This window comes from Protomyctophum parallelum, assembly GCF_964188405.1.
Source record: "Protomyctophum parallelum genome assembly, chromosome: 3".
In the NCBI taxonomy this organism is placed as follows: domain Eukaryota; kingdom Metazoa; phylum Chordata; class Actinopteri; order Myctophiformes; family Myctophidae; genus Protomyctophum; species Protomyctophum parallelum.
The window spans coordinates 57,388,103-57,459,572 of record NC_139698.1 but is presented as its reverse complement, the minus strand read 5'-3'; the positions used below and the strand labels follow the sequence as shown (position 1 = coordinate 57,459,572).

The 71,470-nt window shown below is 44.9% G+C and overlaps 10 protein-coding genes and 1 pseudogene across 11 annotated transcripts; 4 read left to right on the top strand and 7 right to left on the bottom strand.

Annotated features, from left to right (window-relative positions):
• Positions 1–129: 129 nt before the first annotated feature.
• On the bottom strand, positions 130–12,401 carry LOC310856035 (kelch-like protein 23; the record flags this gene model as incomplete). The annotated part of the gene is made up of 12 exons (XM_083761253.1): positions 130–325; positions 847–1,024; positions 2,939–3,073; positions 3,747–3,944; positions 4,423–4,548; positions 5,902–6,036; positions 8,492–8,654; positions 9,311–9,457; positions 10,672–10,863; positions 11,372–11,506; positions 11,866–12,234; positions 12,354–12,401. The coding sequence occupies 12 exons, from the start codon at positions 12,399–12,401 to the stop codon at positions 130–132; spliced, it is 2,022 nt and encodes a 673-aa protein (XP_083617379.1).
• Positions 12,402–36,961: 24,560 nt separating this feature from the next.
• On the top strand, positions 36,962–37,345 carry LOC310855837 (histone H2A-like; the record flags this gene model as incomplete). The annotated part of the gene is made up of 1 exon (XM_083760997.1): positions 36,962–37,345. The coding sequence occupies one exon, from the start codon at positions 36,962–36,964 to the stop codon at positions 37,343–37,345; it is 384 nt and encodes a 127-aa protein (XP_083617123.1).
• Positions 37,346–37,992: 647 nt separating this feature from the next.
• LOC310855487 (histone H2B 1/2-like) lies at positions 37,993–38,370 on the bottom strand (the record flags this gene model as incomplete). Its single annotated transcript, XM_083760508.1, has 1 exon — positions 37,993–38,370. One exon carries the CDS (start codon positions 38,368–38,370, stop codon positions 37,993–37,995), a length of 378 nt encoding a protein of 125 aa, XP_083616634.1.
• Positions 38,371–40,222: 1,852 nt separating this feature from the next.
• On the bottom strand, positions 40,223–40,534 carry LOC310855485 (histone H4; the record flags this gene model as incomplete). The annotated part of the gene is made up of 1 exon (XM_083760506.1): positions 40,223–40,534. The coding sequence occupies one exon, from the start codon at positions 40,532–40,534 to the stop codon at positions 40,223–40,225; it is 312 nt and encodes a 103-aa protein (XP_083616632.1).
• Positions 40,535–41,521: 987 nt separating this feature from the next.
• On the bottom strand, positions 41,522–42,112 carry LOC310855738 (histone H1-like; the record flags this gene model as incomplete). Its single annotated transcript, XM_083760861.1, has 1 exon — positions 41,522–42,112. The coding sequence occupies one exon, from the start codon at positions 42,110–42,112 to the stop codon at positions 41,522–41,524; it is 591 nt and encodes a 196-aa protein (XP_083616987.1).
• A 2,686-nt stretch (positions 42,113–44,798) lies between these two features.
• Positions 44,799–45,319, bottom strand: LOC310855740 (histone H3.2; the record flags this gene model as incomplete). The annotated part of the gene is made up of 1 exon (XM_083760863.1): positions 44,799–45,319. Exon 1 carries the CDS (start codon positions 45,207–45,209, stop codon positions 44,799–44,801), a length of 411 nt encoding a protein of 136 aa, XP_083616989.1. The 5' UTR covers positions 45,210–45,319.
• A 740-nt stretch (positions 45,320–46,059) lies between these two features.
• LOC310855734 (histone H1-like) lies at positions 46,060–46,772 on the bottom strand (the record flags this gene model as incomplete). Its single annotated transcript, XM_083760857.1, has 1 exon — positions 46,060–46,772. One exon carries the CDS (start codon positions 46,770–46,772, stop codon positions 46,140–46,142), a length of 633 nt encoding a protein of 210 aa, XP_083616983.1. The 3' UTR covers positions 46,060–46,139.
• Positions 46,773–53,973: 7,201 nt separating this feature from the next.
• Positions 53,974–54,351, top strand: LOC310855748 (histone H2B 1/2-like; the record flags this gene model as incomplete). Its single annotated transcript, XM_083760870.1, has 1 exon — positions 53,974–54,351. The coding sequence occupies one exon, from the start codon at positions 53,974–53,976 to the stop codon at positions 54,349–54,351; it is 378 nt and encodes a 125-aa protein (XP_083616996.1).
• A 732-nt stretch (positions 54,352–55,083) lies between these two features.
• Positions 55,084–55,467, bottom strand: LOC310855744 (histone H2A-like; the record flags this gene model as incomplete). Its single annotated transcript, XM_083760866.1, has 1 exon — positions 55,084–55,467. One exon carries the CDS (start codon positions 55,465–55,467, stop codon positions 55,084–55,086), a length of 384 nt encoding a protein of 127 aa, XP_083616992.1.
• Positions 55,468–56,368: 901 nt separating this feature from the next.
• LOC310855743 (histone H3.2-like) lies at positions 56,369–56,779 on the top strand (annotated as a pseudogene). Its single transcript has one exon. The product of its transcript is annotated as a histone H3.2-like (transcript).
• A 2,880-nt stretch (positions 56,780–59,659) lies between these two features.
• On the top strand, positions 59,660–60,285 carry LOC310855737 (histone H1-like; the record flags this gene model as incomplete). The annotated part of the gene is made up of 1 exon (XM_083760860.1): positions 59,660–60,285. The coding sequence occupies exon 1, from the start codon at positions 59,680–59,682 to the stop codon at positions 60,283–60,285; it is 606 nt and encodes a 201-aa protein (XP_083616986.1). The 5' UTR covers positions 59,660–59,679.
• Positions 60,286–71,470: the final 11,185 nt, after the last annotated feature.

The window sequence follows — 71,470 nt, the reverse complement described above, 5'->3', positions numbered from 1 at the left end:
GGCAAAGCTAAAACATGTTTTAGTCACAATCCCTTTAAGAGAAATCACGTTCAATATACTCCACCCCATTGCCTAAAAAAGTCCCGTTCGTTATCCTCGTCCTCCTCAGTATCCGGCTCATAATACTCATCAAATTAGAAAGTCAGAAAGATTTGAATCTTCATCATCAGAAGAATCATCAGAGCTTTCATCATCGTCATCAGCCACGGGTACGTGATCCTTCCTCAGCCTGAGAGTGACACAGTGGAATGCACCACCAGCACCAGACTCCATGCTCTCCCACCTGTCGGTCTCCTCACAGTAGCGCGCCATGCCCTTCACATTTCTGCATGAAAAGAGACACCAACATAGCCATAAGAGAAGGACCTGGTGTGGACAAGACGACACTTTCCCCCCAGGCAGGCATTGGTGGACTTTTGGAAGAAAATTAATAACAAAAATAGCAGATCTACAAGCTCACAACATGTCGTGCTGTGACACGTTGAGAGCTTGCAGGTCAGCTATTTTCGGGGCGCAACCCAGCACTCTTTATCTAGGCTAGTGGAGATGTGGTGTAACGACATGGATTTGAAACAAATTTGTTCCAACGCCAAAAATCCTGCGTTCCAACTTCAGGAGACTTCGGAAAAAAGCAATTCACCGACTGCTGCCTTCCCGGTATATGACATGGAAATGAGTGGCATTTGCATTACTTTCACCAGTAAGTAATTAGCATTGGTAAAATGCTGCATTCGTGGTCTGGAGAGGGCAGTTGTTTTACAGACGGGTAAAGTTAACGGGCAGGGGCTGAAGCCCCCTTTGATGTCTGTGTGTGCACGTTCCTGTTGGTGGTGAACAGTGTCTCACCTCTCTTTGTAATCCACGCCTCCTAGGATGTAGATCTGTCCGTCCACCACAGCCAGGCTATGCCGGTAGCTTAGCGGGGGACCTGTTAAGGCGTCACACGTGGTCCAACGGTTGGTCTCTGGGTTGAAGCACGCCATGGAGCAACCATGTAGAAACGGGTCAAATGTGGGAGACCAACCTGCAGTGAAGTTGAAGTGAGTCTATTACTTTACTTATGGCAGTGGTTCCCCAACTTGTTCATGTCAAGGACCCCTAAATCGACATTTATCAGCCCGTGGACCCCCGTTGGAAGAGATATGCCAGGGAGACCCCCATAAGAGAAGATTTGTCACGGCTCTAGCAGTGATTCTAAACCCGTTTAATTTCAAGCCCTCATTTAATGGCATTTCTATCAATTTATATTATAAAATCAATGTTAGACCCATAAGGGTCCATTTGGTTCCAAACTATCATTTAGCTGGGGACCCCCTGGAAATCCATCAAGGACCCCTAGAGGTCCCCGGACCCCACTTTGGGAACCACTGTATTATGGAACTAAGGTCTGTACTGTAAGCTCACTGTGCTTAATTTACTCAAGTAGCTTACTGTACGAAGGAGCCATTCTGACTGTGTCTTTAGCCAGTTCTGTGGGCGGGTTCACTGTGGTGGGTGGGTGTCATAGAGCAGAGGTTCGGTGGGCGGGTTCACTGTGGTGGGTGTCGTGTGTCATAGAGCAGAGGTTCACTGTGGTGGGTGTCGTGTGTCATAGAGCAGAGGTTCACTGTGGTGGGTGTCGTGTGTCATAGAGCAGAGGTTCACTGTGGTGGGTGTCGTGTGTCATAGAGCAGAGGTTGTTCTGTGGGCGGGTTCACTGTGGTGGGTGTCGTGTGTCATAGAGCAGAGGTTCACTGTGGTGGGTGTCGTGTGTCATAGAGCAGAGGTTCACTGTGGTGGGTGTCGTGTGTCATACAATTTACAATTTACAATTTAGGCATTTAGCAGACGCTCTTAATCCAGAGCGACTTACATTTAAGCAAGAACAAAAGCATGGGAATACATCACATAAAAGCATTTATCAATATCATGAAACATGCGTAAGCTAAGAAAGTAACAGTGGAATATCTATATAATGAAACTATACATACACTATACATATAAACTATACATATTTACTACTATGCTATACATATGTACTATGGCGTGCTATAACTATATACAATACAATTATAGTGCTGTCTACATAACATGCTATAAGTCTGTGTCAAATGCTATCTAAGCCAACAGAAATGCTATCTAAGGGGTTAGGGTAAGTGCTATGGGCCATGATGGAGTCTGAAAAGGTGGGTTTTCAGGCTACGGCGGAATAGAGCAGAGGTTCACTGTGGCGGGTGTCGTGTGTCATAGAGCAGAGGTTGTCAACTGATTGTGAACGAGGGACCACCACCCTGACTTAGAGTTAACCTTGGGACCACTGTTTGTGTTGGGTGGGGACCTGGGCTAAGATTAGTGCTTTTGTGTCAGTTGATATGCCTCCCATGTGTATACATTTGTCAACCACTGGTTCATGGACTACTCATTTCCTAATAATAATGACTCAACCAGACAATCCGGTGCACTTCCCCCTCTTGAGATTGTAACTCCCTCTTTCTGTTGAATTTCTTGACCTCCAACTTGTCAGTAAATTACTACGGCCATCATAGGTCACCAGGTCATTCAGTTCATGGTTTCTCAACTAGTGGAAAGATTCTACAAATCCTACATTACTAAATGCACGGTCAGGGACCACATGGAACACCTCCACAGACCACCAGTGGTCCACGGACCACCTATTGAAAACCCCTGTCATAGAGTAATACAAGGATAGAGACCGAACCCGAGTGTTACAACGATTACAACTAATTGGAGTTTTATTTGATGTTGCTTTGCTTTACTTAGATTTTAAGAACAGGTATGATACCTGTAACATAGATCTATAAGACCAGGTACAGTATGTTACCTGTAACATAGATCTATAAGACCAGGTACAGTATGTTACCTGTAACATAGATCTATAAGACCAGGTACAGTATGTTACCTGTAACATAGATCTATAAGACCAGCTACAGTATGTTACCTGTAACATAGATCTTTCCATTCAGAACACAAGCAGCTGACGGATCATTAAGCATTGGAAGGGACCCAAATGGAGTGACCTTTTTCCACACAGATCTTGCAGGGTGGTACTTGGAGACCTGGACTGGATCACGACCTAGGGTCCAGGAGAGAGAGAGAGCGCCACACACACACACACACACACACACACACACACACACACACACACACACACACACACACACACACACACACACACACACACACACACACACACACACACACTCCCTGATGACACACTGCAATGATTGCATGCATGCACGTTACCCTAATATTGCGTCATAAGTATTATTCGAAGTATAAGTTAAAAATCACACCCGTGTGAACTGAGTGGTGCAACTCCCCTCTCCCCCCACTCCTCTCTCTCTTTCTCTCTCTCTCTCATTAGCAGGCAACAGTGCAGCACTATCTCTCTCTCTGTTTCTGGCACAACAGCGCCCCTACTGGTACTAATAGTCATACTGGTACTCATAGGTGAACCAACACATAGGTGAACACGGATATTACTGTTCCTTGGAGTGGTTGCACCACTCAAAAACACTATAGATTTCACTGCGTAGTTTATGAATTGAACACATTGATAAAGTTCCCTGCTGCGTTGCAAATTGCTGCGGACTAAGGCAAACTAAGGCAGAAGGCAAATTTAATATGCAAGAATGATGCCCATTCGCATCGAGGCTACCGAAGTAAAGACGTGAACGGGACCTTAATTAACCCGTCCGTACCAGTACAATAGAGCCATCTTCATCATGAATAAACCTGTTCTATACCAATAAAATAGAGCCATCTTCCTTGTGCGACCACAAGCGGAGACAAGACGAGACCTTTGGCACGATAAGCCTCGGGCACGGCATCCTTCAGGAGCTTCCAGGTGTTGTTTTGGGGGTCGTAACGCTCTATGGAGGCTTTAATCTCCTCACTCCCAAAGCCCCCCACGGCAAACACACATCCATCCAGCTCCACCAGGCCTGGGTGGGGTTGGGCAGAGAGAAAAACAAACAAAAAAAGATCATTAGATCTAGGGATACACAGTACACACTCCCGATTTTTCCGATCCGATCGGATCCCGATGCCACAGTTTGTGTTGGCAGAGGGCATTTTTCATGGGAACCCACAACCCACTTAGCAGCACTGCTCATCCCACAAATGATGATTATTGTTTTTGCCTATGATATAACCAAAACAGGGACTCCAGGGATAACGTGGTTGAACTGAGTGACAGTCTTAGGGCCGATTCATACTCCTATTTTACCACTGTTTCGGCGCTGTAGTGCCGAAATGATTTTGGCTCGTCAGAAATTTTCAGTAGCACCGAAGAGCCGACTTTAGGACGGTACCCCCCCCCCCCCCCCCCCCCCGAACTTCAAATGACGTCAAATTGTCGGCTCTAGAGGGCCAAACCGACTTTTATTCGGCTCTAAAATAGGAGTATGAATCGGCCCTTACTGAAGCCATAGCGGGCCGTCTTCATGGGAGCTGTCTTCAGCCATGACTTATGGTGAACGTCATAGCGCCACACCTCCTTACTGGCCGAATGATCAAGATATCCTCCGGCCAAATACAGAGTGGAGCCTGGTGGGAGGAGAGCAGAATTAAAACCAGTTATTCCTCCATTGTTAAGAAATATATTACAAATAAAGATTGTAATATGCTTTAATACACAAGTTGAAATGTCTTCACGTATCTTCTATTTTCTCCATCTTCTATGTTATTGTGAGTATGCATTTTGCATCCCAAAACGCAGTTTATAGTTAAAGGACAACTTTAGTTTTTTTCAACCAAGGTTCATGTTTTAGGTTGTTATTAGAGAAACTAAAAGGTGAGTGTTAATTTTCTTTCATTTGCTGCTTTCTTTCGTTTTGGGGATTTTAGCAGTTTTTGACAGGGGGGCGGGGGCATTCGATCATGGGGCTAAATATGTATTTTTTTTACCAAATTTGATGGTGATTTATTTATTTATTATTTACTATAGTCCTAATAAACCCCAGGAAATTACATCTGGCCACAGAAGATCACATGATCTACTGAATGTGAAGGTAGCCTACTGGGGGAAGGCTTATACTGTGTGTATAGGCTCAATATGTCAGTTTGTCACATTCAATAGATCCTGTGATCTTTTGTGGCCAGATGTAATTTCTTGGGGTTTACTAGGACTATAGTAAATAATAAAATAATAAATCTCCATACTATTTTGTAAAACAATACATATTTATCCCCATGCTCGAATGCCCCCCCCCCCCCCCCCTGTCAAAAACTGCTAAAATCCCCAAAACGAAAGAAAGCAGCAAATGAAAGAAAATGAACACTCACCTTTTAGTTTCTCTATTAACAACCTAAAACATGAACCTTGTTTGAAAAAAACTAAAGTTGTCCTTTAAGGGACGCAATAAAACAACGACCTCTGCATCCACAGGATTGGATTTGTAAGTTGATTAGCGGTATACTGTGGTTACTTTGCGCCACTTTTGATGTGTATGCACGTCCCAGCATATGACGTCAGGGTATAACTGGTATAACTACCTCTCAATGAACTACGTCATTACGTCATTTGCTGGGACGGTGCATACTCATCGAATATCGTCCTGGGCGAAACTAGTACTTGCACGCTATGCTTGCGCAAGTAATAACCCCGTTCCCAGTATCCCTCAACAGGGATAGGTGTATGTTTCCCAGTTGTTGTGGTGTAAGGTGTCCTAGTTTCTTTTATATATTTCTTTCTTTTTTGCACTATTAAGTGACTATTTACACTGTTAGTTAGTTGACAAGGTTGCGTGACATTGTCAGATTTTGAACTCGTAATTACAGCTATCGATAAGAGAGTCTTCTAATATGAATGCTTAAATTGTACCCTTCAAGACATCATCCAAATGTAATTCTAGTGCAACAATTCAGAGTAGGATCCAGTCCTCTGATGGTAATCCTCACCTGACGCGACCACAGCATACTGACGTGCTTTAAAGGGCAGATATCCTAGAGTCTTCCTGTTGTTCTTCAGGGGATCCAGGCTCTCCACTTTGTGTAAACCACCTTTGTTACACTTTGCTCCCACCGTCACTATCACTGCAACCAGCAGGAGAGAAGGACAAGATGAGACACTGCAACAAGCAGGAGAGAAGGACAAGGTGAGACAGAGTAGATTGGTTTTAACATGCATGTGTTCAGCAGGGTATCTGTGGATACCTGTGGGTACCTGTGGGGGTGTGCTGTGTTACAGTAGGGTACCTGTGGGGGTGTGCTGTGTTACAGTAGGGTACCTGTGGGCCTGCGGGGGCGTGCTGTGTTACAGTAGGGTACCTCTGGGTACCTGTGGGGGCGTGCTGTGTTACAGTAGGGTACCTGTGGGCCTACGGGGGCGTGCTGTGTTACAGTAGGGTACCTGTGGGCCTACAGGGGTGTGCTGTGTTACAGTAGGGTACCTGTGGGCCTACGGGGGTGTGCTGTGTTACAGTAGGGTACCTGTGGGCCTACGGGGGCGTGCTGTGTTACAGTAGGGTACCTGAGGGCCTACGGGGGCGTGCTGTGTTACAGTAGGGTACCTGTGGTCCTGCGGGGGTGTGCTGTGTTACAGTAGGGTACCTGTGGGCCTACGGGGGTGTGCTGTGTTACAGTAGGGTACCTGTGGGCCTACGGGGGTGTGCTGTGTTACAGTAGGGTACCTGAGGGCCTACGGGGGCGTGCTGTGTTACAGTAGGGTACCTGTGGTCCTGCGGGGTTGTGCTGTGTTACAGTAGGGTACCTGTGGGCCTACGGGGGTGTGCTGTGTTACAGTAGGGTACCTGTGGGCCTACGGGGGTGTGCTGTGTTACAGTAGGGTACCTCTGGGCCTACGGGGGTGTGCTGTGTTACAGTAGGGTACCTGTGGGCCTACGGGGGTGTGCTGTGTTACAGTAGGGTACCTGTGGGCCTACGGGGTTGTGCTGTGTTACAGTAGGGTACCTGTGGGCCTACGGGGTTGTGCTGTGTTACAGTAGGGTACCTGTGGGGGTGTGCTGTGTTACAGTAGGGTACCTGTGGGCCTACGGGGTTGTGCTGTGTTACAGTAGGGTACCTGTGGTCCTGCGGGGTTGTGCTGTGTTACAGTAGGGTACCTGTGGGGGTGTGCTGTGTTACAGTAGGGTACCTGTGGGCCTACGGGGGTGTGCTGTGTTACAGTAGGGTACCTGTGGGCCTACGGGGGTGTGCTGTGTTACAGTAGGGTACCTCTGGGCCTATGGGGGTGTGCTGTGTTACGGTAGGGTACCTGTGGGCCTACGGGGTTGTGCTGTGTTACGGTAGGGTACCTGTGGTCCTACGGGGGCGTGCTGTGTTACAGTAGGGTACCTGTGGGGGTGTGCTGTGTTACAGTAGGGTACCTGTGGGCCTACGGGGGTGTGCTGTGTTACAGTAGGGTACCTCTGGGCCTACGGGGGTGTGCTGTGTTACAGTAGGGTACCTGTGGGCCTACGGGGTGTGCTGTGTTACAGTAGGGTACCTGTGGTCCTGCGGGGTTGTGCTGTGTTACAGTAGGGTACCTGTGGGCCTACGGGGGTGTGCTGTGTTACAGTAGGGTACCTGTGGGCCTACGGGGTTGTGCTGTGTTACAGTAGGGTACCTGTGGGCCTACGGGGGTGTGCTGTGTTACAGTAGGGTACCTGTGGGCCTACGGGGTTGTGCTGTGTTACAGTAGGGTACCTGTGGGCCTACGGGGGTGTGCTGTGTTACAGTAGGGTACCTGTGGGTTTACGGGTTGTGCTGTGTTACAGTAGGGTACCTGTGGGCCTACGGGGGTGTGCTGTGTTACAGTAGGGTACCTGTGGGCCTACGGGGTGTGCTGTGTTACGGTAGGGTACCTGTGGGCCTACGGGGGCGTGCTGTGTTACAGTAGGGTACGTGTGGGCCTGTGGGGGTGTGCTGTGTTACAGTAGGGTACCTGTGGGGGTGTGCTGTGTTACAGTAGGGTACCTGTGGGCCTACGGGGCGTGCTGTGTTACAGTAGGGTACCTGTGGGGGTGTGCTGTGTTACAGTAGGGTACCTGTGGGGGTGTGCTGTGTTACAGTAGGGTACCTGTGGGGGTGTGCTGTGTTACAGTAGGGTACCTGTGGGCCTACGGGGGCGTGCTGTGTTACAGTAGGGTACCTGTGGTCCTGCGGGGTTGTGCTGTGTTACGGTAGGGTACCTGTGGGCCACGGGGTTGTGCTGTGTTACAGTAGGGTACCTGTGGTCCTGCGGGGTTGTGCTGTGTTACAGTAGGGTACCTGTGGGCCTACGGGGTTGTGCTGTGTTACAGTAGGGTACCTGTGGGCCTACGGGGTTGTGCTGTGTTACAGTAGGGTACCTGTGGGCCTACGGGGTTGTGCTGTGTTACAGTAGGGTACCTGTGGGCCTACGGGGGTGTGCTGTGTTACAGTAGGGTACCTGTGGTCCTGCGGGGTTGTGCTGTGTTACAGTAGGGTACCTGTGGGCCTACGGGGTTGTGCTGTGTTACAGTAGGGTACCTGTGGGCCTACGGGGGTGTGCTGTGTTACGGTAGGGTACCTGTGGTCCTACGGGGGCGTGCTGTGTTACGGTAGGGTCTCTCCTTCTTGGCCTCAGAGATGAACCTCTGGCAGCCCTCGTGTTCTTTCACCACATCCAGACACAGAACCACAGTGGGAAGGTAGGAGGGACTGATGAGAGGAAGACGGATGAGCTCTAGTACCTTAAAAATTTAAATAAAGTGGAAGACTCATTATTTATTAGTTCAACTGGACATTGGGTAAAACAACAATTATTCAAATGATTGTTATAAGACACAAAATCTTGTGTCAAAGGTTTAAAGAAAAAAGGTTTAAAAAAAGAAAAAAAATGTTCCAAGACGGGCGCCGTCCAAGTAATAAAAATAACAATAACAATAAAAAAATAAATAATAATAATACATATTATCAATAAGTAGTAGTAACAGGGGGCACGGTGGCACAGTCGGTAGTGTGGAGTTTGCATGTTCTCCCCGTGTCCCCTAGGGTAGGTACTCTCACAAAAAAGTAATGCAGTAATCCTGGTCTCTAAACTACCTCCCCCTGGCCAGCCGGGGCGCCTGAAAGGACCTTCCTGTTCCTACCACGCGCTACGTCCGTCCGGGGAAATCCCCCCTGTCAGGTGAAAAGAAGCAGCTTGGACATAGAAGGAAGCATGAGGTCAGTCCGCTGCCCCCCCAGGTTGGCAGAGGAAGTGTAGCGCCCAGGATTACATTAGATAATTGACACTGGGTGAAAAGAAATGGGATAAAAATTATAGGGAAAAAAAAGTAGTAGTAGTAGTAGTAGTATCAATATCATATACTGTAGGTCCAGGATGTGAGAATAAGAAAAGACTGACCTTTCCAAAGCTGTGCCTGCAGGTAGCAGGACACTTGTCGAACCACATCATAGCAGCCTCAAACACTGTGTCCTCCTTGGGAACACTCAGGTGATCACTGGAGAGGATCTCTGTCAGTCTCTCCACAGAGAGGGAGAGAAACTCTGGCTGTTGGTAGAAGAAAACACAGGTGGTTAATATCTAAAAGATGAACTGACTCTGGGACCTGTTGGTAGAAGAAAACACAGGTAGGTTAATATCTAAAAGATGAACTGACTCTGGGTCTAGTTTTTATTTGTTGACGAAATTGTCAGTATATTTAGTCATAGTTTTAGTCATCATAGCTTAGTTTTCATTTTGTTTTCGTCAGTGGAAAAAGGTAGCCGACGAACATTTTTCGTCTTAGTTTTAGTCGACAAAATCAACACTGGTCACAGTTGACATGACTGATGTTTCTACCCAGGTGTAGGTCAGTTACTGGTGAGGGTGACACCTTGGAGAAATGGTAATAAAACAAAGTCATGGGTGAAAAAGCCAACAAACAAAACAACTTGGTAAATGTATGATGCCTCAATAGAGCACCGAAGTCTGACGTCAATATCGCACAAATCCACGGGTTCATGTACTTTTTATTTGCATTGTAATCCCCATAGGGGGATTTTAGATCGTCTCATATAAGAACTGTGTTTGAAAAATAAACATGTCACCCCGGCCGTTTCACTCATATGGATATGAAGAATCAACTGACTGAGAGACAACGCTAATGTTACTGCTGCTGAATTAGTTACATTTTCGCTAGAAACAGACTATCATAATGAGTGACTGACTGTCATAAACCTCCCTGACAATAACGCAGAGACAGCTTGTATATTTTTGGACCACAATGCTTATAGAGCGTCGCAGTCCTGCCCCCTCCCCTACCCTCCCCCCCCCCCCACCAGGGCCCAGAAAATGATTCCCCGTTCATTTTACAAAAAGTATTTATTTAAGATTAAGTGTCGTACAATGCCAACTCTTGTGGCGACAAATCATGACAACCAACCGAACAAAGAATTAGAAAGAAACAGCAGTTTTTGTTGTTTTTCTTCTTTGTAATTATTGGTTTGGTCCAAAATATTGTGTTTATTGTCATGATTTGTCACAACTCGAGTTGGCTTTGTCTGCGACGTAACCGTCTTTAAATACTTTTTTGAAATGTCTATGAGGAAAAATGCATTGGGAATCATTTCGTGGGCCTGGCGTCGTCATGAAAGGGGGCGGGACTGCGACGCACAACATTAAGATCACCCCATGCTATTCTCCATGGAGAAATTACTTCCGTGAACCAGGGGGATGGAGGGGACGAGCGACTGGCGTCAGGACATCGGCGCTCTATGACTGACCTGTTGATAGAGAACACAGAAGTGTTCCAGAATGTAGTCCATGCTGTGTTTCTTCAACGTGTCACAGGAGTGGTCCTCAGAGAAGCAGAACATCTCTACACAGTTCTTCCTGTCGATGTGAGGCTTCATGAAGTCACCGCAGGCGTTTCCAACAGCCGTGACGTCCCACAGGTTGGCTGCTGCCAGCAGGGCCTGGAGTAGACCAAACACACATGTGTTTATTAACCCATTTAGACCTGAGAACAGATTCTACAAATGTTTTCTAAATCCTGACAGTTTTCTGAAAAACCCATGTTTCTATGTCAGTGGTTCTCATGTTTCTATGTCAGTCGTTCTCATGTTTCTATGTCAGTGGTTCTCAAACATTTTCATGTCAAGGACCCCCAAATATATATGCAATTGGCCGCCGACCCCCATCTGAACATATGTCATTCCAGGGACCTCATCCACCAGAAGCAAAGATTTGAGTTAAAAATGTTCGCTCTGAAAGAATATATATTCAAAGGTTTGCGCCACATTTTTACGATTAAAAATAAATAGCAGATCTACAAGCTCTACAAGCTAAGAGCTTGTATATCTGCTATTTTTCTATAGCTAAAGCATGACAATGCTTAAAACACCAAAAGGGGTTCCCGCCCAGAATGGGAAGTAAGCACGCACATAGGACAAATGAATGATGATGATGATAATAATGCAGTACCTGCACATTTGCTGTGGAGATGGACACCTTTGCAGTGTAGGCGTAGTTCACCAACATACCAACAATCTCAGGTTCCACGCCACTGAGGGACACCCGGTCCTGTGTGGACTCCATCATGCCAGATGTAAACATGGCCTGTGCAGGGTGAAAAGGTGATGTTTTCAGGGTTTAGGCCTTTCTCATTTCAATTGCGTCAACAATGAATACATTAGATATAGCATGTTAGGTTCACTTTATAGTATAGTATAGTATAGGATAGTAATAGTATAGTATACATGTATAGCTTATATGTATACGGTAGTTTAATTATATAGATACTCCACTGTTACGTTCTTAGCTTACGCATGTTTCATGATAACTACTTTTTATGTATGTGATGTATGTGATTTGTTATTGCTCAATGTAAGTCGCTCTGGATTAAGGGCGTCTGCTAAATGCCTAAATTGTAAATGATGTGAATGCCAAGGTCAAATTTAGCGAATGTGTGAAATGACCTCAAAGTATGAGCAAAAGGAGGCCAGTACGTATCGATGGCAGGGGAACTCCTGTCCCTCACAGCACAGAATCACATCACACAACAAGGCCCTCTCTACGTCCTTCGGCCTTTGCTTGGGTCTCGGTCTCTGGGTGTTGGGGGAGGCAGAGGGACTTCGTAACGCAGCCATGCGGATAAGCTGCCTCCGTCCTCCACCTGCCTTCACCACCCCCCGCACAACTTTATCAGCCTCTGGAACTCCCTCCTTGATCCCCGACGTGTGTGTTGAGCCTGGAGTACGGCGCAGCCTGTTGAGGCCCTTTAACACCTTCTGGGGATGGACGGAGTCCTCAAACATCTCAGCCTCCTGTGAGGAGGTGCTGGACTCCTGAAATGCAATGACAACATCCCAGAGGGAGATTTATAAAGCAGACAAATTACAACTATTCACCTGTGATTGTGAATGTTGATCTGTTAACGTGGCTTTTTAAAACTGCCCTTGCGTACCATGTTGAAATGCCATTTTCCCTTGTATAGAGGGTATGCGCGTGACATCGTACCTGGAAGTTCTTATAATTAATACTACGCTCAGTGACTCGCACTGGGAAAGAGCGCCATCTGGCGTGATCACAGAAGCATTATATGATAAGCTCCCAGACAATTTAATTGGCTGGGTGTAAACCACGTGGTCCCTGCATGGCCCACCCTCCCTCCTTATATGCAGGAGCCCGTGGTTTACTCCCTCATTCAAATTGCACTTCTGTTGAAGACACAGAGCATAAAGCATTATCCCCAGACTGCGAGCTTTTTCTTTACAAAGAGTTTCAGACAGGACGGAAGCGTATTCCGGGACCGCGAAACGAAAGCTTGACAGAAATACTGAGGGTATATACATATATTTAAAAAGTAAAAAGATTGTAGCCATTAACGCTCTCTACAAACTTATAGCTAGCCTAGGCCACTAACACCAAGCTAGCCCGAACAGAGATTGTAGCCTATAACGCTCTCTCCTACATAGCCTATAGGCTAACACGTGTAACGCTCACAGTTAGCTCGGAGCTAATCTAGCCACTAACGCTACTAGCCCTGGGGCTTTTCGCATTACACCCGAAGACGGAGCCCTTCTTTGTGTTCACCGAACACCGGCGACGGGGAAGATGGCTCCACCAGCTTCACAAGGTAGAAAGCGGAGGGTGAACAAGGATCCTGTTCCCCAGAAGGAATGTGACCGATGCGGTTCAAAGATGTCGGGCAGAGACAAACACGGCACGTGTCTATACTGCCTTGGATACAACCACGCATACATGGCAATAAACGTCCCAGGCGGCTGTAAAGCGTGCTCCACAACGGAGTTACGCTACCTCCAGCGACGACTGAGCCGCATGAAGTCCCTGCAGGACGGCGACCCAGTCCTAGGGGCTACTGGAGGCTACTTAGAAGAAGAGGACGAGCCGGGGCACGACACCCGAGACGCCGCATCGACCTCTCGTGACGGCATCCCCTGGGGTGATAACATGGACACGTCCGACCCCATGCCGGACCAGGGAATACAGGTCGACGACTACGAATACGACCCCATCTACGGGGATGAGGTCCCGTTCCTCATCATAGATGAGGTGTACTACGATGATGATGCTCCCGAAGAGGGAGAAATCTTCTACGGGGACGAAGACTCTCGTATTATTCCCGCCGACATGGCTGACGATACGGAGCCCCAGGCAGCGGCTGCTGCCGCCGCGCCAACCGAGGGCACGGCAGAGCGAGCTGGCGGAGGGCCGCCGACGGCGGAGGACCCCGGCGCTAAGCTGACTGTGGACATGTCCGATATCCAGGACATATTCAGGAAGGCGGCCCTGAGGTGTAAGACACCATGGCCGGAGGAGGAAGAGACACAAGCAGAGGCGGAGACCGACATTTTTCAGTGTCTCGGTCCCACTCCTTTAAAACAACCCACGAAGAGGATGCTGCCCGTGGTGAAGGGCTTCTACGAAAATCTACAAGCAACGTGGGACAAGCCCAGATCCAATACCCTGCCCGACACACGCAGATTGGACTGCGCCGACATGGCAAAGAACGGATTGGATGGCCTGCCTCCGGTGGACGAGGCAATGGCGATGCATCTACTAAAATCCAAACTGTCGCTCTCAAAAGAGCCCACGTTCGCTCTGCCGGGAGACAAAGAATTCTCCGACATAAATAAAAAGTCATACAACACACTGGCCTCGGTGGCGAAAACTATGGGCGCAGTGCTGATGCTTCAGGGCTCTATGACCGCCATGTACAAGGCAGTAGGAGACGCTCCGTCCCCCGAGGACATGGCGGAGTTCCGAAGACTCCACAACGAGATGCTTCTTTTCTCGAAGAGCATTCTAAAATACACGGGCCGCGCCATGGCTTATTCCGTGGTAATGGAAAGAGCCAGGTGGCTGGAACACTCAGAGCTGCTGGGGGAGCAGAGAAGGGTCGTTTTGGACCAGGCTATTAACCACAAGGGCCTTTTCAAGACCACAATGGCCACAGCAACAGAGCGCTGTTCCGAAGAAAACAAGGCGAGCAGAGAAGCGCTCAATATGGCTATCCCCGTCAGGGGTGGATACCGCACGTCGGCGTCTTCCTCTTACCGCCGCCCGTACGATCAGCAAGCTACCTCCCGCGGCCGTTTCAGAGCGCCGCCACCGCCTAGAACCGCCGCCTCCACCAGCCACAGTGCTCCCCGCTATGAGCGAGCTCCGAGGCGGGAGGAGCAGCAGCCGCAGCAGCAGCGGAGGAGGCCGCCTTCAGCCTCCCCTTCGCGGGGCCCCCAACGAGGCTTCAGGGGCAACAACAGGAAGCCGGGTGGCACATAGCAAGCACCGCTATGTCTGGGGGATTCGACGGGCACCGTCTCCCCTGTACCACTTTCCCCACAGGTTCGAGAACACGGACATCATGTAGTGGCTACGGACCTCACATGCTGCCCGGAAAAGAGGAGAAGAATAGCACACAATTGTTTTATCAATGTCAATGCTTATACTGTCGATACAATGTACGATGTGATACCTCCTGTTTGTGTATTAAAAAGTTTTGTAATAAAGGATTTTACCCCGGAGCACCCCGTCCGTGTGGCGGGGGCGCGGAGGAAAATAAAACAAAAACAAAAACAAAACCAAATGAACCCAAGGGGAATGAGCCCGATGCTATGGGGGTCAGTCAGACACCCCATAGCAGCGGGACAGACGCAAAACACGGCGACAGAATCCCCATGTTCTGTCCCGGAGCGGACTCGTCCAGGCCAAAATTTCCTTCCCCCGGTAGGGGGCGCTGTATCACCACGAATGCCTGCGACAACAGCACACTGTCTAACACATCATTATCCGGACCATTCCACCCCCCCCTCGTTAGGGGGCGCCATGTCTCTGCCAAAAACTTTGGCAGTAATAGACAACCCGTTAGCACGGTGCCTTCCTCAATGGATGGAATGCAAAGCACATCCATGGGTGGTCCGTACTATTTCTCAGGGTTACAGACTCCAGTTTGCCTCGAAACCCCCCATGTTCGAGAAAGTAATTTTCTCTCAAGCGCATGGGCAGGCGGCCGACATACTTCAGACAGAAATAGCCTCTCTAATAAACAAGAAGGCTATACAGGAAGTTCCGCCGGATCAGAGTCGGAACGGATTCTACTCCAGGTATTTCCTGGTTCCAAAGAAAGGGGGAGGGCTACGCCCCATCTTAGACCTGAGAGCCCTGAACCGTTATTTGAGAGTGTTCAAATTCAAAATGTTAACGAGTGCGACACTGCTTCGCATGATTCGCCAGGGAGATTGGTTCACGTACGTGGATCTAAAAGACGCTTACTTTCATGTAGCGGTTTACCCGCCGCACAGGAAGTTTCTACGGTTCGGATTCCGAGGACGGATCTACGAATACCTAGTGCTGCCGTTCGGACTATCTTTGAGCCCGAGGGTTTTCGTGAAATGCACACAAGCGGCTATCGCCCCATTGAGACAACAGGGGGTCCGCGTAGCGAGCTACATAGACGATCTGATGGTCCTCGCAAGCAACGGACGGATGGCACATCAACACACCAGGTTGGTAGTGAATCATTTGGTTTCTCTGGGTTTCAATATAAATCACGAGAAAAGCATGGTGGTGCCGACACAAATGATAGATTCCATAGGCATATCGCTGGACTCAATCACGTCTATGGCCCGTCTATCACAGGACAGGGTTACGTCATTCAGGAAATGCGCAGCAATGTTTCAACGAGGCAGTCGAGTGTCGTTCAAACTGTGCATGAGAATGTGCGGACTCATGGCGTCGGCTATATCGCTAGTACGACTAGGCAGACTGTATATGAGACCATTTCAGAAATGGATGCGATCGCTGAATGTACCCAGCAATCACCGTTCTCGCCACGTTGTGGTCACAGAGGAATGCGTGACAGCCCTACAACGATGGAGAGACGTGCGTTTTCTCTCGGAAGGCGTGGCGATGGGAATAGTTGCATCCAGGAAAGTAATTACCACGGATGCCAGTATGACTGGGTGGGGTGCCACTCACGAGGGCAGGATGGCCAGAGGTGTGTGGGGTATTGGTCTACAGACCTCCCACATAAACTACCTAGAACTCATGGCAGTACTGTTAGCCATGAAGTATTTCCTGCCTCTTATCGGCAACTGTCATGTCCTAGTCAGGACAGACAATGTGACAACGATGTGTTACATCAACAAGCAAGGGGGACTTCGTTCCCCAACACTACACACACTAGCACACAAGCTGACTGTGTGGAGCGACAGACACTTGAAATCGATCAGAGCCACCCACGTTCCGGGAGTCCAGAACAGGGGGGCGGACTTACTGTCCAGGGGTGTATGTCACTACGGGGAATGGTCCCTACATCTCGCGGTGGTGGCCCAGATTTGGGACAGATTTGGCCAACCGCTAGTGGACCTGTTCGCTTCAGGGGAGAACACGAAGTGCCCGCTGTTCTTCTCCATACAAGGAGCGGCCCCTCTAGGGCTGGACGCCCTAGCACACAGTTGGCCGAGAGGGCTGTTGTATGCATTCCCCCCACTGTCCCTGATTTCTCCCACATTGGAGAGAGTGAGAGCTCAGGGCCTAGAACTGATTCTGGTGGCTCCGAGGTGGGGCCACTGGATATCAGAAATAATGCCTCTCCTATGCGGCCATCCGTGGCAACTACCACTACGCAGAGACCTGCTGACGCAGGCGAAAGGAGAGATATTTCACCCTCAGCCGGGACATCTGGCTCTTTGGGCCTGGCCCGTGAGAGGCTGAACTTAGGCACTGTGGGCCTCCCTCAGCGCGTGATTGACACTATCCAGGCAGCTAGAGCCCAGTCAACTAGAGATCAGTATGACAGGAACTGGCGGGTGTTTGAAGAATGGTGTGAGACGTCCAATGTGGTGGCTTTCGAAGCCTCGAAAGTGCACATTTTGTCCTTTTTACAAGAATTAATGGACAAAGGCAGGGCCTTCAACACAATTAAGGTCTATGTGGCTGCTATCTCAGCGTGCCATATAGGGTTTGAAGGGAAGCCAGTGGGTGAGAACCGTCTGTTACGTCAGTTCATGAAAGGTGTTAGACACCTCCGACCAATCCCAAATCACCTGGTCCCAACCTGGGATTTGGCTGTAGTGTTGGATTCATTGTCACAGCCTCCTTTTGAACCATTGGAGGAGGTGGACATGAAGTTCTTATCGTTTAAAACTGCACTATTGGTAGCACTGACGACCACGAAACGTGTCAGTGATATCCATGCACTCTCGGTGAGCTTGGAGTGTATGCGTTTCTTAGATGGGGGACACAGGGTCATTATTAAACCTAATCCAGGGTTTATACCTAAGAATCCTTTGGCAAAGTGTGTTCCTGTCGAGTTGGAGATGTTCTCTCCTCCTCCGTTTTCATCGACAGAGGACAGAAGGTTACACAACCTTTGTCCAGTAAGGGCTCTGAGAGTGTACACGGACAGGACTAAGGTCTCGAGAAAGTCGGATCAACTGTTTGTGGCATATGCCCCAAGATCAGTGGGAAAACCCATAACGAAAGTAAGGCTCTCCCAATGGATAGTGGAGGCCATACAGATTTCTTATACCAGTAAAGGAATGTTGCCTCCCGAGGGGTTAAGGGCACATTCTACAAGAGGTATGTCCGCATCCTGGGCTCTTTGTAGAGGAGTCTCGATTCAGGATGTTTGTACTGCTGCAAGTTGGTCATCACCTTTGACCTTTGCTAGATTTTATAGACTGAATGTGGCTGCATCGTCCCTGGGACATGCCGTCCTCAGTGTAGCTTCCAGACATGGGGATAACCCTTAAGCTGTGATTTCGGGATAACAATCAGGGAGTTTATTATGTTCCCAGTGCGAGTCACTGAGCGTAGTATTAATTATAAGAACTATAGGTTACAGACGTAACCCCGGTTCTTTAATAATACAAGCGAGGTGACTCGCCAAAACGCCCTTCTTGTTTACTTCAACGAGAAGGTGCAAATGTTATCTTGAATGAGGGAGTAAACCACGGGCTCCTGCATATAAGGAGGGAGGGTGGGCCATGCAGGGACCACGTGGTTTACACCCAGCCAATTAAATTGTCTGGGAGCTTATCATATAATGCTTCTGTGATCACGCCAGATGGCGCTCTTTCCCAGTGCGAGTCACCTCGCTTGTATTATTAAAGAACCGGGGTTACATCTGTAACCTATAGTTATGCGGGAACGCCCACTGAGTGGCAAAAAAACTAATTTCTGGCCTTGACAGCCCATCCATCCAAACAGAAAAGTCCTGTCTGATTGCATTAAACAATGTTAAACTCACCAACATTAAAGTCCTGTCTGATTGCATTAAACAATGTTAAACTCACCAACATTAAAGTCCTGTCTGACTGCATTAAACAATGTTAAACTCACCAACATTGCAGCTGTATGAAAAGCTTCAATTATCCTCTTTCTATCTGCAAAGTCTTTGTTTCATAAAAATCCACCATAGAAACATATTGAGCTACTTTCTGTCAAGAAATATGCTTCCAAACTCCAACTCTCCATGCTGCTCAATGTTTTGCCACTCAGTCTAAATGAGGGGCATATCAAGAGTGTGTGATTCTTCTCAAACTGTCATTGATCTCATTCTGACCTCGGACAAATCCAGAATCTCAAAGAAAGGGGTTATTGTATGTGGGCTCAGTGATCATTTTATGATTTTCTGTACCCGCAAAATACAAAAACTAAAGTTTGACTGTCACAAAACAGTCATATCTAGGGACCTCAAAACCTACTCTAGTGAGGCCTTTAACCTTGAACTGGAGAGTCTGGATTGGTCCGATGTGCTCAGGAGCTCACTAGTCGAAGAAGCATGGCTTGGCTTTAAAACCAAATTTACATCAGTACTAAACATCATGGCTCCTTTGAGAACCGTCAGGGTCAAAACCCGCTCGGAGCCATGGATGAATTCGGACATACTGACTGCAATGAAAGCCAGAGACAACAAATGCTCTGAACTTCTTAAATGCAAGTCCAAACTAGCCAAGTGCAAGCGCTTCGACAGTGATCTCCAAACCAAACTGTGCAACCTAAAAGCCCAGTGTAACAAGCTAAGAAACGGTGTAATTGCCATGACCAAATCAGCCAAATGTAACTTTATCAATGATAAAGCCGAGGAAATCAAAAACAATCCTCGGGAGCTATGGAAGTTACTAAACAACCAACTAGGCTGTGGTCGGAAACTAAAAACCAGGTTTACTAACATAAACATCAAATCGAATAACACCCTCATCACTGACAAACTCGATGTAGCCAACCACTTGAACATCTTCTTTACAAACATTGCAACAAAGCTGGTTAGCAAACTGCCCTCCCACTCTGGGCGTTTTGGTGTAGAGCACATCACAGCCTTCTACAAAAACCTTGGTGTTTGTAAAGATGATTTTAAAATGGCAATGGTAACAACCGAGGAGGTACTTAAAAAACTGAGTGCCCTCCAACCCCACAAGGCCACTGGCCATGACAATATTCCCTCCAAATTTCTCAGAGACTCAGCCTTTTCCATAGCTCCAGTCATCACCCATATAGTTAACCTCTCCATCAAACAGGGACAGGTCCCCCAAGATTTTAAACTGGCCAAAGTAACCCCCTTGTACAAAAAAGGGAGTAAATTAGAACCCGGCAACTACCGCCCTATTTCTATTCTAAGCTCCATCTCGAAAGTGATGGAAAAAATAGTCTATGAACAGGTTGAAAAGTATCTTGCCACTAATAAATTGCTGTACGAGTTCCAATCTGGTTTCAGAACATCCCACTCCACTGACACATGCCTCCTCTATTTGAGCGACCACATCAAACACGAGGTGGATGCTGGAAAATACTGCGGCATGGTCATGCTGGACCTCCAAAAGGCTTTTGACACCGTGAACCACTCCATACTGGTTAACAAGCTTAAAGCTATTGGTTTTGATAGCACATCAGTGAGCTGGATGCAATCCTACCTGGAGGGGAGAGAACAGATGGTGGAGGTGAACGGAACACTGTCCCCTCCCCTCCCAGTGAGCTGTGGCGTCCCACAAGGAAGCATACTAGGGCCTTTACTGTTCCTAATTTATGTTGACGACATGACTTCAGCTTGTGACTGCAACTTGTTCCTGTTCGCAGATGACTCAGCACTGCTGGTCTCGGACAGGAACAAACTGCAGGTTGAAAAGACCCTCAGCTCTGAACTCGGTAGAATCTGCACCTGGCTCGCTGATAACAAACTATCCTTACACCTGGGAAAAACTGAATCCATCCTCTTCGGATCAAATAGTAAACTCAGCAAGGCAGATGGCTTCTTGGTTAGAGTGGGTGACAATATTATCACACGTAAAGATGAAATTACCTACCTAGGTTCCATCCTGGAGGCCAATCTTTCCGGTGATAAAATGGCCACCAACGTAATCAAAAAAGTCAATCAAAGAACAAGATTCCTTTACAGGATCTCCTCACTGGTCAGCAAAAACACCTTGAAGACCTTAACAGGAGCCCTCGTACAAGGTTTCTTTGACTATGCATCCACCTCTTGGTACCACAGCACCTCAAAGGCCCTTAAAACAAGGCTCCAGACCTCTCAAAACAAACTGGTCAGGCTCCTACTTGGCCTCACCCCCCGAACCCACCTCACCCCTGCCCACTTTGACAGGCTGGGATGGCTTAGGGTCGACGACAGAGTACAGCATCTTGCAATGGGTCTGGTCCACAAGATTCGATACACCTCCAAGATACCCATGTACCTGTCTAAATACTTCCTTAATGTAAACGAAGTCCACACCCACAACACCAGAGGGAGTGCAACAAACCATGTACAACCCAGATTCGGCACAAACAAGGGACTAAATTCTTTTCGCTCCTATGCCACCAAAATGTGGAACGCCCTACCAACAGTCATTAAGACATGTGAATCCCTTGACTCCTTCAAAACCGCTCTCAAAGGGCACCTACGGATGGCTGCAATTCGAAACTGGCCTCTGTAAAATCTGAATCCCCCCCACCCCCCCACCCCATTTTCCCTCACTGTATATAGTATCTTTTCCCTTTTTTGCTTCCCATATGATGAATTCCTGTTCTGTTCTTTACCTACAGAGAAATGTCTATTTGTATGTCTCTAAATGTTTGTATGTCTTTAAATGTTTTGATGAATTGAACAATGTGGACCCTGTTGTAAACAAGTGTAATGCTTAATTGGGTCGTCCACTCACAGTTGACAGTCTTTGTATTGAGTTTGTGCTTAAAATGTACTGTAAATTCTACAAACTGTTAATAAAGATTTCAATCAATCAAAAAATCAGGTGTCCTGATGGGAAAATCATGCATTTGCATACTCTCTATATTAGTGACAGCTTAATGGAAATATTAAACACATTGGTTTCCTATTGCTATCGTCAAGATAAGATTGTTGGTTTTCCAGCTAGCATGTTGACCTGTCTGGGTCCGGGTGAGTTTCTCCAACATTCTAAACGGAGTGGTCCTCCTCAGAAAAGCAGTAAATCCCTACACAGCTACTCACATCCATGCCACGCTTCAGGAAGTCACCGTGACGCCCAACATGCTTGATGCTGCCAGCAGGGCCTAGAGTAGACCAAATAAACAACAATATCTGTCACGCATCACCAATGTTATGTAGAGCAGGGCTTCTCAACCCGTGGGTCGCCAAATTATTTTTGGGGGGTCCCCAAATTATTTTGGGGGGTCCCCAAATTATTTTTGCAACTGAATGTCTGAAAAATGGAAATGTGTTTGCCTAGTACACATAGTGCACATAGAGTACATGCATAACCTTTCCTTAATGATTATATCTGGTTTCAGTATTAATTTATGATATATTTTGGAGGGGTCGCGAGATATGGCCAAAGCATTTCCGGGGGTTTCCCCAGCCAAAAACGTTGAGAACCCCTGATGTAGAGGGGAGACAACGGAGACAATGAATAAGGTTCATGATGATAATGCAGTACCTGCACATTCGCTGTGGAGATGGACACCTTTGAAGTATATGCGTAGTCCACCAACACACCAATCATCGGAGGTTCCACTCCACTGATGGTCACCCTCTCCGCTGTGGACTCCCTCGTGGCAGATGTAAACATGGGCTGTGCAGGGTGAAAAGGGGAATGGTTTGCCTGTAGTGTTCAGGGTTTATTAGGCCTATTATTTACATTGTGTCAACAATATTAATTAGACATACTGTATATAGCATGTTAGGTTCATCTGAAGCAGTGTCGTTTGTCGACTAAAACTAAGATGAAAAATGTTCGTCGACTACCTTTTTTCACTGACTAAATAAAACGAAATAAAAATGAATCTATGATGACTAAAACTAAGACTAAATATATTGACAATTTCGTCAACAAATAAAAACTAGACTAAAATGTTCGGAGGAACTAGTGGACAAGAGAAACACTTTTATGCTAGGTTGCATGCTGAAAATAGCAGATCTACAATCTCACAATGCGCTGCGACGCTGCTATTTTCAGCATGCGACCAAAGTGTAAAATCTGCCATTACGACGACATCAAGGCCTGTCAAAACATATTTTATTCGACTGAATCAACTGTAGATTTAGTCGACTAAAATCGTATGACATTTAGTCAACTAAAACTGGACTAACACTAGAACATTCCAGGTGATTAAAATGTGACTAAAGCTAAGTGAAAACTATTCAAGAGACTATGCCAAAAACAACACTTGATGTGAAGCCAAGGTAGAATTGAAATATCATTCCCTAAACAGCAGGTCAGTGTGTGCTTGTCTTACCTCAAAGTGTGAGCTGAAGCAGGCCAGTACATATCGATGGCAGGGTCCAGGGGAACTCCTGTCTTACCTCAAAGTGTGAGCTGAAGCAGGCCAGTACGTATCGATGGCAGGGTCCAGGGGAACTCCTGTCTTACCTCAAAGTGTGAGCTGAAGCAGGCCAGTACGTATCGATGGCAGGGTCCAGGGGAACTCCTGTCTTACCTCAAAGTGTGAGCTGAAGCAGGCCAGTACGTATCGATGGCAGGGGAACTCCTGTGCCTCGCAGCACAGAATCACATCACACAACAAGGCACCGTTGAGCCGCAGCCTGTTCAGGCCCGCTAAGACCTTCTGGGGATGGCCGGAGTCCTTAAACATCTCAGTCTCCTAGTGAGGACGGTGGTACACTGGTGGTGCCGGTCCTCCTGAGATGCAACGACAACATCCCAGAGGGAGATTTAGTAATCAATAGACAAATTACAACTATTCACCGGTGATTGTGAATAGGGTTGGGATTCGTTAGGATTTTAACGGTTCCGGATCCTTCCCGGATCCCTCTTAACGGTTCCGGTTCCTAACGGTTCCCTTAACGGATCCCAATACATATTTTTTCCCCTTTTTTCTGACATACATTATACTTGTATTATAGTAGTGCATAATAAACACAAATTCAATAATACAAAGCCACTTTATTGCACAGAAAAAAGCAATTGTACTTTACAATTATGAGGTAGGCACTAGGCAGACAGCACTTTCAAGTAAGCACTTTTTTTTAAGAGTTTGTCTCACAGACACAGTATCCTCTTGTTTAAATTAACATACTGTAATGAACATACAGTTACAAATACAATTATGCCTGTTTAGATACAAAAGTAAAGGTGTAGGCTAGGCAAGTAAACAGTAAACAACATTTGCACTACTGCACTAGTAGGCACTGACTGCACTGGCAGATATTTCAGTAAACGTAAGTAAAAGTGAGGTAGAAAAAATGAGGTAGGCACAGTAAGGCACTACTGTTGAATTGCACATTTAGGCTTTAGGCCTGAGAGCATGCAACTTCTAACAGTTCTTTTGCAGGAAAATTAGCTTATCTGCTACTTCTGGACGAATCCTACACCTCTCCTCGCTAATAGTGTCTCCCGCAACTGAAAACACTCTCTCTGATGGTGTTGATGATGCTTGTACACACAAATATGTTGCAGACAAATCATACAGCATGGGGAGGGAGTGCCTACTCTTCCACCACCAAGCAGCAGGGTTTGTGCCAATGGCCAGAGGGGCCAGGTTCCTGTAGTGATTTATTTCCATTTCTGCTCTCTCAGAATATGACAGGGGGCGCATGGTCTCAGCTTCCCTTCTAACAGCTTTCTCTTCCTCTTCAAAGAGCTCTTCTAGGGGTGATATTTTCTTCTTCTTGATCTGCGGACTGGGATGCTGCTGACTCTGTGTCTGAAATATCAATAGACAAAACATCCTCCTGTTGGTGATGATTTTGATATGACCAGAAAGTGTTCCCAAGAAAATGAAAATGTTGTTAATCCTTACCTCATCAATCTCCTCTTCCCCTTCCTCGTCCGTGTCAATCTGATCAGAAACAGTGCTCTGGCCCTGTGTGGTGGTCTCACTCTCTGCTGCACCGTCCTCTTGTCCGCCTGCCACTGGCAGCTAAAATACAAAATTGTTCACTTTAGGCTGACGGCTATTAGACGGTACCTTGTTGCCACTCGTTTACCTTTATTTCTTTTTTTACCTGGTGCTCAGCCTCGTCTGGACTCGCAATCTTCACTGCTGCCGTCTTGAGCCGGGCCCAGACTTCATCGTTGTCCACTTTAAACTTAAATCTTGGGTCCATTGAAGTGGCCTCCTCCAGAAATTCTGATATGTCAACATCCTATAAATCACACAACAACAGAATAGATGCACAGTATAACTTTGTAAAGTAATACTATTAATTTACAAGAAGGCCAATTGTATTTAATTTGATCCATTTGAATACCTTGTAGCGCTTGGAGAGATCAGTCCACACCTTCTCCTTAATAGTGATGGCAAAGGTGGAGTCTCCATCCTTTACTGCAAAGTGAGCCTCCAGTTTCTTCAGAATGGGAAGAATTTGCCCACATGTTGGCATGTTCTCGCTCGATGCAGCCAGGGTGCAGGTGTAGAGGATTCCCATAAGCTTGGTGAACTCCTGTGCTTTCCTCAAGTCATCATCTGTGATTCTGTCCAATCTACCAAAAATGCAGTATATTGTACATAATGTTGAAATGGTTAGGGAAATCATATTTACAATGAATACATTATAAATGTGTGTGTGTATATATATATACATATACACACACACACATTTATAATGTATTCTATATAAGGTATTATATATATATACACATACATATATAATTATTTTTTAAATGCTATACTCACTTCTCTGCTCCCTTTTTAACTCTTTGATCCAGAACTGTTGCTTGGACGGCTGGGTATTGCTCTATGAACCTTTCGATCATCAAGTAGGTAGAGTTCCAGCGGGTTTTCACATCAAGCACCAGCTCATGAATCAGTTCTGAAATGAAATAACAAACACACACACACACACACACACACACAGAGAGAGAGAGAGAGAGCATATACCTAAAATAAATGCCATTTCATTCTTAAGTGAAATTTCAAATGAAATACATTTTAACCATTTAACATACATTTTAAAAATCGACTTACTCGGAGTAAGGAAATGCTGCTTTTCTTTCATGACCACCTTGGCCATGCTGGTCTTCCTGGTCCAAACGATCACTGCTCTAATCTTGGCTGCCCACTTGCTCACAGATGCAACACTGCAGGCCCTTTGTGCTCCCAAGTTTAATGTGTGTGCAAAGCATCCAACTTTGAGGACCTTCAGCCTCTTCACAGCCACATCCATGTTGGAGGCGTTGTCCACAGTGACTCCAACGATAGATTTCCGGTCCAAGCCAAATTCTTTTAAGATGGACTCGATCTCTCTCTCCACAACTGGTCCCGTCTGTGCTTCGTACACTGCTTGGGTCTTCAGGACCTTTTGATGGAGCTTGTCTTTAACGACATAGTGCAGGGTGACAGTGATGTAGTGGTCTCTCGTGACAGCAGTCCAACCGTCAGAAGTGATGGCAAACTTCTTGACCTGTGTAAGGTCTGATGTTAAGTTGTCTTTCTCCACGTTATACCATGCATCTAGAAAATTGTTGGTAAGGGCATCTCTGGATGGTGGTGTATACTTGGGGTTCAGAGCTTTTAACATCTCCCTGAGTAGTATAAAAAGAAAAAGTGATTTCCTGATTACTACAGCTAAATAATACAGTACCAATATTACTACAACATGTACAATTATTATTTAAACTTCACCACCACCACCACCACATCATTGCAATTTGTACTGTATATTTGTGTCATTAATGTTCAGATTAATTTAATATGAATGACCAGTTAATGGAAACAAGCCAGTGCTTTGTGTTATAAATCCCTGTATTGAACTGTACATCCCTGTGCTTTTTTCTGTAAACTGTTTATATAAAGTAATCAATCATTCAAAGCATGCACAAATATGCACCTAAAGTGTGGGCTCTCCACAGTCGAAAATGCATGTGCATCCATCACAATGAACTTCGTAACAGCACGGTGAATTTCTTCAGTCCTCTCTTTCGTCATCCTCCCAGCTGCTGCTTGGGTGAAAGGAGTTGATGCACTGGTGGTGCTCGCCTTTTCTGTATTTCCTATAGACAAAATATAACATTATATTCATGAACAATTAATTTAGAGCCAATTTAAAAGCAGTTGATTTGCTACTGCTAGTAATTTGTGCATTGAAGTGCAGAGAAAAATGATTGTTTTATTCATGGCTCTAGTTACTGTTAACGTGATTCATAAAATATCAGACAGACTGTCACAGACAGACGTCGAGTCATTGGCGTTCTAAATTAACACCATAAACAGTTCAACAACAAAGTATAATATAAGTATATCTAATGTTACTAGCCTGGGGAAAGTGAACCAGCAGCCTCGTCGGTGGCGTCTTCATCATCAGCCTCTCCCCCCGAAGGCTGTGTTGCTGCGGGGCCGGGCACGGCTCTTTTCCGAAGGCTATCGAACACTTTGCATGTGCCTAGACTAATACCGTGCATCGACTTGAGATGCTTTCTCATTGCGGACGTGCAACCACCTTTACACGACACGATGGACTGACATTTTATGCACTTTGCATTGAAAGCATTTGCCTCTCTGTGGAAGTGTAACCATACTTTACTTTTTTGCTGTCTTTTCGACATTTTTCTCCTCTAGTAGTCTCGCTCGCTCCGGTTACACACGCTTGGTTCATGTGGGCGTGCCGCTTCCTCATTTCTCCCAGATCTCCCACTGACTCTTGTAGGTGACGTGACGTCACCACAGCCGCTCGTATGCATGCACAGACACAGCGGAGCTAAATTATGACTGATGAGATCCGTTTGCGGAACCGTTCATAAAAAAACAATGGAACCGGGTCCGGATCCGCAATGTCGGAACCGGGTCTGAAACGGACCCGGTTCCGAATCCCAACCCTAATTGTGAATAATGTTGTTGATGTGTTGATGTGGCTTTAAAACAACTGCCCTTGTGTACCATGATGTGAAATGCCATTATTTCCATGAGTCTGAGGAAGATGGAGGTTTTGATATGTTAGTTACACTTGCATAGTAGCGGTACATGCAGTAGCAGTGATGTAAATAGGTTTTCAATGTAATCAGTCTCAGGAGGCAGGGATGGTCTTTTAGAAATGAGTCCCAGGGACATTTGATGAGTCCCACTTCAACCACTTTAGGTTGAATAGACAGTTGGAAGGTCGTGGCCGATGATTTTCTACGCAGTGCGTACCACCCTTTCCAGCTAAACGCTTATTTGTTGATTGTTTTTCATAATGACCAGATGCAATGCAGTGTTTTGTCCTAAACAGGCTTCTGTAGAAAGGCGAACGAGCCCGCCTCTACCACTGGTTGTTGGATGTAATGTCATCTTGCAGTAAGAATTTACTGTAAGAATGAATGAATTTCTTTATTTAAACTTGTTTCATAAAGAACATCTAGCTCATGGTGGCGCTGTAACACGCTGATTTAAAAACAATTGTGGGGGAGGCTCTTCCTTGGCGCACTGTGAGTGTGCATGCAAAGTTTCCCAGCGGTCAGCCCTGTGGTGCTTGTAAGCATGTGGTGCAAAATGGAGAGAGAGAGAGAGACTCACTGCCTGTATCAGTGTGGTTGTTGTCCTCCCAGGTGAAGGTGGGAGGAGCCATCGCATGGTCTGTCCTCCAGAGGGCAGCAGAGCTCAGGTCTGGACTCAGGGCTGCTGAGTCAACATGCTGTGACTTGATAGATGCTCATCACTGGCAGACATCTGCTTTATGCACGCGCACACACACACACACACACACACACACACACACACACACACACACACACACACACACACACACACACACACACACACACACACACACACACACACAAGAGATATTGTATATTATACTTATTAGGTATGGTTGAAAACCAAAATAAATTGATAATCTCAAATATTTTGGTTTCCAACCATACTACGTATCCAGTATTTGAGTCTGTTCAAACAGACCACTACGGGGCGCTCCCAACACGTTTGCACAGCTTTTTGAAATCCTAAACCCATACCTAATAAATTCAGAAACTAGACACCAAAAGTCCCCCCGTCAAGTCAAAACCCGCTCGGAGCCATGGATGATTTCCAACATACTGACTGCAATGAAGGCGAGAGACAAAAAATGCTCTGAACTTCTTAAATGAAAGTCAAGCTAGCCAAGCGCTTCGACAGTGATCTCCAAACCCAACTGGGCATCCTAAAAACACAACGTAACAAGCTAAGAAACAGTGTAACTGCCATGACCAAATCAGCCAAAAGAAACTTTATCAATGATAAAGCCGAGGAAAACAAAAACAATCCTCGGGAGCTCTGGTAAACAACCAACTAGGCTGTGGTCAGAAACTAAAAACCAGGTTTACAAACATAAACATCAAATCGAATGACACCCTCACAAGCTTGATGTAGCCAACTACTTAAACATCTTCTTTACAAACATTGCAACAATGCTGGTTAACAAACTGCCCTCCCACTCTGGGTGTTTTGGTGTAGAGCACATCAAAGCCTTCTACAAAATCATGTTTGTAAAGATGATTTTAAAATGGCAATGGTAACAACTGAGGAGGTACTTAAAAAACGGAGTGCCCTCCAACCCCACTGGCCATGACAATATTCCCTCCAAATTTCTCAGAGACTCAGCCATTTCCATAGCTCCAATCATCACCCACATAGTAAACCTCTCCATCAAACAGGGACAGGTCCCCCAAGATTTTAAACTGGCCAAAGTAAAAATCTGAATCCCCCCCACCGCCCCTCCTTTTCCCCCTCACTGTATGTTTCTTTTCCCTTGTTACCTCCTTTATGAAGAATTCCTGTTCTGTTCTTTGACTATATAGAAGTGTCCATTTGTAGCCTCTAAATGTTTTTGATTAATTGAACATTGTGGACCCTCTTGTAAACAAGTGTAATGCTTAATTGGGTCGTCCACTCACAGTTAACAGTCTTTGTATTGAGTTTGTGCTTGAAATGTACTGTAATTCTGCAAACTTTTAATACATATTTCAATCAATCAATCAATCCCCATATATGGGACTCCCTCCGCGGTTTTGCAGAACCTCCATTATCTTGTAAATCTATGCATCGCAAAGGCAGATAAAGGCAGGCAGCGCGAGGCTACAATTTATCACCCCCAATTCACTGTGAACATCCCTCCCTCATATATATATACATACACACACAAAATCAAAGTTTTGTACCTTACTTAATGTTTGTCCCTGCATGATACTGCCTGCAGTCAGTGCAGGTATTGTAGCAGGTACGGAACCCTACGTACGTAATGTTTCTGACCTTTGGATGACTTTACATCTGCTCTGCAGATCAGAGACAGGAACGTAGGGACGCGCAGCTAGCGGGGCTACAGGTAGCCTTGGTCCAGTGCTATAGTTAGCAGGTTAGCAGACCCTGGTCCAGACAGTGCTGGTTTAGTTAGCAGGTAGCCCTGGTCCAGTGCTAGAGCTAGTTAGCAGGTTAGCAGACCCTGGTCCAGTGCTAGTTAGAAGGTAGCCCTGGTCCAGTGCTAGAGCTAGTTAGCAGGTTAGCAGACCCTGGTCCAGTGCTAGAGCTAGTTAGCAGGTTAGCAGACCCTGGTCCAGTGCTAGTTAGAAGGTAGCCCTGGTCCAGTGCTAGAGCTAGTTAGCAGGTTAGCAGACCCTGGTCCAGTGCTAGAGCTAGTTAGCAGGTTAGCAGACCCTGGTCCAGTGCTAGTTAGAAGGTAGCCCTGGTCCAGTGCTAGAGCTAGTTAGCAGGTTAGCAGACCCTGGTCCAGTGCTAGTTAGAAGGTAGCCCTGGTCCAGTGCTAGAGCTAGTTAGCAGGTTAGCAGACCCTGGTCCAGTGCTAGTTAGAAGGTAGCCCTGGTCCAGTGCTAGAGCTAGTTAGCAGGTTAGCAGACCCTGGTCCAGTGCTAGTTAGAAGGTAGCCCTGGTCCAGTGCTAGTTAGAAGGTAGCCCTGGTCCAGTGCTAGTTAGCAGGTAGCCCTGGTCCAGTGCTAGTTAGAAGGTAGCCCTGGTCCAGTGCTAGTTAGCAGGTAGCCCTGGTCCAGTGCTAGTTAGCAGGCTAAAGCAGGGTAACTCTGATCAGTCCACTCAGTTTTCATCCCACGTATCCAGAATAACGAACTATGTGGACTAGCTGTCCTCTTCTGTCTCTCCAAGTTGAAAACAGCACACCATGAACACAGAATTAAGATATTGTGTTGTTGTTGTTGTTGTTGTTGTTGTTGCTGCAAGGTTCGCAGGCCGGCTCTATAGTCTAGACTGTAAAGTATAGCGTTATATTTATTTAAACGTGATGTACAGTATCACCAATGATATTTCCGAGGCGTGTCAGATAGGACATTTAAGGCACAGTTACACACAGGACAGCAGGGCACTGCAGTGCAAACGTAAATATGATGAACACAGCATCTCACTGCTCCGCCCCTCTCTCGTCCGGACTGAAACATACTACTACCCTGTGAGGGTTCCCCCCTCCTTTATAGCTCTATCTATGGGGTTCACGCAGAATGTCATGGTAAATAATGGTATAATAATTTATAATGGTAATAAATTAGAATAAATAATGGACCACGATATGACTGGTTGAAAACCACTGCTCTAGTCTAGAGTCTACAGTCCCCCCCCCCACCTTTTCCCTTCACTGTATGAGTTTCTTTTCCCTTTTTACCTCCTTTATGATGAATTCCTGTTCTGTTCTTTAATTGTCTATATAGAAGTGTCTATTTGTACGTCTCTAAATGTTTTGATGAATTGAACATGGTGGACCCTCTTGTAAACAAGTGTAATGCTTAATTGGGTCGTCCACTCACAGTTAACAGTCTTTGTATTGAGTTTGTGCTTGAAATGTACTGTATTCTGCAAACTGTTAATAATTTCAATCAATCAAACCATCCATGTCACTATTGAATAAAATCAGCTTAGCTGATCATTAACCTCGCCTCACCAGGCTTTCCACCACCTCTGAGGAAAGCGGCTGGTCCGTTTCATTTCGGTATATGATCCGCTTGGGAGCGGATGATATCGTTACGTCATGTAGTATTGTTTTGTAGTCCACTCCATAGGCAGGAACAACAAACACGAACTTCCTTTTCCCTCAAAACAGAAGAATAATAAAAGCTCTCGTAGCCTGCAGCTTTTATTGAGAAAAATCGGTTTGAGGGAAAAGGAAGTTCGGGTTTGTTGTTCCTGCCCGTCGACTACAAAACAATACTTGCATTTTGATTGATTGATTGAAATATTTATTAACAGTTTGTAGAATTTACAGTACATTTTAAGCACAAACTCAATACAAAGACTGTTAACTGTGAGTGGACGACCCAATTAAGCATTACACTTGTTTACAACAGGGTCCACATTGTTCAATTCATCAAAACATTTAGAGACATACAAATAGACACTTCTATGTAGCTAAAGAACAGAACAGGAATTCATCATATAGGAAGCAAAAAGGGAAAGGATACATATACAGTGAGGGGAAATGGGGTGTGGGGGGGGGATTCAGATTTTACAGAGGCCAGTGTCGAATTGCAGCCATCCGTAGGTGCCCTTTGAGAGCGGTTTTGAAGGAGTCAAGGGATTCACATGTCTTAATGACTGTTGGTAGGGCGTTCCACATTTTGGTGCCATAGGAACGCGCCCCTCCCACTGTGGCGAGACCTGACACACTCCACAGCATATAAGCAGGGTCGGACGTCAGGACATGCCAGTGTTTATTAAAAACCGGCTTTATGACGGCTTTACTGGCATAAAACATTTTCATTGCCTCTGATTGGCCTACCGAACGTCCCCTTCTGTTACGCACGCGGAAGCTTGGCAAGCCTCCGCTATGCTTCGCAAGGAATCTCGGGAAAGCTTGCCTCCATTTTGCCCTCGAGAGAGACACACACCCCAGAGCCAAAGGAGGTGTCTATACCTTTTTATGTCTATGCCCGTAAATGTGTAAAGTAAATGGCAATGCATAATTGCATTTATTTGTCTGAATGTGCTTTAAACATAGTTTAATGACAAATATAAACGTTGATTTTAAGAAATGTGTGTCACTGTATATGTGTCCATACACATATACATTTGTACTGTATGTGTCCGTGGTCATTACAGTATGTATCAATAAAAAAAATACATTTGGAAATATTAGTCTAAGTGCAATCTGAGAATCCCATCGTCAAATATTCGGGAAAAACTAGTCTACGTGTGAATAGTCTCTCACATCATTGAATGCTTGTTTCCTCTTTCTTTTTATATTAATGTTGTGAAGAAATAAGCCACAGTTTGTAAAAAAAAAAAGTTTTTTTCCATTGGAAAAAATAATTATGATTGTAGTACAGGCTGAGCACAGTCAACCCACTCATCCGTTTATCACAGGTGGGGTTCAAAGTCAAAGACGGTGGAGTGAGGGCTGTAGCAGGAGAAGGAAGAAAAGCAGGCACCTTGTGCCCACATGAAAAGACATGGCTTATTATCTGTGTCTGCTATTGTAAATCAAACCGGTGCTCCATGTGCAGTCACCTACAGCCAGAGGAAGACACTGAGCTCTCAAAAAAGGGCAAAAAAGCTGGGGCTCCTTAATGGCAGATACAGTGACCCTGTCACAATGAACTCTGAAATGGCCCTCAATGATGGCCCCCAAGGTTCCAGACAACTTGCACTAGACATGACAAGGTGGACCAAATTAAGAAAAGGGCTGTCACATGGCTGATGTCTCATGTCTCTGCCCACTGATAAAATCACTGGCCCAGCTGTGCTGGTACACCAATAGAAGCTCAGCCTGAGCCAACAACTTTAGCATGCTTCTTCAAGAGGAAAATGCCATCTGTCTCCCAGTCGGACTGTGGAGAAGCATCACAAAGCAAACATTGCAAGGCTCAGTAATCTGGTCAAGAAATACCTCTTTAGTCCAGCAGTGCCCCATCAGAGAGGGGGTTTAGTGGGGGTGAAGCACTGTAGCATGCCACTTTAGTGGGGGTGAAGCACTGTAACATGCCACAGGGCATGCCTCAAACCAGAAGACAGACTTATGGACTATGCAGTATGGTGCAGTGGTGCACTGACTGACCATACCAGCAACTTGCTCTGTAGTTCTTAATGTGACGTTTGTGTTGGTCAGCTCAAAGCATGCAAACGGCAAAAAATATCTCATGGGAAATTTGAAAGATTATTATTTAACCTTTGATGTGTTTGGATCAGAACATCGGTTGACTTAATCTGCCAGCTACCGCTGCCAAAGATTGGATTTTTGCAACCCTTTCTTTCTAGGCTCCAGGGTCCCCATAAAGCAGTGCCAAATGTAATTCATGGACATTGTACAGTACTTGCTCAAACCACAACAAACCCCACTCCTATCAGGATACCCAATGAGATTTTGAAGCTACAATGCATACATTTTATATCCAATAGAGAGAGGTACTGAAATTGCAACTGTAACATAATTATATGGATTCAAGCCTCGGTCTCCCACGTGGGAACCCAAACATCTACTGCTGAGGTAAGACTAGAGGGAATCCATGTTTGGCCTCGGGAGATATTGGGTTATAGCTTCAGGTGACACCATGTTGTACATTTCTCAATTGAAAAGTAGGGAGACCACCTCCAACCACTGCAGATGAGGTATGTATAAATCTAAGTTATTGTATATATTATATATAATTATTATTGTATTAACATCTTCTACTACTACTACTACTACCACTGCACCTGTTGCCAAGCTGGAATCTTCATTTACCCCTATCTAAAAATGTTACGTGCCTACCCTAAGTTTATCATCTGTAGCTCGGTTCTGATACCTTTACTTTTTGGAAACGCCACTGTTTTTGGATGGCCCAACGCCCATTCTACTGATGCTATCTATCCTGCTATGATATCCTGACACAGAACCTCTTCACGGAGCTAAAGTGTAAATATGCGGTTCCAAACAGAGCTAAGATGCCCCCTCCCTCCCTACCTTCAAAACCCACCTGTTTAGACGAGCATTTCCAAGTTGACTTGAATTTTACTTGTTACTTGTACTAATTTATTGCTTTTAATTCTTCTTTTATTCATTTTCCCCCTAATGAAGTTGTTCTTTTAGATGTTCTCTCCCCTGACCCCCAGTCCCCACACATGTAAAGCGTCTTTGAGTACTTATGAAAAGCGCTATATAAATCCCAGATATTATTATTTTTAAGAATCATAATACATTCATAAATAAATAAATTAAAACTCCTCATCAAGGGAAGGTCTGATGCCATGTGGGCCTGCAACAAATTAAATTCACATAATTAGTCCGGCAGATTTGCTCGCTTTATCCCTGCCTCCCGACCCTCGCCTCATCAGGAGGAATCTCTAATTAATCGCCACACACACACACACACACACACACACACACACACACGCTGCTGTTGACTGTACGTCAGAGAGCCTGGACCTAGTGAATGGAGGGATCCTCGTGACTCTCTCAACAGACAAATGGGATTCCGATAAAGGCTATTAAAATCAGAGCACTCCCTGTGTGTGCACAATAACATCCTCACCGTAGTAATTTGTATAGAACTCTGGGAGTGTAAAACAAATTGGCTCTAAGGACGGCTGTGTGGGTCTTTCGATCATCACTTTGTTTCCATGCAACATAATGGAGTGCCATGGGATTTGAACCCCAGAGGATGCCCCCTACTGATTTTGGCAATATAATGGGCAGATAATAATACCGTAATTTCCGGACTATAAGGCGCACCTGAATATAAGCCGCACCAGCCAAATTTAGGGAAAATCCCAAATATGTACGTATACAAGCCGCACCGGACTATAAGCCGCAGGTGGCCCCCTAGTGGCCGTTTCGTTAGCTCAGAGCCTTAGATGGCTCTGCGTTAGCTGTAAAAATCCATAGATAAGCTGCACCGTTGTATAAGCCGCAGGGTTCAAATCATGGGTAAAAAGTTGCGGCTTATAGTCCGGAAATTACGGTACATGCAATTTATACAGTATAGTTCAGCATGTGTAGTTGTAGTAGCTGTTGCAAATGTATGATAAGAGCACCCCTCTCTTCACACAAGTGTGATTTATTTATTCTGCAAACTGTTAAGTATTCAATCAATCAAAAACCTGACTGCTTAGTTGTGGCCCTATAAGAGAACAATGTAGCAATGGATATTGTTTGCTCTGCAGTTACATGTTGTGATTATATTTTATGCTGCAGTTTGTTATTGGTGATATATAGCTTTACAGCTGGATATGAATTAAAAACTGTAGACTCCAGTTTAATTCATATCCTCTGTAGGACAGAAACAAAGACACCACACGGACTCCATTGAGCGCCACTCTCTATATATCACATGAACAGTGGTAGCCGTTAGCCACCAACTGCCGTATTCATGTTTGAATACGGCCCCCTAGATCTTCCACTGCTGGCCTGCTCGCTTTGCCTAAAAAGATGGCAACTAAAAAATACGGGAAGCAGCTTTTTGCTTCTACGGGCCGTCGGCATGGAACAAACTCCCACTGTACCTTCAACAGGCAGCCTCTGTAGACATTTTTAAAGCACAGCTCAAGACCCACTTCTACACCCTTGCTTTTAATTGATCTTTTATTTTTTTGTTATGTCCTCACTATATTGCATTAGGCTACAGCTTGTTTTTTTTTTAATGTTTATGCCTTGCTTTTCTTTCATTTTTCTCCATTGCTCTGTAAAGCACTTTGAGCTGCATTTCATGTCATGAAAGGTGCTATACAAATAAAGTTGTATTATAATTATTATAAATATTATTATTATTATTATTATTATTATTACCTTACATACAAGTAATGCTTGCCTACAAAATGATTATGAACAGTGTATGTGTGGAGAGAGACTTTGCTTTCTTTTAAATACCCTTTACATTTTAGAATTATTGTCTGGTACTTTGCTGGCTATTTTATTGTATTTGTATATGTATGCATTGACCTGAGCAAAACAAATTTCCCTTGTGTATAATAAAGACTCTCTCTCTGAAAGAAACCGTCTCTGGTCAGGAAAGGAACCTCCTTCATTGGGAGGAGCTGTTCAGCCACTAGCACTGATTGGAGGGGAGCTCGTACACACTCAGCCCTCGCTCTCATTCATTGGTGGGGCGCACAGCCGCACATAGACAGTAGCAGTAGAATGTGTGCTGTTGAACGTATAAAGGGTCTCGCGCGCCTCTCCACCAGGCACCAGCATATTTCTTTTATATTCAATTCCAGAAATAAACCTACACCAAAATGAGTGGCCGAGGAAAGACCGGAGGAAAGGTCAGGCAGAAGGCTAAGACCCGCTCATCCCGTGCCGGGCTCCAGTTCCCCGTGGGTCGTGTTCACAGGCTGCTGCGTAAAGGCAACTATGGCCAGAGAGTCGGAGCCGGAGCTCCAGTGTACCTCGCTGCGGTGCTCGAGTATCTGACCGCTGAGATCCTGGAGTTGGCTGGAAACGCTGCCCGCGACAACAAGAAGAGTCGTATCATCCCCCGTCACCTCCAGCTGGCCGTCCGCAACGACGAGGAGCTCAACAAACTGCTGGGTGGAGTGACCATCGCTCAGGGCGGTGTGCTGCCCAACATCCAGGCTGTTCTGCTGCCCAAGAAGACCGAGAAAGCCGCCAAGAAATAAATCTACTTCAAACTACAAACTCCAAAAAGGCTCTTTTAAGAGCCACCCACTGTTTCTATATAAAGAGTCACTTCTATTTATATAAGCAATACCTTCGTGATCTATTGAGCAATATGAATACATTATATAACCCTCGTTTTCAAACCTTATCTAATCACAGGCTTTGGGATTGCAAACTAGACCTGCTCACACACTTGTCTAGTTGCTTAGTTTGTTGCTTTAATTTACAATGCTAATACCGTCTCGATTTTACTTCCAAGTAAGTATGATTCAGTGCATAATACGTATTTAACTCTGATCAATTTGCCATGTATTTTATTTTATTTTTTACATGCTACTATTGTAGTGGAGCGAATATGAAATTATGACAAGCTTCATAACGTTGAACACCATTTATAGCAATCATTTTGTTGATTAATGCACAGTACTTTTAACAAGTTACATACCTAGTGTTAGCATTGCTATTCAGATCAGCGTCAGATTACTGACCTGGACTAACTGGATTAGCAGACAGTCTGTAAAGCACATTTGCGTTTAACCTACAGGCTCTGAAATGGCCATTTGCTTATAGTATTTGGATAAACCCTTTCTTGGAAAAGATGGGTGGTCCTTAAAAGGACCGTTGTGTTTAGAGCAGACAGAACAGTTTACTTGGAGCTGGTGTACTTGGTCACAGCCTTGGTGCCTTCAGACACGGCGTGCTTGGCCAGCTCACCGGGGAGCAGCAGGCGGACGGCGGTCTGAATCTCCCTGGATGTGATGGTGCGGCGCTTGTTGTAGTTAGCCAGTTTGGAGGCTTCACCGGCGATGCGCTCAAAGATGTCGTTGACGAAGGAGTTCATGATGCCCATGGCCTTGGAAGAGACGCCGGTGTCAGGGTGGACCTGCTTCAGGACCTTGTAGATGTAGATGGCATAGCTCTCTTTCCTGCCCTTTCTGCGCTTCTTGCCGCCCTTCGTGGCGGTCTTGGTGACTGCGCCCTTCTTGGAGCCCTTCTTGGGCGCTGGCTTTGCTACTTCAGGCATCGTGCTTGTATTCAATAGAAATTATAGAATAGTTCAGTTGCAGTGAAGAATGTGTAAGAGGACGATCTCGTACCACTATTTATACAGAGCCACTGCAAATGAAGCGTGGGACTCGATCCTAGCATATGATTGGCTGATCCTGCCACAAAGTGTCTTTGTTTTCTGTATTACGTTTTCCGCTCGTGTGCTCTATTGTCCCTGTAACATTGTGAGGGTCTAAATATACTAGCCCCTTTATACATTATTAATATGTATGGTAAATGTATAATTTGAAGCCCCTTTTTATCATAATGTGTTTATGACTGCTGTTGCTGCTATGACACCCACATTTCCCCATTATAAAGGTATATCTATATCTGCATATTAATTAATTTGCCACAATTTAAACTAACTTTACCTAACTATACAGGGAAACACTGTATTCTGAATATTGCAACGTAAGACAATGATAAACTGAGTGGGTGTCATGTCCAGGCCTCAGGTCCCACCTGACAGAAACCGGCCTGCTGAAACCAGGAACCGGATTAACTACTACATTAATTAACATGTTCTTTATTGGCACCATCATTCATCCAGAGAGAGTACAAGCTTTACCAGAAGTAATAGAAACTGTTGTGTTGTTTTGATAGTTGTTTTTATCCCTTCCTATAATGTTTGTTTTAAAAACGCCATGTATTGACAATGAAGGGATAATTAATTGTTTTTAGTTCAATGTTTGTTTTAAAAACGCCATTGACAATAAAGATAATGTTTTGTTTGATTTATACAGAGCGGTCCTCTTGTCTGGAATTGTAAGGAACATCCAAATTCATAGTTATGCAATGATGTTTACCAATAAACTTGAACATTTGATTGTCAGTTTGTGGCTCCAACTATTACATTCAGTCAGAGGCTACTGTCTTCGGAAGGTTGAACTGAGTTGGCTCTGTACTACTCCACCCTGTCTGCTCGTAATGCCATGTAGGCCTACATCTGCTTCAATGTGTTGCACTGTCAGCTTGTAGATCTGCTATTATGTTTCATATCCTAACTATTGTATTCGTTACCCCTCCAGGGGCAATAGAGCACCGAAGTCCTGACATAACTCGCTCATCCCGACGATTCCCCTGGTTCGCGGAAGTAATTTCTCTATGGAGAATAACATGGGGTGATCTTAATATCGTCTACTATAAGCGTTGTGGTCCAAAAATAAACAAGCTGTCTCGGCGTTATTGTTAGGGAGGTGTATAGTTTGCAACAGTCAGTCACTCATATATGATACAGTCTGCTTCTAGCGAAAATCTAACTAATTCAGCAGCAGTAACATTATCGTTTTCTCTCAGTCAGTTGATTCTTCATATCCATATGAGTGAAGCGGCCGGGATGACATGTTAATTTTTCAAACACAGTTCTTATATGAAGCAATCTAAAAATCATCCTATGGCGATTTCAATGCAACTAAACAAATACATGAACCTGGGGACTGACGCCCTCTACTGAAAGTGACGTCAGACTTCGGTGCTCTATGGGTGTGTGTGTGTGTGTGTGTGTGTGTGTGTGTGTGTGTGTGTGTGTGTGTGTGTGTGTGTGTGTGTGTGTGTGTGTGTGTGTGTGTGTGTGTGTGTGTGTGTGTGTGTGTGTGTGTGTGTGTGGTTTAACAGCACGCAAACCCATTCATTAAAGGCCAGAGGATTTGTGTCAGTTTCAACCTTATTCTAAAGTTGTTCAACAAGTCTTTTGTGGTATAGGCTCCACAACAAAGTGTCTCACCACTGGCTCTCAATAAAGTATAAAATGAGGTAATAGTCTTTAAAGAAGTTGTGGGCGGCTCTTAAAAGAGCCTTTGGGTTGTTGGTAGATCAAGTCAGCGTTATTAACCTCCGAATCCGTACAGAGTGCGTCCCTGTCTCTTCAGAGCATATACAACATCCATGGCGGTCACGGTCTTTCTCTTGGCGTGCTCGGTGTAAGTGACGGCGTCACGGATCACGTTCTCCAGGAACACCTTGAGGACACCGCGGGTCTCCTCGTAGATCAGACCGGAGATACGCTTCACGCCGCCACGGCGAGCCAGACGGCGGATAGCGGGCTTGGTGATTCCCTGGATGTTATCACGAAGCACCTTGCGATGGCGCTTGGCGCCTCCCTTTCCAAGTCCCTTGCCTCCTTTTCCTCGGCCTGACATTTTTTGAGTTCAGCTGTAGTTGCAGTTAGAAAACTGAGTGATTTGAAAGCTCAGCGCCGTGCCCTTTTATTTGTGTTCTGAGGACGTAAGGGAGGACATACAGAGCGAGCTGTGGGCTGCGTGGGCGTTACTAACTCCGCCCCCCACAACACACACGCGCGCTCGCGCACACACACACACACACACACACACACACACACACACACACACACACACTGTAGCTACTGTAGCTTTATCGCATTATTTGTATTTTTGTATTATTTTTTTCAGTGACTAAATCCACATTAGGGCAGCCGGGGTTGTGGGTGGGAAATTTGGTATATATATTTTTTTGTATTGGTCTTAATGAATACACTTGCTGACCGGCTGTCGGTATTGAGCAATTGTCCATATGTGACCATACCATTGACATCCTGTATAAGGCAAACATGTCAAACTTTCATTATGCTATGTATGCTATGTATTATGACTACCCTTCCGAACATTTGCACTGGGTCATATTTATTTATACATTTCATGACTTCATGTCTTGCTTATTTTTGTAACTAGGCATTGTGCAACTTAAATTGCACAATGAGATAATTCTGATGATGTAAAGGTGGACACATTATCTGTTTTTACTATTACATTTTAAATGGCATTACTGAATATAAATGTTATTTTGAAAAAAACACTGAACCAAAATCCAAGGCAAAGTGGATTAAAAAATTGTCAATATTCATAGGGATGAGGATATTTGCAAGAATCCATAACTAATAAAATAGGTGTCAGGGGTGAAAAGTTTGGGAGAACATCAGCATAAATAGCAGAATTGTAAATACATTTAGAATTGTAAATCCTTATGCTCATTATAAAAAGCAGGAACCTTTTAAACTGGTTATTATTCCAGTGATAATTACATAAACAGTAAAGATAGGATACTCTTATAAAACAATGTGGTTGGCTCTTAAAAGAGCCTTTTTTGGGTATAAAGATGGAGCAGGCAGTTTACTTCTTTTTGGGAGGTGCCTTCTTTGATGCTTTAGCAAGCTTCTTGGCTGGAACTTTCTTGGCTGCTGCGGGCTTCTTAGCCACTTTCTTGGGGCTCATGGTGGCCTTCTTCGGGCTTTTAGCTGATACTTTCTTGGCGGCTGGCTTCTTGGGTGATTTATTTGTGGCTGAGGGCTTCTTTGCTGACACCTTCCTGGGCTTCTTAGCCGCTACGGGTTTCTTGGTTGCAGCAGGCTTCTTTGCTTTAACTGCTTTCTTAGCAGGAGGTTTCTTTACGTTCACCGCTTCTGAACTCTTGTTCATTTTGAAAGAGCCGGACGCACCGGTACCTTTGAGCTGGTTCAGGGTGCCTTTAGCGACCAGGCTCCTGACGGCGATCTTAACGCGGGCCTTGTTCTTCTCAACATCGTAGCCACCGGCAGTCAGAGCCTTCTTGACCGCAGCCAGGGACACACCGCTCCGCTCCTTGGAGGCGGACACGGCCTTGACAACCAGATCAGCGACGCTGGGACCGGTCTTCTTGGGTGCTGCCTTCTTTTTGGCGGCCTTGGCCGGTGACGGAGCTGGTGCTGGTGCGACTTCTGCCATTATTGTCTCAGATAGTAGGTTGCTGTTGTTCCTCAAGTAAACTCTCACAGAATGATGCTGAACGCTCTGAAGAGGGGCTGGACTTAAACACCACATGAGAACCATGTAGAGTCAACACACACAGGCCCTCTTCTCTCTTGTGCCACTTGTGTTTTCTCCTCGATTAAAACAAGTTATAACAAAATACTGTGTAGATTATTTAATGCGTCAAATACCTGACCAGTTAATACACACATGTGCCTTTCTGTCATGAATATATCTAAGATGAAAGCAGTTCATTCCTTTTTAGTAATAACCTCAAAACATCACCCTTCTACAGTCAGAGCACAGTGTTGCCTCTGTCATTTTGCTTCTAACATAGTCTAAAGTAACTATGTTGTAATAACAACAATACTCACAATCAATTTAGTAGACATTCCTGGTGACGCGATACCATAAACTATACTTTTGTTATGTCATCCATTTTGCTATAAATATAATGTTTTCTGACCGCAGTAAACACACTCCTGTTCAAGGAAAGCATGATGGTGGAGTTGATCTCAAATTCCAATGACAGAATGCCATTTGTTGGGAAAATTTTGGACAAATGACTCACTGTGATCAGAAAACTAAGCGTGTTTAAATCTACAATCAATTGTATCTGTATATTTGATTATGGAGAAAACACACATCTAGGTAGGCCTAAATACTTCATGATGCAATGTGTCATGCTGCAAAACATTTCATGATTAACTCATCATTGGGCTCTAAATAAAACCAGTAAGACGCATGAGGGCGAGAAGCTAAAGGGCGAGGTTGCGTGCACGCATTTGCCTTGTTGATGGCAGACTGCTGGGAGAGCGCTGGTGCTTTGGCATGGACGGTCAGATCAACATGGAATGAATTCTGTAGTGGCCATAAAATGTCTTGAGTGTACAGGGTTTGATCAACATAATGGAATGTCAGAACAGGTCAGCTCCATACAGTATATGGAGATCTAAAGGGTGATAGCGGGGACATTCTCTTGAGTGTACAGGGTTTGATGAGGGCCCAGGGCCGGGCCTTAATTTTCAGTCCTGTTGAGTTTTTGCAGGCTGCTGGGCTCGACTGCACTAATAATTTTGGGCCAGGTCCGTCTAGAGTTTGAATAGTCTATAATCTAGTCTATAATAACGACACAATTCAATTCATTTCAAATGAGCTTTACATTGTGTTTGCATTGCCAAAGCAAGTGTCAAAATCAAATTAAAATGGGAAAAGTATACATTTGGAGGGGGTACAGCATTTTGCAAACAGAGATATACATTGCAACGTTATATACATGTTATACAGGGTATAAAGCTTTTGTGGTCATTTTGGTACAAATAGCAGCATTTTCTTGCAAAAAAAAGCTGAATGCCGGCAGCCGGTGAGCATGTATACATACATCATGGATGTATGTATACAATATTTTAGGCCAATAAAAAAAATACTATATACCAAATGTCCCTTTTTAAACAAAAGAAGCCTGTCAGCTTTTGGACTACATGATAAAACCTGGCACACTATATTGCAAGAAAGGTCTTTGAAATGCCACGCACCAACATTGTGTACCAAACCCAGTTATGTTAGCTCATGTATTGATGTCACATTTGTTTTACAAATATATTTTGGTATGAATAAGAAATAAGGATAAGAAAATGAGTTACACATGGGTACATTGACACTGAGGATTTGACTGTGGCACATGTGTGTTAGAGTTAGACAATACATTTAGCACACTTTGAATACCCCCACAAATACTAGAAACATGCTCAACCCCCACCTTGAGAAGCCACTGATAGTTATGTAGATTAGATTTACACCAAAACTCTACACTTGCTTTGTACAGCACTACACCAGAGGTAGCCCTACTGATTTTAACCCCTGCCATTTTTACAGCAATATGGGAAAATCATCTTTCCTATATTCTGCAGCACTACAGTGGAATGACTTGCCTCAAGCTGATCTGTTCCTTAGAAAACTTTAAATGCACATTAAAAAGATGGTTGGCTGATAAACATGACGTAATATTTTAATCTATCCACAGTTTAGATTATAATAGGTTAAAAATAAAAACACGAAAAACCCAAACAATATAAAATAGATTTTGTCTTGTTTCTTGTTATCTTTGTTTCCTGCCCCCTTCCCCAACAGGAACAGGGTCAGGGAAAAATACAAATGGTATTCTGTTTTAATCCCCTTTCCCCCAAAAGGACCACAACGGATGAATGTAGTTAGGCTATATATAATTATGTAGATTCGATTTACACCAAAACTCTCTACACTTGCCTTGTACAGAAGCATCATTCAACACAATGGAACAATGACACCTCTCCACCACAAGGTGGAGCTGAATGTCTAAGTAATTTAAATAATTTGCATGTTGATCACATTTAAACCGTAGTTTAATTGTTATACATTATTAAAAGTAGGACAACTTCTTAAATTAAAGCATAGAATATAAACGCACGATTTAAATTTCAGCTCGTGCAAAACAAATGAAAGGCATCCAACTAGGCTATGCGTAGATATTTCGGACACGCATTAGTTGAAGCAAATTCAGCAGTTTCTGGCTTTTTGTCACGTGAGTTGAACGTGCATGAGTAGTGTACAAAGGAATAATTTCTCTTAAAATAACACATCTGGTGGCTCTTAAAAGAGCCGTTTTGGGGTTGACAGTGATAGTTTAAGCACGTTCTCCACGGATTCGACGGGCCAGCTGGATGTCTTTGGGCATGATGGTCACCCTCTTGGCGTGGATGGCGCACAAGTTGGTGTCCTCAAACAGACCGACCAGATAAGCCTCGGCAGACTCCTGGAGAGCCATGACGGCGGAGCTCTGGAAGCGCAGGTCGGTCTTGAAGTCCTGGGCGATTTCCCTCACGAGGCGCTGGAAGGGGAGCTTGCGGATCAGCAGCTCGGTGGATTTCTGGTAACGACGGATCTCCCTCAGAGCCACTGTACCGGGACGGTAACGGTGAGGCTTCTTCACTCCACCGGTTGCCGGCGCGCTCTTGCGAGCTGCCTTGGTGGCGAGCTGCTTCCTGGGCGCTTTGCCTCCGGTGGACTTACGAGCTGTCTGCTTAGTTCTTGCCATCTCTCTCTGTAAAGTTGTACTTGTAATAAAAAAATGAGCACAAGCTGCAGCCTTTTATGTCATCGGCTCTGACCTTCTCCGATTGGTCTTTGGTCAGAAACCTCCTTCTTTTGGAGGAGCCGCTCGCGCCACTAGTAGTGATTGGTGGGTATTTCATACACACTGAGCCCGCGCTCTCGTCCGTTTCTATGATTGGTGGGGCGTACAGCCGCACATAGACGTTTACAAAGTTGAACATATTAACATATTGAAATAATTGTAATATTTTAACAGTATTTTTTAACGTTTTTCCCGGATTTGTATACATACACAAATTGTGTTTAAAACATGCCTTCTCTCGTTCAATTTGGACTAGGCCACAAATTGCTCATGTTGTTTTATGCTGCACTGTTCCCCCTTATCATGGTTACTGGCTTGATTATGGGTGTTGGGATTGATGCGCTCAATTAATTGTAGGTTACAATTAATTCATATTGATCTTATGAAATCCCTATATAATATGAGTCACTTATGAAATAGACTAACCGGAAATACTTGTTAAGCAACAGCTGATTTCTTTATAAAAAATATTTAATAAACACGCCCAGACGCCCAGTAACGAACCAGCAAGAGCACTGATGCCGCCCTCGGCGCCCTGACTCTGTGTAAGCTTTTATTTATAAGATTATTCTTCACTTCAGTCGGTACATGATACCAAATAGAATAGAACTGCTGATTTATTTATTTCGGCTGGATGGTGTTGATTGAAGCATGTCTAATATAAATAAATAAACATGGGGCATAAGTAATGACATTATTTTGTCGAAGGTTCTGTTTCTCTAAACATATTTACATGGCAACTATATTAAATAAAGGAACTTTCTTTAAATGAAGTTGTGGGTGGCTCTTAAAAGAGCCTTTGTGGGGTAAAACAGGCTGTTGTGTGGATGTTTACTTCTTCTTGGCGGCTGACTTCTTGGGTTTCGCCGCCTTGGGCTTTGCTACCTTCTTTTCTGGGGCTTTCTTGGCGGCGGCGGGCTTCTTCACCTTCTTGGGACTCTTTGTGGCCTTCTTGGGACTCTTGGCTGCTGGTTTCTTTGCAGCGGCAGGTTTCTTTGCAGCTACAGGCTTCTTTGCCTTCTTTGGAGATTTCTTAGCGGCTGCGGGCTTCTTGGCCACTGCCTTCTTCGGAGACTTCTTTGCCGCGGTGGGTTTTTTGGCTGCAGGCTTCTTGGGTTTGACTGCTTTCTTCGCGGGTGTCTTTGCCTTCGGTGCTCCCTTGTTCATCTTGAAAGAGCCAGATGCTCCGGCACCTTTGGTCTGAACCAGGGTGCCTTTAGCGACCAGGCTCTTGACAGCGATCTTAACGCGGGCCTTGTTCTTCTCGACATCATAGCCGCCGGCAGCCAGAGCTTTCTTGACCGCAGCCAGGGAGACACCTTTCCGTTCCTTGGAGGCGGACACGGCCTTGACGACGAGCTCGGCGACGCTGGGGCCGGTCTTCTTGGGTCGGGGTGCTGCCTTCTTCTTGGCGGCTTTAGCCGGGGAGACGGCGGGAGGCGGAGCTGGAGCGACTTCTGCCATTTTGTAGTGGTTCGAGTTTCAGATGCACTGAACTAAATTCTGAGTAGAGAATGTTGTAAGAGGAGGAGGGGGTGGAACTTAAAGGATATGTGAGAACGATGTAGACTCAACCCACTAGTCTGTGCTGCAGAATACTGAGACAGTTGTGTTTTCTCTACAACTAAAACTAAATAAAATACATACAAAGAAATTGATTAAAGTCATACAAAAAATCGAGCAGATAGCAGACGAGTTTAGCGTCATAATCAAATCATGTGGAGCGTTGAGGAGTCATGTATTCTATTTAGGGATGTCTAAAACCTCACTTGTACACCTTTACATGTACAGTTGTTTGTCAACTTTCCTCTGTCATTTGTCTTTTAAAATAGTTTAAACATATTATACCCTGTTCCATATTTGCTGAAGAGCAAGCAGAGATGTCTGGGTTTGGAATAAAAGTAAAACTAGTCGTTTGTGGTGAAGATTTTTGTTTTTAATGTACAACTTTCCAGTGTCTGCAAACACAGCTGTTGGGACTTTATCTTACCCTGCTAAGCTCTTGTTTTGTGATGAGAAATCTGACATGTTTCAGGTAATTTCACACTCAAATGTATAATTTATATATATGCAATCCAATACTTTTGTGATTATATGTATCACAAAACATGACAGGTCAATAAAATGTAAAATAGATGAAACACCACACATTTGCAGGCAACATATAGGCCTACATATATATATATATATACATACATACACAATAGGAGAGTAAACAAATTGAATGATGACACTTTGTTTGCCGCTTCTAAAATGTCTTACATTCCACTGGTTCTATTTTTATTTTCCCTCAAGAAAAATTGGAGTGTGGAATAGAGCTATTCATTTGAATTGAAATATAGACTTACCCTAAATGTTTATCATCATATATCCCTAGTCCCTAGTGAGACAATAGACCAGGCAGGCCGGAGAACATTATGCAGAAACAAAGACAGTGAGACACTATTTTAGCAGGACACTAGATCATCCATGCTTGAGTGTAGCCCCATATGTGCCCTCTCCCTACGCTCATTCGGTATCTCCGGAGCTACAGAATGAGCGTAGTGCTGAGGGAACATACTGGGCCTAGCTTGAGTGGCAAGGGAACTCAGATTAGAGTGGCAAAGCTTGTTTCTGCATCTCTACAAATATGTTATATATACAACTATGTGCCAAATAACACTACAACTCAAGTAAGCCAAGTAACATTAACACTGAAACCCAAATAGACCCCACACACACACAGTATGGCTGTATTAAAGTTACTTAGACATACAGTGTATGCAGCAGGGTTGTACAATCCGAAGTAGCTTTGAATCTATTGACACAGGTGACATCAGTAGCCTATGTTTACGCTACATTCAGAATCAGCACAATAGTTATACAATAGTTCTGTAGTTATGTTTATAACAACAGTGAAGACATTGCTTTAGATCAGTGGTTCTCAAAGTGTGTGTGTGTGTGTGTGTGTGTGTGTGTGTGTGTGTGTGTGTGTGTGTGTGTGTGTGTGTGTGTGTGTGTGTGTGTGTGTGTGTGTGTGTGTGTGTGTGTGTGTGTGTGTGTGTGTGTGTGTGTGTGTGTGCTCTGGTTTCTCTGGGTTTAAAGGACAACTTTAGTTTTTTTTCAACCAAGGTTCATGTTTTAGGTTATTATTAGAGAAACTAAAAGGTGAGTGTAAATTTTCTTTCATTTGCTGCTTTCTTTCGTTTTAGGGATTTTAGCTCTTTTTGACAGGGGGGCGGGGGCATTCAAGCATGGGGCTAAATATGTATTTTTTTTTACCAAATTTGATGGTGATTTATTTATTTATTATTTACTATAGTCCTAATAAACCCCAGGAAATTACATCTGGCCACAGAAGATCACATGATCTACTGAATGTGAAGGTATAGCCTACTGGGGGAAGGCTTATACTGTGTGTATAGGCTCAATATGTCAGTTTGTCACATTCAATAGAACCTGTGATCTTTTGTGGCCAGATGTAATTTCTTGGGGTTTATTAGGACTATAGTAAATAATAAAAAAATTCATATTTAGCCCCATGCTCGAATGCCCCCGCCCCCCTGTCAAAAACTGCTAAAATCCCCAAAACGAAATAAAGCAGCAAATGAAAGAAATTTAACACTCACCTTTTAGTTTCTTAAATAACAACCTAAAACATGGACCTTGGTTGAAAAAAACTAAAGTTGTCCTTTAACATTTAGTTCAGAAAGTGCAGGGACATGTATCTATAAGTATTTCCTTTTGGTCTTCACGTTAAAATCGTACATTGTGGTGTTTCAAAATGAACAAAAACAATCTTTGAAGCTTTTTTTTGTCATCAATGTTTTGATGCTAGTAAGAGTTTACCTTTTTGTTACACTGCTGTAGGTCTACCTTCATTTTGCAGATATTGTTCTGTGCCTTCCTGTCTGTACCTGCCTTGTCTAACCTTCTGATTTGTCAGTGTTTCCACCTGTGGCTTCTTAAGGCCTATTCATAGTCTGGATTTTCAGTGGTGAGGTGACCACCGCTCCGGTGGTGAGCTGACCACCGGAGCTGAAATAACGTTGAGCGGTGGTGAGTAAAAACAGAGAGAAGGGCTGGAGGCCTGGAGCGGTGGCGGTGGTTTGCTCTTCACCGCGGCTTGTGACGTCATGTTGTAGTTCGGTGGTCACCCCACCACCGTAAATCCAGACTATGTATGAGCCTTTAGTTCCCCAGCCTATCCCACTGTTGATTGTCAGTTGTCTTCACCTGTTATCCGTGTGTCTATATATAGGCCTTCTATTCTCCACTGTTTTGTCAGTTTTCTGTTGTTTTCTATTTCATGTGAAGTTACGGTTTACCAAATGCAGAGGTCTTAATCAGGATAAGCAAACTCAACTATTTGGGCATGTAATCAGCTTTGAGTGAAGAACCAAGGTTTGCAGTAGGTCTTATTGGGGGCGTTCTCTATGCTATTCATCACCCAAAGTGTGATGGGGTATGGACCAGATCCAGCTGGGAAAAAAATAAGAAAAAAAATAAAGAAAATCACACTTTACTTACTTTACTTTACTTGTGTGAAGTGAGTGGTGCTCTAATCATCAAACATCACATGCCATGCTCAGCCAATGGAATTGTCACTATGTGCTATACACACAAAGCTGGGTAAAGGAGTGGCTAGCTCTAGTCCAGAGCTCTAAGGCCTTCATTAGAGCTCTGCTACTCTTCTCTTCCTGTGCTCGCATGAAATACAGACCAGCCTCTCCTCAAGTTACGAAAATATAAAGAACGTTTTACTGCTTATGTATTTCCAATGCCGGAGCGGTTGCACAAAGACCCGCCCGGCAGCACTGTTTAATCCAATTTATTTCTGCGTGTATAAGTATTTTTTGTTGACAAAGTTGTAAATGTCAACAGTATATCCATAACATATATAAGCAAGCAGCACGCTATCACACAGTACACTAGTTCTGTCGTTCAATCATTTCATTATTATATTTTCACAATGACATTACCTGTTCACTCTATACTGTCATATGCATACTGCATCTGTCGCACAAATTATCAAAACATTAGAAGGTAGCGGGCCTATCAGATTGTGAAAATGTAATAATAATAATAATACAATTAAATACACTTTCAAAGACAAAAAAGGGGCGGCCTATTATTATTGTGTACAATTCAAAATACTTTGTCCAATTTACTTTACTAATAGCAAAATGGTTAACGGGTCACGTGGTTACATGGAGTTTTGCACAAGCATTATTGAAGTCTGGATCATCCCTACTGTGTGGCTCTGGAGTGGTAGTCCCCACTGGACATGGGTTCTCAGGTTGTGGGTTCTCATGTTCTTCTGGGTTCTGATGGTGGTCGATGCTCAGCTCACAGTGAATGTCGGTCCCAGCCTCACACACACAGAAGAGGAAGAGCAGCAAAGCTCCGCTGATGGTCTTCATCCTGACAGGCAGTGACTATAGTGATACTAATCCTGCACACATACGTTTTATACCCCCCCACCTCTAGATTAGTACAGCAGATAATAGGAACAATCTTTCACTCGGTGATACAAGCGTGAAATTTGGCATGAACATGCCTCTGGGTCACCTCTTTAATTTTTTAAACCGAGCCAACGCAAATTCCAAAATGGCGGTCATTTTTCAAGATGGCCGCCAAATAAAAGAAAACTTTTGTGGCGGTTCTGGACAACCGTGGGTGCGGCCGACTCGAGACCGGGCACTGCACTCCCTGTGGGTGTGTGGAACGTGTGTGTCGAATTTGAAGTCGGTGGGGCGAACGGTTCTCGGGTTACGTGGATTACAGATGTACACACGCACACAAAAATCGTGAAATATAGAAGATCATTGGAACGGTTGTTCGCTTGGTGATACAAGCGTGAAATTTGGCATGAACATTTCTCTGGGTCACCTCTTTAACTTTTTTAACCGAGCCATCCAAGAATCCAATATGGCGGTGCTATTTCAAGATGGCCGCCACATCTAAATGTTAGCCTATGTCTACATTTCTTAAAAAATTTAGGAAAAAATTCACCATTATAGATGGATAGATAGATAGTTTTTTTTATTTTTTTGTTATTTTTTTAATATATATTTTTATTCTTTATATTATTATTTTTTATTTTTTTGTTATTTTTGTTATTTTTCATACTGAAGTGGCTAGAGCCATATTGTGAGAGAATCTTTCACAAGGTTATACAAGCGTGAAATTTGGCATGAACATGCCTCTGGGTCACCTCTTTAACTTTTTTTAACCGAGCCAGCGAAAAAACCAATATGGCGGTCATTTTTCAAGATGGCCGCCAAATAAAAAAGGCCTTTTGTGGCAGTTCTGGACAACCGTGGGTGCGGCCGACTCGAGACCGGGCACTGCACTCCCTGTGGGTGTGTGGAACGTGTGTGTCGAATTTGAAGTCGGTGGGGCGAACGGTTCTCGGGTTACGTGGATTACAGATGTACACACGCACACAAAAATCGTGAAAAATAGAAGATCATTGGAACGGTTGTTCGCTTGGTGATACAAGCGTGACATTTGGCATGAACATGCCTCTGGGTCACCTCTTTAACTTTTTTAACCGAGCCATCCAAGAATCCAATATGGCGGTGCTATTTCAAGATGGCCGCCACATCTAAATGTTAGCCTATGTCTACATTTCTTACAAATTTTAGGAAAAAAATCACTTTTCATTATTCACTAATTCATTCAGAGATTTAGAGAGACTATAGATAACATTGTTGTTTTTTGTGGCTTTCACCTTTATTTATTTTTAATATTTTGTTTTATAGAGGGACAGACAGTAGGCTGACTGGAGATGGGGGGGGGCGGGGGTGACATGCAGTAAAGGCACATTGCCAGACTGGATTAGCAGCCAAGGTGCCTGAACCGCTGAGCCACAGCCCAGGCCACCCAGTGTCCTTCTGTTCACAGAGACATTCTCATCTTCCTCTGCATTCACCAATTCCTTAATACTTGCAGCCCTTCAGGTTCAATGAAAGGGAGGGAGGAATCTCCTTTCTCTTTGTCTGCTGCTACGCCAACTGATGGCCAGTTCTTGATTCTAAACAATGTTAAGCATGTATTCGACTAATGCAGTGGTTCTCAAAGTGGGGTCCAGGGACCCTCAGGGTGCCATTTTGAAGATCCGTTTTACAATGGGGTAATACATAAATTGCCCTCGCTCTGCGCACATTCGTATTATGAAAGGCATATCGGCCCGTGTTGAACGCACACACATATGGCATACGGCGTTCCTGAATATTTTAGCATTGTGGGAGTGTCCATATGTTAATTATTTTCGCTTTGCGCAATTTGCTATTAAGCCCCTTGACCTAAAAACACTCAGCGCATAACGATTAGACGTGGGTCTGACCACCTCATAAACATAATGTACTCTATAGACACAGCACTCTATAGTGTATAGTAATAGGTTAATTGATTGTACAGATATTCTACTATTTTCTCATCCTTGATAACTATTTTTATACACTAGACAGGAGAAACTGAATGTAATGAAGAATATTAGAGCTGATATTATTTTTACACAAGAATTGCGGCTAAAGACACTGGCTGTATTTTGCGTGTCTTAAGTACCAGGTCTTATTACCTAACTTGAGTAAACTAAAGACCTGGAGGCGTGATCAATGCTCTTTGGCCACTCAGAATAGCCAAATGGCATTGATCACGCCCCCAGGTCTTTAGTTTACTCAAGTTAGGTAATAAGACATGGTACTTAAGACACGCAAAATACAGCCCACTGGCTGATGTCAATACTGTCAGAGAGTACTGGTCCCATGGGTGGTCTGAATTTTCAATTGGTGGTGACCAGTGGGTATTTTGTTTAACACAAAAAATGTAACTATTCAAAGGAAACGCAAATTAATACCAGGCCGACTTCTTGTCTTAGACTGTATAGTACGAAAACAGAAAATGCGGCTTAATGTATATACAACCCCGCATCGATGCGACAAGATACAGCTTTTTAATAAGTTGAGAGAAGTTTTGTGTGGAGGGCAATGTACAATTCTGGCCGGTGATTTTAATACTAGAACAGATCTTAAAGATAGAATATCAACAACCCGTAGTAACATAGGCCTATATGATAGAGCAAGTAAAGTTTTGAAGGAAACCTGTGAATGTATTTGGTGTGATGTATTTATATGACGACAAGCAGCCTATTTTTGTATGTATTTCCAAGCTTTGCTATATGTACTGTGATGACTTGTAACTTGTGTAAATGTAATAAAATACCTGGACATGAGACCCACTCAGTTTATCATTATCTTACGTTGCAATATTCAGAATACAGTGTTTCCCTGTATAGTTAGGTAAAGTTAGCTTAAGTTGTGGCAAATTCATATGCAGATATAGATATACCTTTATAATGGGGAAATGTGGGTGTCATAGCGGCAATAGCAGTCATAAACACATTATGATAAAAAGGGGCTTTAAATTATACATTTACCATACATATTAATAATGTATAAAGGGGCTAGTATATTTAGACCCTCACAATGTTACAGGGACAATAGAGCACACGAGCGGAAAACATAATACAGAAAACAAAGACTTTTTGTGGCAGGATCAGCCAATCAGATGCTAGGAGTCCCACGCTTCATTTGTATGGGCTCTGTATAAATAGTGGTACGAGATCGTCCTCTTACACATTCTTCACTGCAACTGAACTATTCTATTGAATACAAGCACGATGCCTGAAGTAGCAAAGCCAGCGCCCAAGAAGGGCTCCAAGAAGGGCGCAGTCACCAAGACCGCCACGAAGGGCGGCAAGAAGCGCAGAAAGGGCAGGAAAGAGAGCTATGCCATCTACATCTACAAGGTCCTGAAGCAGGTCCACCCTGACACCGGTGTCTCTTCCAAGGCCATGGGCATCATGAACTCCTTCGTCAACGACATCTTTGAGCGCATCGCCGGTGAAGCCTCCAAACTGGCTAACTACAACAAGCGCCGCACCATCTCATCCAGGGAGATTCAGACCGCCGTCCGCCTGCTGCTCCCCGGTGAGCTGGCCAAGCACGCCGTGTCTGAAGGCACCAAGGCTGTGACCAAGTACACCAGCTCCAAGTAAACTGTTCTGTCTGCTCTAAACACAACGGTCCTTTTAAGGACCACCCATATCTTCCAAGGAGAGTTTAACCAAATATGTATATAATTAACATGGCCATTGCAATGCATGTCGGCTAAACCACTACCAGTTAATGTGTAAATCCATAGTGCTCAGACATGTGTAGATAAATATTGTGGTTACACGCTGAAAGAAAATTACTAGATATCATGTAAGAATTACACGAACAGCATAAGGAGCATAAATGTACATTAGACATTATGTAGAATATAGCGGGGAAATAATGCATTAACTACAATGAAGCCGTGTGGGTTCATTACACTTTTTCCATTCCAACTGAAGAAATTCAGCAATAAGTGCTCAGACATGTGTAGATACGTCTTAAAGTATTAATATTGTGGTTACATGCTGATTACTAGATATCATGCAAGCATTAAAGAACAGCATTTGGAGCATAATGTACATAGACATTTAGGACCTCATGTAGAATAGAGCGGGAAAATAATGCATTAACTACCACGAAGCAGTGTGGGTTCATTTCACTTTTTTCCCCATTCAAACTGAAGAAATTAGGCAATAATCCGCTGTGCCGTTATGATTGCAGACATCTGGATAAATATAAAGTTAAGGTGTAAAAGTGAGCATTTAGAATATTGGAAATTACTCTTATGTAGAAACAGTGGTTGGCTTTTAAAAGAGCCTTTGTGGGGGTTTGTTCAGTCGAGTTAAGTAGATTTATTTCTTGGCGGCTTTCTCGGTCTTCTTGGGCAACAGAACAGCCTGAATGTTGGGCAGCACACCGCCCTGAGCGATGGTCACTCCACCCAGCAGTTTGTTGAGCTCCTCGTCGTTGCGAACGGCCAGCTGGAGGTGACGGGGGATGATACGACTCTTCTTGTTGTCACGGGCAGCGTTTCCAGCCAACTCCAGGATCTCAGCGGTCAGATACTCGAGGACAGCCGCCAGATAGACCGGGGCGCCGGCACCGACTCTCTGGGCATAGTTGCCTTTACGCAGCAGCCTGTGGACGCGACCCACGGGGAACTGGAGCCCGGCACGGGATGAGCGGGTCTTAGCCTTCTGCCTGACCTTTCCTCCGGTCTTTCCTCGGCCACTCATTTTGTAGTAGGTTAGGTTTATTTATTTTCTAGAATAATAAGCACTCGAAGAAATATGCTGGAGTAGAGGCGTGCGAGACCTTTTATACATTCAACGTAGTACATTCTGTGTGTGCGGCTGTGCGCCCCACCAATCATAGAGACGGATGAGAGCGCGGGGGTGCTAGGGGTGTGATCGGTTCCTCCCAGTCAAAACTCTGACTCTTCCCAAAGACGGAGGTTCTTGACCACACGTCTCTCAGAGCAAGTGGGATAAAATATTATCCATGCAATATGACACTAAATGTAGTCTAGGCTAAATTTACATAAAGTATGTACATACAATTGGCGTTTAATTATGCTAATAATGATGCAGTTTAGGGCGGCAGGCAGTCAGCTTTAGGTGGGGTGGGGTCTGCTTGGTTCTTGCCATTTTTTCTCTCTTTAAACACGTTGTTGCAAAAAGGGAGCAAACTGCTGCATTCAAGTGCAAGGCACATTTTAGTTCATCATCATCATCACTTATGTGTGTCAAAAGCACACAAGTGTCCAAAGTTTGACCACATTCATATGTTGTGAGTGTTAATTATGTATTAAGAGTAAGACAAGATATGTCCCCATTGTTTTTAATTTGTAGATTTATTTATTTATTTGCGCTGTGTCATACAAGATAGAGCGATGCATTTTATTATTTTCGATATGCAGTGGAAACTACTATTCCATAGTATTTATTAGCTATTAAAGCAGCAACGTTTGTAAAAGTTTCCCTCCAATCGGTGCCAGTGATGCATGGTACCTCCCCAAACAAGGAGGTTCCTGACCACTGACTAATCAGAGGACGACGGCGTCTCCGAGGCGCTAATAAAAGGCAGTAGTTTACTCTTAGAAAAATATTCTACTACTCAGCTTTAATAGAAGAAGCTATGGCAAGAACTAAGCAGACAGCTCGTAAATCTACCGGCGGCAAAGCGCCCTGAAAGCAGCTCGCCACCAAGGCAGCTCGTAAGAGCGCGCCGGCAACCGGTGGAGTGAAGAAGCCTCACCGTTACCGTCCCGGTACAGTGGCTCTGAGGGAGATCCGTCGTTACCAGAAATCCACCGAGCTGCTCATCCGCAAGCTGCCCTTCCAGCGCCTGGTGCGGGAGATCGCCCAGGACTTCAAGACCGACCTGCGCTTCCAGAGCTCCGCCATCATGGCTCTCCAGGAGTCGGCCGAGGCTTATCTGGTCGGTCTGTTTGAGGACACCAACTTGTGCGCCATTCACGCCAAGAGGGTGACCATCATGCCCAAAGACATCCAGCTGGCCCGTCGTATCCGTGGAGAACGTGCTTAAACAAATCCGTCACTGTCACAACCCTAAAACGGCTCTTTTAAGAGCCACCGAATGTGTTATTTAAATATGTTATTCCCCTACATGTATACATTCCCGAGGCATACTATTTTACGCAATAAGTACTTTAAAATCAGTCTACACTGGCAGTTACATGCACAAAAAACTAAACAAGTATTCCTATCCTCAATTGACCAAACTTCATTCGGAATATAACTGGATTATAGAGAGATCCCATAACCGTTATACCTTAAGAAATGAATAACCGAGAAACACTAACGGCTGTTATCTGATCAAATAAAAAAATAAGTACAGTCCCTGCAACCACACACGGCCTCCACCCATAACTAAAAAACATAGATTCCATACACTGAAATTGGCAATGGCAATTCGCTGATGGGTTTGCAAAAGCGCATTTTATTATGGGGAAAAAATAACTGGTGTATTTGTATTTTTCGAATGGGTAAAATAGTGCATTTCTACATGGGCATAAAGCACTATAGTCTACTAAACTAAGAATTAAGTGTGGTGATCTATACCGGAATGGAATATTATTCCAATCAAGGTGTTTACATGAGCATTTTTATTCTGATGACTGGAATGAATTAATTCCGAATGAAATATGAGACGTGGACAAAAGCTGTTTATAGGAGGGGCTCAAAAATCACACCCGTGTGAAGTGAGGGGCACTCTTATCATCATACATCATCTCATTCTGGCCAATCACAATTCATGTCCTCGTCTTCAACACAAACACTCAGAACTGGCCATTCATTGTCAATGGCATTTCATGTTTGTATTGGGACAATGATGTAAAACTGGCCATTCATTGTCAATGACATTTCATGTTTGTGTTAGGACAAAGTTTGTGTTTACACATGCACACCAAAGTCTTTGACATCCCCTCAAAAAACAACAACACTGCAAGTCTGTGACTATGTGTGATTGTGTAGATCTGCTTTTCTTAAAACAATTTGGTATATGGTTAAAGTGATGTTGGTGCTGTTTATCAGCATTGCTAGGGGGGAAAAGTACATCCTGACCCAAATAATCACAACCTTTCAGACTCATTTTATGTTGAACTGGCACAATACTGGAGAAAGAAAAGAGTTTGATCTGGCACATCACTGCATTCATTCCATAATGTTAACTTGAGTCCAGCTGTGTGAGGCTCCATGACCATAACCAAGCTTGTCTCAAAGTCGCCTCACCTAAATATGCACTGCCACCTCTGTCATGAAGTCATCCATTACTACTATCACTGTTGAGAATGGGTTACATATAAGTAGTTCTGGCCTCATTGATCATGAAACTTATCTGAATAAATATTGAAAGTGTGGGTGGCTCTGAAAAGAATACATATGAAGTAGTGTCCATAAAATACATTCTAGTCTCCATGTTGTCAATAATGTGACACTACAACAAATACTTTTGTATTAATACAAAGGTATAGTCTACTGTACACCAGTTTAAGTTAAGTAATTCATGCCAAAATACAACATCATGTTCCAAAGTCACATTTGTCTGCCTACATCATCACATTATTGTTAGTGGTAATGCATGGAAGGAGTGTAGGCATATCAGTGAAAGTGTATGTGTGCCATAACCAAATACATATAGCCTACATGCACAATTACATGCAGTTGATTGAAGATGAAAACACGTGTCGTTTTCTGTATTTTGATACCAATATGTTTTTGACCACAAATTGACCAAGTGTTACAACCTCTGTCATTGGAAGTTGGTATCAACTCCACCATGCTGTTCTCAACTGGAGTGTGTTTACTTGTGTCAGAAAACCTTCTGTTTGTAGGAAAACGGAAGACAAAACAAAAGTATAGTTTATGTTGTTGCGTCGCCATGCATGTCTGCTAAGACGAGTTTGAGTATCATTGCTCATTTATCGTAGTTGTCTCCACCAGGCCGAAGGCATGTGGGGAGAGTATGTTTTGCACTCCGTCCGTCCGCGTGTCCGTCCGTCCGTCCGTCCGTCCGTGTGTCCGTGTGTCCGTGAACAGCTAATCTCGGCCACCGTTAACCCGGTCGATGCCATATTTTGCACACACACTCCCTGGATGCCAACCATGAACCTCTGCCCCAAACTTTCCAGAACGGCCTGTTATAGCGCCACCAGGAGGCCGCTTTGTGCAAAACAAGTTTTTGCACAGTACACCTACAGATTTTGTCCAAACATCACGCAAATTGGTACACAGTCTCTCTAGAGCCATTCAACGAAACGGGTCTTTCAGATTTATCAGACTCCATCCTGATTGGTTAAGATTGGCTTCCAAAGTTCACAGGAGTGCTCAGTTTCAAACAAAATGCTGCAAATCATGAACACATCGCGTGATTTCCGTGAAATTGTGCACCCACATTCCCACTAGGCCGAGGACGAAATGCCACATGAACAATTTCAACTCAGCCTCAAGGTGGCGCTATAACTGGCCGAAAAGTGTTTTTACCTCTAACTGCACGGATCTGTGGATAACCTGGTGGAGACCTGTGCCCGGAAGGGCACTTTTTCTAGTTTAAAATGTTTTAGAAGTCAAATGATCTAGTAAACGATGGTGTCGGACTGTGGAAGGCTGGTGTTTTTATCATATAACTTAAAAACTAGAGTGCCGTTTTAATCTCAGATGTATTAATGTAAAAAAGGAGCATGTGTGTTAACTGGTCAGCTCTTTGTTGCATTACATAATATACCCAGTAGATAGTTACATGATGTTTTAATCGAGGAGAAAACACAAAAGTGTCACATTAAGATACTACAGTAGAGCTGCTGTGTGTGTTGAGTCTACATGGTTCTCGTGTGGTGTTTAAGTCCAGCCCCTTCAGAGCGTTCAGCATCACACTGTGGGAGTTTACTTTCGAGAAGGAACAGCAATCTACTATCCGAGAGAATAATGGCAGAAGTCGCTCCAGCACCAGCTCCGGCCAAGGCCTCCAAGAAGAAGGCAGCACCCCGACCCAAGAAGACCGGCCCCAGTGTCGCTGAGCTGGTCGTCGAGGCCGTGTCCGCCTCCAAGGAGCGGAGCGGTGTCTCTCTCGCTGCGGTCAAGAAGGCTCTGGCTGCCGGCGGCTACGATGTGGAGAAGAACAAGGTCCGCGTAAAGACCGCCGTCAAGAGCCTGGTCACCAAAGGCACCCTGGTCCAGCTCAAAGGCACCGGCGCGTCTGGCTCCTTCAAGATTAACAAGGCAGAAGCAGTTAAGGTAAAGAAACCTGCTGCTAAGAAAGCAGTCAAAGCAAAGAAGCCCGCTGCAGCCAAGAAACCCGCAGCGGCTAAGAAATCACCTAAGAAGGCGGCAGCAAAGAAGCCTGTAGCCGCCAAGAAATCGCCCAAGAAAGCCAAGAAGCCTGCCGCCAAGAAAGTAGTAGCTAAAAGCCCGAAGAAGGCCACCAAGAGCCCCAAGAAAGTGGCTAAGAAGCCCGCAGCAGCCAAGAAGGCTCCAGCCAAGAAGGTTGCCAAACCCAAAGCAGCAAAGAAGGCAGCGCCCAAAAAGAAGTAAACCGTCTGCTCTATTTTATACCCACAAAAGGCTCTTTTAAGAGCCAACCACATTATTTTATAAGAGTATCCTATCTTCACTATAATGATGATCATGTGAGCACCAGGCAGTTTATACCTGTGTGAATGAATGAATTAATATTTTATTTTCGTGTCCAGACCAATTAACCCATTCCACATGTGTTAGTCAAACACCACCAATTCAGTTCTAATCCGGCATTTCTCTTCACACCTAATTTTGCTAAACCATGAATCAGTTTGGTTCAAATCAACATTGAATAGTGGACAATTGACATTAGTTCCAAATCATAAAGGCCTACATTATCGAGAGTAGGCCTACCCTAAAGCATAGGAAAATAAGTCATGGAATGTTATTTATGCCTTCCAAGGCTTTTTACAAATGTTTACATATAAAGTATTGTATCAGGCTCTTGCATGATAATAATGATATTATTTAATATTTAATAATGATATCTCAAACTTATGTAGCGCTTTTCTGAGTAATGAGTACCCAAATATACTTTACACATGAGGTGCAAGAAGAAGCAACATGTAAAATCAACTTTATTAGGGAGTTAAAAAGAAGCAGAATAATGCCAATAAAAACAGGGAAAGCAATATTGGAGTGGCAAAAATATTGACAAAAAACAACAGCAATTATATGATTAAACAGTTGAATAGCAATTACTGTAAAAACAAATGGGTGACGTGAACACGGGGAGGAGTGTGGGTGGGGGGAGGGTGCACATTGGCAACGCCCACGAAGCTCTCTCTGTGCGTGCCTGTCCTCCCTTACGTCCTCAGATCACACATAAAAAGGCAAGGCTCTGAGCTCTCAAATCACTCAGTTTTCTAACTGCAACTACAGCTGAACTAAAAATGTCAGGGCGAGGAAATAAATCTAAAAATAGGCAAATAAAACTGATGAGGATAATGATAAACTAACTGAAATGGAATCTGAATTGGCCAAATTAAATGATGTCTCCCAGGGCCTCCGCCTACAGGCAGGCATGGGTGACACAAATGCGTCCAGCAATGCACTTTGTCTTATAAATATGCATAAAAAGAAACTCCAAAGTAAACATGTCAGCGCGATTTTAAATGAAAATGGTGATATGGTAGAAGATGAGAGGATGAAAAGAGAAACTGTTAGGAAGCTTTGTGAAAAAATGTACCAGAAAACTACGATTGATGAATATAAATTGCATGCTTTCCTTGATTCCGTTGATTTGAGGGAGGTTGGCCGTAACTCTACGGGTGGGGAAATCACCAATCAGGAGGTGAGGGACGCAATTGTCCAGTTGAGTAAGGGTAAATCCCCAGGCCCCGATGGCCTGCCTAATGAGTTATATCTCTCCTGCACAAACTAATTAGTACATATGCTAACCTCTGTATATAATGATGGGATCAAGGAAGGCAAAATGCATTCATCCTTCTACCATGGTGTTATATCGCTTATATATAAAAAAGGGTCATCATATAACTTAGATAATTGGAGACATGTTACATTAATGAATGTTGACTATAAAATACTTGCAAAAATAATATTTAATCGATTAAATACAGACTTGGAAAAACTTGTAGAAGTACAGAACAGAAGAACAGACATGTGCTATTAAGGGAAGGTTGATGTGGGATAACTTGGGTATTTTAAGGGATATAACAAGTGGGTATACAAATGAGGGTTTCTTTATTATAAGCTTAGATCAAAAAAAGGCTTTTGATTTTATATCCAGAGAGTATTTGTGGGAGGTCTTAAAGGTATACGGCTTTCATCATGATTTTATTAATTTGATCAAATTGTTGTACGCCCAGTCCACAGTGCAAGTTAATGTAAATGGTGTTCTAACAGAGACATTTGAAATTAAGAGGGGTGTAAAACAAGGGTGCCCCCTGTCCGCTGCACTTTATATTTTAGCTATTAATCCGTTATTGAACAAGATCAAGAATGATAAAAGACTCACAGGTATAAAAACTAGTGGTGGAGTGAGGGTCGTTGTTTTGGCCTATGCTGACGATATCACCATCATAATTAAAAACAAGAATGAATTAGACATTGTTCATGAGCACTTGGCACTTTACGAAGAGATCTCAGGTTCCAGATTAAACCATGATAAAACTGAAGGTGTCTGGTTCGGGAGGGGTGAGGCAAAGCCAAATCTAAATATAAAGGACACGGAAACAATGACAGTCCTCGGGGTAAAGTTTAGTAATAATGGCAGTTATGAAAAGAACTGGGATAATAAGGATAAAGAAATAAAGGAGGACTTAGAAAAATGGGAAAACAAATCTTGCTGTTATAGAACAAAGATTATAATTATTAAGACATATGTCTTGGCAAGACTGCTATTTTTGGCGACTATTTTTCCTCCCAAGGACCAGACACTGAAATACATAAATAAAACACTAGTCAATTTCTTATGGGGAACCACTAGGGAAGTTACAAAGAGAAACTTATTATATAAGAGTAGAAATAATGGAGGCCTTGGGGCTGTGGATTTAGGACTTAAACTGAAAATTTATTTTTGTAAAAATGTAGCAGCTGGCTTTAAAAGGAGGGCTATGTGGATATAGGGGAGGCTCTGAGCTGGACCAAAAAGAAGGGTCGGGCAAGAAGCTCTTTTCCGTATTTTAAAGATGTACGGTGATTTGATGTCAAACTCTGCACATTTAAATATTGACTGGACTGATATGACTAGTAAATGTATATATGGTAAGATATGTGATGACTTATATGGTGGCATTTTTCCCTACAAATATCTGGATGAAAATCAAAAGCGGGTGTATATTAAAAATATTAGTAGTAAAAATATCTCTGAAAAGAACAGAGACGTCATGTGGCTGGTCTCCGTGAGAAGACTAGCTGTACGAGCAGTTGTAAAATGGAGCTGCTTCGTTAGAACCATTAAATGCCCAATTTTAAATTGTGGTGCAGACGAGACAATTGAGCACCTGCTAGTGGACTGCCAAAGGTCTAGCTTTGTATGGGGGAAAATGCCACAAATTGGTTTTAAACTTAAGATCAACTATAATGCTGCCATGTATGGGGTGTTCGAGGAAAGAATGTCTGCTGTGGAACAAGATTTTTACTGGTATGTAATTTGCACTGTTGTAAACAAACTGTGGAAAACCAGGTGTGCCATGGTAATTCACCAGGAGGCCATCTCGGGAGAGGTGGTCTTCAAACAAATCCAAACAGAACTAAAAAGACAAAGAACTCTTGACGCACGAAAAAAGAAACTGACACCATGGCACCTATACTAACATTGTAAAAAAAAGAAAAAAAAAAAAAACACTTTTGTATTGAAATGCATTGATTTATATATATTTATATTTTTGTAACTTATGTGTATTTGTAATTTTGCATAAACTGTAAACCCTGAATAATTTTCAATAAAGTATATATATAAAGCGAAAAGGAGGAAGGAAAAGGAGGCGCCAAGCGTCATCGCAAGGTGCTTCGTGATAACATCCAGGGAATCACCAAGCCCGCTATCCGCCGTCTGGCTCGCCATGGCGGCGTGAAGCGTATCTCCGGTTTGATCTACGAGGAGACCCGCGGTGCCCTCAAGGTGTTCCTGGAGAACGTAATCCGTGACGCTGTCACCTACACCGAGCACGCCAAGAGAAAGACCGTGACCGCCATGGATGTTGTCTATGCTCTGAAGAGACAGGGACGCACTCTTAGTGGAGGATATTAATGACATGATCGTTCACTTTATGGTACAAGCACCAAATTTGGTACACAAGTGCTTCAGAACCTACTCTCTCAGAAAAGTACGTTGTCCACTTGATAAAACTAAATGGCCACCATTTTTCAAGATGGCCGCCAAATGAAAAGGGCCTTTTGTGGCGGTTCTGGACAACCGTGGGTCCGACCGACTCGAGACCGGGCACTGCACTCCCTGTGGGTGTGTGGAACGTGTGTGTCGAATTTGAAGTCGGTGGGGCGAACGGTTCTCGGGTTATGTGGATTACAGATGTACAGACACACACAGACTTGAATATATGTCAATGGGCAATGCCCATTGGGGTTTTTTTAGATGATGTGTAAGAAGAGAGAGATGTGATGTCAGGTGGTGTGGGCTAAGAAGTGGTCAGGGCTATTTGAGATTTAAGTGCAAAGAGAGATGGTGAGGGAGGGAGAAAATGATTTGTACCAATTGACCAGACAGTAGACAGTAGTGTAACAGGTTAAGGTGAGTATAGAGATGGAAATGTTCTAGCAAGAGAAGCCAATGTATTGAGAATATGGGACATAGTATGGGTCAGGAAATATTTGTGACAGAAGGCTACCAGTGAGAGGGAAGATGTATACGATGGTAGTGAGACCAGCCATGCCGTACGGTTGGAAACGGTGGCACTGATGAAAAGGAGGCACAGCTGGGGGTGGCAGAATTAAGGATGCTATGGTTCTCATTAGGAGTGAAAAGGAAGGACTTTATCAGAAATGACTGAATTAGAGGATCAGCCCAGGTTAGAAGGTTTGGGGATAAAGCAAGAGAGGTGAGGTTGAGATGGTTTAGACATGTGAAAAGGAGGGATGAGGGTACATTGGGAGAAGGATGCTGAAGATGTAGCTGCCAGGTAAGAGGATGGCCAAAGACGAGGTTTAAGGATGCTGTGAGAGATGACATGAAGGTCAGAGGAAGATGCAGAAAACAAAACCAAATGGGGTCCATGTGTGGTCCAGCCCTATGGAATGTAAAATTCAAGCATGTGCTAATGAAAAGTATTTAAAATATATAGTTTTGATGCTCATCCTAGATCCTACTACTATAGGGGATGCAAAGCAATATGTCCGTTTATCCGTCCGATTTCTCCTACCAAATCACTCCGTTAGCACACATCTCTCTATGCACAAAAAATGATGCATGCCACAGAAATCCATCTGCACTACATTGCATCCATGTCATATTTACTGTACAAATATTGCTTTTGTATGACATACTGTTATTGCACAACATTTCACTGTGACACAAATTACATTAACCGACCCCTCCCCTTTTCCCTGCACGTGCACACACACACACACACACACACACACACACACACACACACACACACACACACACACACACACACACACACACACACACACACACACACACACACACACACACACACACACGGTACTGTACAGTACACTATAGTATGTTACAGTACAGTATGGTAAAGTACAGTACGGTACAGTAACGTGCGGTACGGCATGGTACAGTATGATACCATAAAGTATGGTACAGTACAGTATGATGCCGTACAGTACAGTACAGTACGGTACGGTACAGTACAGTAAAGTACAGTACGGTACAGTATGGTACCATGCAGTACGGTACAGTACAGTACAGTACAGTACAGTACAGTACAGTACAGTACAGTACAGTACGGTACAGTATGATACCATACAGTAAGGTACAGTACGGTACAGTATGGTACCATGCAGTATGGTACAGTACAGTACAGTACGGTACAATATGGTACAGTATGATACCATACAGTAAGGTACGGTATGGTACGGTACACTGTACTGTACTGTACTGTACTGTACTGTACAGTACAGTATGGTACAGTATGATGCCCTACAGTGCCGTACAGTATTATACAGTAGTATGGTACAGTACATCACAAAGGTATAGCCAAATATATGCTGAAATGCAAAACCAGTCTAATTTTGGTGGCCATCTTGAAATATCACCGCCATATTGGATTTTTGGATGGCTCGGTTTAAAAAGTTAAAGAGTTGACCAAAGGAATGTTCACGGCAAATGTCACGCTTGTATCACCAAGCGAACAACCGTTCCAATGATCTGCTAATTGCACAAATTCTGTGTGTGTGTACGTCTGTAATCCACGTAACTCGAGAACCGTTCGCCCCACCGACTTCAAATTTGACACACACGTTCCACACACCCACAGGGAGTGCAGTGCCCGGTCTCGAGTCGGTCGGACCCACGGTTGTCCAGAACCGCCACAAAAGGCCTTTTTCATTTGGCGGCCATCTTGAAAAATGGTGTCCATTTTGTTTTTTCAAGTGGACAACGTACTTTTCTGAGAGAGTAGGTTCCGAAGCACTCGTGTGCCAATTTTGGTGCTTGTACCATATGTGAACGATTCTCATGAAATATTGACTTAATATCCTCCACTATCTGTACGGATTCGGAGGTTAATGATGCTGACTTGATCTACCAAAAACGAAGAGGTTTCTTTAGAAACCAAGGTTTTGTAAGTAGAGTGAGCGAAATACTTCACTCTATGGGATGTTTCCCTTTGCGGAGCAAAAGGGCAGAAACTTCATTCATGAACTCCCACAGCCATATGCTCCTAAAATATGGCCTGTGGGTTTAAGAGCGATGACGTAGATGCCCTGCTTCTCGAAGCATCTAGGCTGCCTCTACGTCACAGCGCGCTCATTCGAACACTTTTCCTTCTGCCGGGCCAAGACAGAAGGGTGTTTCGAGTGAAGTATTTCGCTCACTCTACTTACAAAACCTTGGTTTCTAAAGAAACCTCTTCGTTTTGTTAAGTATTCGTTCACGAAATACTTCACTCTATGGGACCTTATGAACTCCCGTGTCTTGAAATTAGTCAAGTGTGTTCAGGGCTATATAAGGTAACCTAATGAGGGCTGGGCAACCTCTGGTTGATAGCCCGGTCCCGGTGGAGAATGGTAGTAGCCTCGGGCTGATATACATTCTCAGTGTAGATGCTTCATGTAGGCCTGGTATATCCAGGGCATCTAGACTTATGTGATTACACATGGTTTAATGGCCTAATAGGTCCATTATGGTGCGGCAGCCCCCAACACTGCGTGCGCCACAGAGGGCGCTGCCACGTCTAGGTTATAGTATGTGGCAAATGTTGAGGGAGAGGACCAGCTTGCTGCGGTACAGACCTCTTGGATTGGGACACCCTTACAGAGTGCCCAGGATGCTGCCATGCCTCTTGTGGAGTGAGCCCTCAGCGCTTGTGGGGGCTCCACTCCCTGACTAGTATAAGCCAGGCGGATGGTCTGCACTATCCAATTGGAGATGCTGACCGTTGTGACAGGCTTTCCTTTGGTCCTGGTACCCCAGGATACGAATAGTTGATTCCCTATCCTGAAGGGGGCCGTCCTGTCCACGTATGCTCGTAAAGCTCTCACTGGACAGAGACAGTTTAACCTCCTGTCTTCGTTAGAAGCAAAAGGAGGGGGGTGGAAAGCCTGTAGGTCCACTGGAACGCACACGGAGAGAGCGTTCTTGGGGATGAAGGCTGGGTTGGGTTTGATAGTGACCTTGGTTGACCTGTCATCGAACCTCATGCACTCTGGCGAGGTCGAGAGGGCGTGTAGGTCGCTGACCCTTTTAGCAGTTGTCAAGGCAACTAGGAGGGCTACCTTCAGTGTCAGGTTCTTCAAACTAACTGTCGTCAGTGGTTCGAAGGGATCCTTGGTTAAGGCCTCCAGGACTAGGGTTAGATCCCAGGAGGGGACCAGGGATCTGTTGACCCTGTGTTCCCTTCGTACGCCCTTAACGAACTGCCTAACTAGAGGGTGTTTCCATACCGTCTCGTTTTCGAACCCCACATGGCAGACTGAGATTGCTGCCAAGTTGTTTTTGACCGAGGAGAGACCTAGTCCCCTGTCTAGGAACTCTTGTAGGAAGGTCAAAATGTCCACTACTGACGCTTGGTAGGGGACCACTTGGGTAGGCCGTGTTGAGCACCACTGCTCAAAGACGTGCCATGCCGTGTCATAGCGGGCCCTTGTTGATGGAGCCCTTGCCCTCTGAATTGTGGCTATGACATTCGGAGGGAGGCCTACGTCGGACAACATCACCCTCTCACGGGCCAAACCCATAGGTCTAGGTCCTGGGGGCGAGGGTGAAAAATCTCCCGACCTGCTTGAGTGAGGAGATCCACTCGTAGAGGGAGTTGCCACGGTTGGTCGTAGAGGAGGTGAGTTATCTCCGACCTCCAGACCCCCCAGGCTGGGGCTACTAGTAGCATTGTCAGACCCTGAGTCCTCACTCTGTCCAGAGTGGGGGGAATGAGGGTCAGTGGGGGAAATGCGTAGAGTAGGCCTTTGGGCCATCGGTGTGACAGGGCGTCTAGTCCCAGCGTCGATGGCCCCTCTATCGAGAAGAAGAGGGGGCACGTCGTGTTCCCTTCTGTGGCGAATAGGTCCGCTTCGGGTGTCCCGTACTTGCTCCAGATCTGTGTGACCACCTGTGGGTGTAGAGACCAGTCTGAGTAGCGGAGAGGTCCTCTGGACAACAGGTCTGCTCCTGTGTTCAGAATACCGGGGACGTGACATGCTGTGATGGACAGAAGCCGAGAGTCGCTCCATAGAATGAGCTCTCGAGCTAACTGATGAAGACGGGGGGACCTGAGACCGCCTTGTTTGTTTATGTAACACATCGTCGTTGTGTTGTCTGTTCTCACCAGCACGTGACAACCCTGTATGAGCGGTTCGAATTGCCTCAGAGCGAGGAAAACCGCCATCAGTTCCAAATAGTTGATGTGGGAGGAGCGTAGGTGCTCTGACCACACCCCCCTGGTTGTGGCACCCTCCAGCGTGGCTCCCCAGCCTGTCATGCTTGCGTCTGTGGTGACCACTTTCCTGATCAGAGGTCTCCCCATGGGGACTCCTTCTGATAGGATCCGTCTGTTTATCCACCATTGTAGGGCTAGTATGCAGTGTGACGTCACTTCTACCCGTTGGTGGCGACGGTACATAGGTACACGCAGAGAGTTCATCCATAGCTGGAATGGTCTCATGTGTAGCCTGGCCAGGCGGATTAAATGGATTGAGGAAGCCATTAGCCCCGCCATCCTGAGACATATGTGGAAAGGAATCGAGCGTCCTTTCTTGAAAGACGTTGCCGATTGTATCATCGCGTCTAATCTCTCTCGACTCAGGCGAGCTCTGTAAGAGACTGAGTCTAGCGTTATACCGATGAAGTCTATTGACTGTGTCGGCGTTAACATGCTCTTCTCGTAATTGATTTGAAATCCGAGAGAGCGGAGGTGGCTGAGCACTGTGTGTGTGTGTGACAGCGCCTCTTGTTGAGAGTCTGCGGATAGGATCCAATCGTCTATGTATGTTGCTAGACGAAGACCCTGTTGTCGCAGTGGGGCTATCGCCGCTGCTGTACATTTCACAAAGACTCTCGGACTCAGGGACATTCCGAAGGGAAGTACCGTGTATTCGTATACTTTCCCCTCGAACCCGAAGCGCAGAAATTTTCTGTGCGGTGGGTATATTGGAACGTGAAAGTATGCGTCCTGTAAGTCTATTGACGTGAACCAGTCCCCTCTGCGGATTGATCGCAGTAGGACTGGTGGCGTCAACATTTTGAAGCGGAAGGTTTTCAGATAGCGGTTGAGAGCTCTGAGATCCAATATGGGTCGGAGCCCCCCCCCCTTCTTTTTCACCAGGAAGTAACGGGAGTAAAACCCGTTCATTGCCTGGTTGTGAGAAACCTCCGTGATGGCACCTTTTTGCAGGAGGGATCTGATTTCCTCTTGTAAAATGCCTGCTTCCTGTCCCCTCGCTTGAGAGAATAAGATCCTCTCGAAGGTGGGCGGTTTCGACACGAACTGGAGCCTGTATCCGGTCGCTATAGTGCGCATGATCCATGATGATGCTCCGCACTCTCGCCACTTTGACAGATGACGTGACAGGGGGTTCCCCGTGTGTGGGGGGAAACCCGCCTGTATAGTGGTGTCTCTCTGTGGCCTGTGGGTACCTTGAGACGGTTTGCCTAGGGGAAAACTCACCTTGTGTGGAATGTCTCCCTCATGGATTCTTCGGGTAGTGAAGAAATATTTTGGCGTGGTGGTCCCGGCCTGTAACAGCTTGTGCTGTTACAGTATGGGTTATCTCTCCCATGGCTGGGCTTGTGCCCTTCAGAGTTCGTTGTGTTGTTTTTTGTGTTTTTTTGTTTTTTTGACACTTTATTAAAGCAAAAACATTGACACTTTGTGAATTGCACATAACAACATTTTGGTACGTGTGTACACTGCTGCCCGTGGCAGTCTGCACACTCGTCCTCAAGCGCTTTGACGCCGGCTCGGAGGCGAGGTCCGTGACCACTGCCTCCGGCCTCGAACTCTGTGGGAGAAATCGGGGGGGTGAGGCTAGGACCCCCCTCTGGGACCTGCCATGCGGGTCACTTCCGCTTCCCAGCGCCTCGGCCCCTGGACGCTCCTCCTCTGGGCTTGTAGGGCGGGGGGGAGCGGCGACGGTCGGTGCGTGGACCCTGCGGTTGACGCTGTCTGTCTCCGGAGTAGTCCCTCGGGGGCCCGGGTGGGTCCTTGCTGGACGTCCTGGGCTTCCATGGGGCACGCTTGCCCCTGCCGCGGCCCGGTGGAGCCTTGGCAGCCAGTGGCTGAAGAGCCTTCATCGTCTTGGTGGAGGTCTCTGCCTGCTGGATGGAGACCGACATGTCTTCGAGAACCCCATGGAAGAGGCTCTCGTGTGATATGTCCCTCCCCACCATGTCCCTCTTCACAGAATCGGGGAGAGGGGCGAGGTTCACCCACCTCATCCGCTCCTGGAGGATGGAGGACACCAGAGCTGCTCCAGTGTGCTTGGTGACATCATATTGGAGCTGGGCCAGCTCGTGTACCAGGCGGCGCATCTCAGCCAGATTTTCTGGGGTGGATATGTTGCCCATTTTCAGCAGGAGAGCCTTCATGGATCCATGCAGGAGGCTTCCTGCGTTGAGTCCCCTGGCGACGAAGGTCATGTGGTCATACAGCCACCTGTTGATCTTAGACCCTTCTTTGTCGGCCACACTGGAGAAGACTGGTTCTTTGTCCTGTGGGATCACAGTTGGGGCTTGGGGGTTAGCCAGGTACGAGGCCATGGCTCTGTCCATGGAGGGCATCTTGAGAAGGTTCAGCTTCTCCATGTCCTTCATTTCAGTGGCCGCCCTTTTGCCACGGCGGTGGATGGCCTCTACCTTGACTATAGGGTTGGTCCAGGCTTTGCTGAGCAAGGTCTCAAAGCCTGAGGCCTGAGGAATGGCCTGCTTCTTTGGTACAGGAGGGGGGACGTACTCATCGCTGCGTCCATCCCACTTCACCTTCTCGCTGGGGATCTCCTCCCAGGCGTGGTCACAGCGGATAGCAGCCCTTTTGTAGATCTCCATCAAGGTTGAATTATCCTTGGGGAGAGCAGCGCGAGGCTGAGGTGGGGGTGT